Source organism: Paroedura picta, chromosome 16 (genome assembly GCF_049243985.1).
Source record: "Paroedura picta isolate Pp20150507F chromosome 16, Ppicta_v3.0, whole genome shotgun sequence".
NCBI classification, from domain to species: Eukaryota; Metazoa; Chordata; class Lepidosauria; order Squamata; family Gekkonidae; genus Paroedura; species Paroedura picta.
The window spans coordinates 15,254,065-15,323,671 of NC_135384.1; the positions used below are offsets into that span (position 1 = coordinate 15,254,065).

Consider the following 69,607-nt stretch of genomic DNA (forward strand, 5'->3'; position numbering starts at 1 on the left):
TTTGGAAAGTTAGTCATCTAGTCATATAACTCTAATAGAGACAGATTTCCCCACACTCCATTATTGTTCCATGTTTGCTGTGCTTTGTCTTCCACAGCTTATTGTTGATGCAATTTAAAATACCGCTATTGTTTGTTAGTCTCCAACCTCTCAGGAGTTCCCACAGATGCTTCCAGCTTTTAAGACACTCAGTCTTAACATTATAAAATGAGTATTAACATGTTATCTGCATTAAAAAAAACCTTGGTAAAAATGAAGAACTTTGCAATTATCTAATTTGCAATTATCTTTGAAGCCCAATGTCTCTTCTGCCTCTGCCCCCAAATGGGCTTGCTTAGAGTGTTTTTTAGGGTTTATGAAATCTTTTCAAATCTTTTACATTAGGGTTTGTCAAATGTGTTCAGAACCTTGAGCAGTCACTTTCTCTCAGCACATTTAATCTCCCAGAGACTTATTCCTTTTTGGAAGGTTTAAAGAGCGACCAGGGCAGGTCTTGTAGGAGTATTTGTAAAGAAGGACAAATAGAGACAACTGAATATTTATTGTCAGCTTCATCATCATCATCCTTCTCCTCCTCCTCCTCATTTCTCTCTCTAATTTATCATTATATACATGCAGATTCAATGTCCTCAATGCTTACAGATTGTCCCAGAGGTCTAAGGAACAGCATCTTAAATTAATACGATCATCCAAGAAGTGTTATACCATGAGTTCAATGGAAGAAACATGGGATTTTTTTCTTGATAGAGAAAAATATAAATGTTGTCGCTGGTGGATGAATAGTTTGGTTTGCACACGCACAATGTTTGCCAGGTCTGACTGGGAAAATTCTTGGATATTGGGAGCAGTACCTTGGGAGGGCAGATGTTCTGAACGGAGGAGAGAATTTAGCGATTATGTGAAGAAGCCACGGCCACCTTCTAAATCTGTCATTTCCTCAAGAGGAACTGATCTCCGTGATTTAGAGATCTGTTGACTACCTCTGAAAACTCCAAGCCCCACCTGGAGGCCAACCCTGATACACATTCTCCACACTCATTTAAACTGCATAAAATGATTCCTTATACAACCCTACAGTGATTTCTGAGGGGAAGGAAAACGGACTTCCCACAACCAGAAATACAGCGACTCCAGCAACGCATGGAACTTTAATATGATTTATAAAATAATCATGTGAATATGGAACAATGGCATGTACAAAATTCACTTAATTTTATGTGACTTGATTTTGAAGTTGTACATGAAGAAATGTTAACCGACAGCAGAGATACAATGGACTGGATCCAACAAAAAAATGTCTGATTGCATGAGATACAAGCATCTGGGTATAACTAGGCCTTTAGCAATGGCTGATCTATAGCAGCACCTTCCCCAATCCATAACTTTTGAATGTGTGTTGTAAGTTAACAGGTCTGCCTAAGCAACTGAAACCAGCATTTTGGGTAAACTTACACTATTTTCAAGGTAGACCAGTCTTAATCCTGACCTTTGAAATCCTAGCCTGCTTACAAACCAGTTCTGAGAGATTTTATGTCTCATCTTCCTTTTTCAACATGTTAAAGTGAGTAAGGGCTTGATTGATACTTCTCTGTACAAAAGATGTCCCCTATCCCCACCCAACTGGTCACTGAAGTCAGTGATGGCATGGTTTTATTTGTAGATGCCTCAAGTACCTTGCCAATGGTCCACCCTATGTTTCAAACACAGCCCACTGGAAAGACAATTGTGATTTAATGAGTGTAGCATTCAGGCTGAATGAAATTCTCCACCAACCCAGGAACAAATAATAATAAAATCTTGTTCCAGTCTGAATGAGGTCCACAGTATTCTTACTTTATCCCATTAATCAGATTTATCCCAAAAATCAGAGGTAGTTTGCCATTGCCCCTCTCCATGTCATGCCCCTGGTATTCCTTTATCCCATTAATGGTAACAAAACAAAAAAATCCTACATTATTACTTTGTGTAGAAAATCTACTGAAGGGTGGAAAAGACAGTTTAATTGCTATCCCAATCCTTGGACCATCAATGGATCAGCATGAGGAATTCAGCCTTGCCCATGACCTTTTCCAGTATTATTCCATAACAAGCTACAACAAATGAATCCCAGAACCTGGAATCAGACATTACCACATAAATTATTCCATTGCTTGTTAAGTAGCTTCAGTTGTGACCTGTCCCCACTGTGAATGTAGGAGATCAATAAGGTCAAACAATGACAACAGAACAAACTCACTAAAACAGAAAGAATGATCCTTTGAAATGAAATGGAGATTTCTTCTAGCAGTTCCTTTGCTTAGGCACAAAACATCTAGACAGTCCAGAGCACTTGTTCTAACTGCTTCCACAATGTTGCATTGTGCTTCCTTCAGGTATATGGACACTCTCCAGACTTCCCCATTGTATTTTTGGATTTGTCTGCTAAAGACCCTCATATAAGAGAGCCTTTGAGGCTTTACAAGTATGAGGGGATTGGAAAATCAATAATTCTCCCGTACAGATGTTACATTGTACTTGCAATGGTAATATGTCTACAACATGGTCCCATGTGTAAGCAACTGGAGTGTCTTCTAAGAAATGTTGTCTATACCTTTTTAAACAAATATTAACACTAATGTAATTGGGAAATTTAAATTATTAAGTATTACCAACTAAACTATTTCCCTGCTTGAACGTCTTCTTTCCTGAGTACTTAAAACTCCACATCAGGTCTCCTATTTAAGGAATGCCACACCTACCTCAAAAATTCAGAAGGTATGAACTTCAATAGCAGGGAATTGTTGTTGCAGAGAGGAAAATTAATGTCTTATTCTACATGAACTGTGATGTTGAGCTTAAAGGCAGCGTGACTGCTACTTTCAGGAAGATCTGTGTAAAAGTCATAGTGTGATCACTCACCATCTGATTTGTGTTGAGAACTTCATCAACGTTGTTTTGTTGCATCAATCCCAAGGGACCCATATATCATTAAGGAATAGATTTATTCCACAGTACAGGAAACATCTGAGAATTGCCAACTTTCTCCATATGCGTTAACTCTAAGCTACAATGGAGTGCCACAATATTTACTTTCTACAATACAGTTACAATACAGTTAAGAGCTTCTTGTGGCGCAGAGTGGTAAGGCAGCTGTCTGAAAGCTTTGCCCATGAGGCTGGGAGTTCAATCCCAGTTCAATCCCAGCAGCCGGCTCAAGGTCGGTAAAATGAGTACCCAGCTTGCTGGGGGGTAAACGGTAATGGCTGGGGAAGGCACTGGCAAACCACCCCGTATTGAGTCTGCCATGAAAATGCTAGAGGGCGTCACCCCAAGGGTCAGAAATGACTTGGTGCTTGCATAGGGGATACCTTTACCTTTACCTTTTTACAATACAGTTAGAAGGCACCTAGTATAGCAGTCTCATTACACCTAAAAGCGTCTATGTTTGATGAGTTTCCAGCACCAACCCAGGGTGGATGCACTTCTTCCATTTCATAGTTTTATTCTTCATGAAAGTAGGTAAGGGAAATCAGACAAGATGAATATTTCACAGCAGTCAGTACCACCATTGATCATGACATGCACCTTCATGACAATGCAGGGACAGGAGCCCTCTTTGGTCATTCAGGAGCATTTTATTCCTGCTTCATGTTGCTTCAGAATGTGATACAAAAAATACTTTGTATTGATAGTACAAAGTACCATGAAGTCATAGCTTCCCTAAAGTGACCCCATAGAATTTTCTAGGCTAGAGATAGTCAGAGGTGGTTTGCCATTGCCTCCATCCATGTCATGTCCCTGGTGTCAGAACTCCAGACTTGAAAACAAGAAAACTTCTATTTTGGAAAGTAATTTTATTATGAAGCAGACAGCATGTATCACACTTGAAGGCAGAACTAAAAGCAGCAGAGGTTCACAGATATAAAATGGCGAGAACATCCCCTTCCCCCTCCCTCCCATGGGAAGGCGATGACTTGGATTTCAAAGGCGTCAAAACAATCTTCCTAATCAAGGTACCCAGTGCAGAAGGCGGTTTAGCTAAAGGAGTATGGCCATAGTGTGGAAAGCAAGCAGTGTTAACTAGGGAATGAGGTGTGAAGGGACCCAGCACTGTGGTACATCACTTGTCAGTCAAACCATGCTGTTTCAATCATCAATTACATAGACCAATGAATAACATGACAGAATACCTAGGATTCTGACACTTGGTATTCTTGGAGGTTTCCCTGTTTAATTTCCAGGATCTGACAACATGGAACTGAGTAAAATGTGGTTGGAGCCATAACTAATTAGTTAGGCCATAAATAATGATGGTAAGAATAGGGTGGGTTATTCACTGTATGTAGGATGAATAGTTGTGTATCAAGATGCAGCACACTATGTAGGGCTGATACTGCGACAGGCAATTCCTATTAGGATCCCAATAGGGATATTTAGTAGGACAGAGGTGTTGTATGGTCACTGTTGATGAAGTGGTAACTGCTGATGAAGATAGCATTTATTGCATGGATCCCAAAGTCATTAAATTATCATGTGCCAATGGTGCTATTCTATGCATGTGATAATTATTCTTTGCTATAACTTAGCTAATTAACTTCCAAGTGGAGTTATTCAAATTCCAGAGGTCTGCATTATCAGTTTGCCCATGGGAGAAGGGAAGATGCTACAACAAAGATAGCTTGTTACAGGCATCACCAAGGAGTCACAGCCAGTCTCTGAGCCAGTCCCCCCTCCTGAACCCCCCCTGAAAAGCAAAAACAAACAAAAGTCTGAAGCTGTTAGATTTTTTATAATATAAACATTTAGTAATTAGAGATCCCAATGAAAATACCTTTCTCCAATGTGAATTGCCAAAAAATGCAATTTTGTACTGTTCACAAAAAACAGTGCCAACAACTTGTTTATTACAATGCAGTAGCCACGGTTCTCATGGGAACAATTTGGAGAGACCAAATTTGGCCCATATTCCAAGAGCTGCAATGGTTACTAGTTGAATCCCAGATCAAGCTTAAGGCCTTGGCAATTACTGTAAGGTCAAATGTGTTTTCTGCCCAGTGTACCCGAGAGAACTCTCCCTGCTTATGCCCAACCAAAGATCACTAAACTCTGCCAATTTCAACTGCCTTATGATCCCTGGCCCAAGGAAGCACCTTTGGCCTCAACCACGGCCAGGTCATTCTCTGTCCTGGCACCCACCTGGTGGATTGAGCTCTGAGAAGATATTCAGGCCCTGTCAAAAGACTTCTACAAGGCCTGTAAAATAGACCTGTTCTACCAGCCATTTCTGGGGAAGGCACTGGCAAACCACCCCGTATTGAGTCTGCCATGAAAACGCTAGAGGGCGTCACCCCAAGGGTCAGACATGACTCAGTGCTTGCATAGGGGATACCTTTACCTTTACATTTACCAGCCATTGGGTTGAGGTGAGTGACAACATCTTTTGAGCCCCAAGAAACCCCTCCACCAAGAAACCCCTGCACCCCTTCTGCAAGATTAATGTCATAATGTTACCTGTGGACAAATGTCCTTATGTTATAGCCACTGTTGATGACGCCTCATTGTTAATGTTATAGTTAGTGAACTTGTATTATGTTACATGATTCAAGTTCTCTGTAAACCTCCTGGAACCACATGGGAGGGTAGTATATAAATGCAATAAACAAACAAACAAACAAATAAATAAATAGGCATGGTGGAACATGTCTGAATTGTAGGCCATATGGAACTTTAGGCAGCTTTTGCTTCCTAGTTATGTTATGGTCTAGGAGAACAACAGAACAGGGTCAGATGGATGGGAGTGAGGAAAATGGGAAGGGGATCCTGCCTGGTAGTTGGATTCCAGTCCTTCTGGGCCAAGGCAAGTATAGAGGTGGGAGTAGATATAATAAGGGGGCAGCAACATATGTAGGTCCAGGAAGGCCACAGTAATGGAGTTTCCATGGCTGGTGGCCTGGTCAATACTGGCATTGTCCTTCAAATCTTCACCCATCCCCAGGTTTGTAGGAGTGAGGGCTAGGTTGGAAATGGTGTTGTCAGGTCAATCAACAAGTCCACTACCTTGCAGGATTACTTCAGTCATGAGTTACATGACTGAAACCTGGGTGTGTGAAGGCGAGACAATCATCTTGAAAGATCTGGTGCCCCCAGGTTTTTGGTCCTGCAACAGCCCTCCTCCAAGGTAGGGAAGAGGGGGTGGCAATCCTGGTTAGAGAGCATATTCCCTTCAGGGGTCTCCCTGTGCCATCGATTCCAGGGATAAAATGTGTTTGTCTAGGGTAGGAGTTGGTTGAGAATGTGGCTACTGGTTGGTGTATTAATCACCCACTGCCCCTCCCCAGATTCCCTGCTGGGCCTGTTGGAGACAGTGGCTAGTTCAGCCATGGAGACAATAGGGTTCTTGGAATTTGTTGTTGTCCCCCCCCCCCCCATGAGGTCGGCCATGCCCCTGATTTGATCTTTGGCACAGGTGTTGTGGTAGATCTGGTGGCAAATAACATTGTCCCATGGTGAGACCACCATGCCCTGAAGACTCAACTAAGGATTCCACCCCATCACTGTTTGGGTGACAGACATATTTTGGTTTGCCCACAGAGACTTACGGATTCTGAGAGATTCCGGAATGCTCTGAGGGACTCAATGCCCTCTGGCATCTTGCTGACAGCCTTGGTGGAGGAATGGCAGTCCTGCCTAACTGCTGTCATTCACAATATTGCTCCTAGGCACCCTCTCTACCTTTGCCTCAAACAGGTTCCATGGTATACCAAGGAGCTTTGGGAGAGGTAGAGAGTATTGAGACGGCTAGAGCAGGTGTGGAGGAAGACTCGTGACAAGACGGCAAGGAGATCTCATTGCACACTTATGAAGGTGTATGAGAATGCAGTTAAAGCAGCAAAATGAGATTTCTATGCCACAGAAATCGTGTCCACAAACTCTCACCTAGTAAAAGACCTATTACTGCCCTCAAAGAAGGGCATAAAATAATAAGTGGAATGGATTTGAGCTGGGCGGCTTTATTGAGCTATTTTGCTGACAAAGTTCTGTTGGTCTGCCATAACCTATTTGCCACAATTGATACAATCTGTGAACTGGAAGCTCCATGGCTATTGTGGGGGTTAGTTTTTAATGGATTCAGATGGCTCTCATTAACTAAAGTGGACACGTTGCTGAGGTCAGTGAGAGCAACCACTTGCCCCTTAGATCCCTGTCTATCTTGGTTGCTCAAGTTGGGCAACCAGCGCATCTTTGAGGGATACTGTCAACCTGTCCTTATCATCTGGAGAGTTGTGCGAAGGGCTTAAAGAGGAAATAGTGTGCCCTTTACTGAAAAATTCCATCGCTGCACCTGTGGGACCCCGCCAGCTACAGCCCAGTCTCACATCTTGAGTTTCTGGGTAAGGAGGTGGAGTGGGCTGCGACAGACTAAATACTAGCATTCTTGTAGGAAACTTCAGCCCTTGACCCATGACAGTCTGGCTTCCATCCTGGCCATGGGGTGGAGACTGTGCTGGTCGTTTTGATGGTTGATATCCGGTGCCAGCTGGACTGTGATGGTTTGGCCATTCTCGTGCTTTTAGACCTTTCATCTGCATTGGATGTGATTCACCACTAGCTATTGATTTTTTAAAATATTCCTTTATTCATTTTGGCTAACATACAATGTCTCTTCTCCTGGCAGCCAGGAATACTATCAAAGTTGACTCTAAATGTGTCTGATGCCACTAGATGGGATTCCACCAGCTTTTGCCCTAGTGAAAGAGAATGGTATTCAATGTAACCACCTCCAGAAAATAACACTATGTTATAACACTATGTTGGGAACCAGAGAACTAACAACAAAGAAAAGCCACATGAGACAGAGAAAAAGACTTGGAACAAAGAGCAGAACTGGGTGAGACAGATTAAAAAAGCCCCCTCCCCCCAGAAATCTTCACACTTAAACACAGATGTAAAAAAATTATGTAGTTTCAGAGAAGAGTTTCCATATTATTCGTTTCAGGGATTCCCTCACTTCATAATTCCTCAAAGCGTAGACAATGGGATTTAGCATTGGAGTGACAACTGTGTAGAACAAAGACAGTATTTTTTTGACTTCAGGTGAATAGTTGGATTTGGGTCTCAGGTAGACAAGGCTCCCGCTTCCATAGAATAAAGTCACCACGATGAGATGAGATGAGCAAGTGGAAAAGGCCTTTCTTCTTCCCCCTACTGTAGGCATCTTGAGAATGGTAGTTATGATATGGATATAGGAGATCAGGATGAGCACAAAGGGGAACATGAGGAACACAATAGTGGAAGCTATGGCTTGCATTTCATATTGGTAGGTATCTGTACAGACTAGCTTCAAGACTGCTGGTGCATCACAAAAGAAATGATTGACTTTATTGTGCCCACAGAAAGGAAGATTGAAAATCCAAACTGCTTGCAGCAGTGAGACTGGGATTCCAATCACCCAGACTCCACCCAGCAACTTGTAGCAGAAGGTCCTATTTATGACAGTAGCATAGTGCAGCGGGTTGCAGATGGCAACGTAGCGATCATAGGACATTGCAGCTAAGATAAAACACTCGGCACATCCAAAGTAGAAGAAGCAGCACATTTGAATGGCACAGCCAACGAAGGAGATAGTTTTGTCCTTCACCAGTAGATTAATGAGCATTTGAGGGACGGTGTCCAAAGTGAAGCAGATCTCAATGAAAGCCAGATTTCTCAGGAAGAAGTACATGGGTGACTGGAGGGCAGCATCCACCAAGATGATACAAATAATGAGGATGTTGCCTGCTACCGTAGCAAGGTAAATGACCAAAAGCAGAGGGAACAGAAACAACTCTCCTTTGGGCATGCTGGAAAATCCAATCAGGATGAATTCCTTCACCAAAGTTTGATTTCTCCACTTCATTTCTGTGAATGTCTCTGAGAAGATCTAGTGAGAAGGAGGCAGAAGAGGAAAGTTAGTCATCTATTCATATAACTCTGATAGTGAGACAGATTTTCCCACACCCTATTCTATTACTTTATTGTTCCATGTTTGTTGCTTCGTGTCCCACTCCTTATTTTTGATGGTACTTAAACTTCTGCTACCATTTGTTAGTAGACTCAGAATTCTTAGAGGCACTGAGGGACCCAGGGACACTCATCCATAACATTTTTTTTTTAAAGTAGTAACATGTGATCTGAATTTTTAAAAAACGTTGAAATTCAAGAAATTTGAAATTATCTAACTTGAGGCAACTTTGAGGCCGAATGGCTTTTCTGCCACCGCCCCCAAATGGGGTTGTTTAGAATGTTAGATTAAGGTTTGTGAAATCTGTTCAAATCCCCGCTCTATCAAGAACAGTCGGCAATCTCTGTCTCTCAGCACATATAACCTCACAGAGCCTTCTTCATTGTTGGAAGGAAAGTTTCAAGATCTACCAGTGCAGGCATGTAGGTGTATTTGTAAAGAAGGGCAAGAAAAGACCACTGAACATTTATCGTCATCTTCATCATCATCTATATATATTATTTATCATCATATACCTACAAGTTCCATGGCCTCATTGCTTACAGAATGTCTCAGAGGTTTGAGGAACAGCATCTTCAATTAATACTATCAGATGCAAACAATGAGCTAACAAAAACAATTGCTCAGTATGCTTGGATAGCTACAAAAATAAAGTAGAGCTGGTCCAACCCTACATATTAACTGTTGATATATATTGCATTCCCCATAGTATATTTATAACTAAGTGATTTTAATCTGTTCATTTAGGTTCTTTATTGGATGATCCATGACTGTAAGTAAAACTGATGATGATAACTTCACAGAAGAGTTATACCATAAGTTCAGTGGAAGAAAGTTGTGATTAATTTTTTTTGGTAGGGAAAAATAAAAATGTTGTAGAGGATGAACATTTTGGTATGCCTGTGCACAATGGCTGCCAGGTCTGACTGGGAAAATTCCTGAGTATTGGGAGCAGTATCTTGGGAGGGCAGAAGTTCCAAAAGGGAGGAGAGAGTTTAGTGATGGTGTGAAGAAGCCATGGTTACCTTCCAAATCTGTAATTTCCTCCAAAAGTGGCATATAAGAACCAACTCTTCTTCTTCTTCTTCTTCTTCTTCTTCTTCTTCTTCTTCTTCTTCTTCTTCTTCTTCTTCTTCTTCTTCTTCTTCTTCTTCTTCTTCTAAACCTACAGACAGTCCAGAACTCTTTCTTTTATTGCTCCTGCAGCCTTGCATTGGGCTTCATTCAGATATATGGACACTTTATCCACTCCCCATTGCATTTTTGGATGGGTTTGCAAAAGAGCTACATATAAGGAAGCCTTTGAGACTTTATAAGTATGAGAGGATGGGAAAATCAAGAATTGCCCAGTGCAAATGCTAGATTGTACTTGACATGGTAATATATCTACAACATGGTCCCAGGTGGAAGCAACTTGAGTGTCTTCTAAGAAAAGTAGTCTATACCTTTTGAAACAAGTATTAACACTAATGTAATTGGTAAATTAAAATGAAGTATTACCAGCCAAACTATTTCCCTGCTTGAACACCTGCCTCCCTGAGTACTTAAAACTCCATGTCAGTCCTCCTATTTGAGGAATGCCAAACTTACCTCAAAAATTCAGAAGCTATGCACTCCAATAGCAGTGAACTGTTGTTGCAATGAAGAAAATTAATGTCTTGCTTCTTCATAAACTGTCACGTTGAGCTGAATGGCAGTGTGATTGCTTCTTTAAGAAAGAGCTGTGGAAAAGTCATGTTGTGATAACACACTCTCTGATATGTATTGAGAACTTCATCGATGTTGTTTTAAAGAACAGAGTTTCTTGCATTAATCCCAAGGGACCCATATATCATTAAGCAATACATTTATCCCACAGTACAGGAAACATCTGAGAGTTGCCAACTTTCTCCATCTGCATTACCTCTTAGCTATAATGGAGTGCCAAAATATTTACATACCAAAATATAGTTAGAAGACACCAAGTACAGCAGTCTCATTACACTTCAACAGGTCTATGCTTGATGAGATTCAAACACCATCCCAGGGTGCCAAAGGTGAACACATGACATAGATAACCATCTTGTAGGATGCCACCTAAATTATTCATTATAGGTAGTTCTTCAGTGAAAGAGCGGCCGCTCTATCAGTGCTGTGGTGAGTCCAAGGTCACTGAGCTCGTTGTATGTGGGGGAGCACAGAATAAACCTGGCATGCCATATTAGAAGTCCACACTCCTAACCACTACAAGCTGGCTCTCCTAACCATTAACCACCAAGCTGTGGTTGGAGCAGAGGAACTGACAGCTTCCTGTTCATCTTCCTGTCTCCTCCTTCCTTCAGGTTGGACAGGGAATAAGCAAGCTGTGGTAGTAACAGAGGAAATGAGAGCCTCCTCCTGTCTATCTTTCCCTTTCTCCCTTCTTCATGGGAGTAGGTAAGGGAAATCAGTCTGGATGAATATTTCCCAGCAGTCAGTACCACCATTGACCATGACTTGCACCTAGGTGGCAATGCGGGGACCGGAGTCCTCTTTGGGCTTTCTGCTTGCCACCAGGAAGCTTCTTTTGACTCCCCTGACACATCTTTCCCTCTGACACTCTAGGCCAGGTGTGGCCAAATGGAGGCACTTCAGATTTCTATGGACTGCTATTACCATGAGCCCCTGGGAGGAGCTTATGGTAATTTTAGTCCATGGACAACTGGAGAGCCACAGTTTGGCCACCCCTAGCCAAGCCAGTCACTAGTTTCACTGAGTTGGATGGATGTTCCTGCTCAGAGGAAAACACCACTGGTCAGATACATTCAGGAGCATTTTCCCTGCTTCAAGTTGCTTCAGAATGTCATACAAATAGACATTCAAATAGAATGTCAGACAAATAGTCATAGCTTCCTTATGGTGACCCTTTAGGGTATTTAAGGCTAGAGATGTTCAGAGGTGGTTTGCCATTGCCTCCTTCCATGTCATGCCCTTGTTATTTATTGGAGGTTTCCCTGCTTAATTTCCAGGATCTGACCACATGGATCTGAGTGAACTGTGGTTGGAACCATAACTGAGTCATTAGGCCATAATTAATGATGGCAGGAATAGGGTGGTTTGCTCAGTACAAGTAGGAAGAATAGTTGTGCATAAAGATTCAACAGACTATGTAGGGCTGATACTGCAACAGGCAATTCCTATTTGGACCCAAACAGGGAATAATTTGAAGGACAGAGGTGTGGCATGGTCATTGTTGATGACGTGGTTACTGTTAAAGATAGCATTTATTCCATGGATCCAAAAATCATTAATCACGTGCTAATGGTGCTATAAGAGCCTCTTGTGGCGCAGAGTGGTAAGGCAGCGATATGCTGTCTGAATCTGTCTGCCCATGAGGTTGGGAGTTCAATCCCAGCAGCCGGCTCAAGGTTGACTCAGCCTTCCATCCTTCCAAGGTCGGTAAAATGAGTACCCAGCTTGCTGGGGGGTAAACGGTGATGACTGGGGAAGGCACTGGCAAACCACCCCGTATTGAGTCTGCCATGAAAACGCTGGAGGGCGTCACCCCAAGGGTCAGACATGACCTGGTGCTTGCACAGGGGATACCTTTACCTTTACCTTAATGGTGCTATTCTATGCATGTGATATTTATTATTTGCTATAAGCTTGCTAATTAACTTCCAAGTGGAGTTATTAAAATTCCGGAAGTCTGCATTATCAGTTTTCCCCTGGGAGAAGGGAAGACACTACAAGAAATATAGCTTGGTACAGGGATCACCATGGCGTCACAGCCAGTCTCTGAGCCAAACCACCCTCCCCCCCCCAAAAAAAAACACTGAAAAGAAAAAAACCTCTGAAGCTCATATGTTTTTATAATTGAAACATTTAGTAATTAGAGATTAGAGATTCCAAAGCAAGTATCTTTCTCCAATATGAATTGCCAAAAAGGGCAGTTTTGTATAGTACACAAAGAACAGTATCATAGGGTGCCGACAAGTGTTTATTACAATGAGTTTATTAAGTTTGGTGTAGTGGCTAGGAGTGCGGATTGCTAATCTGGCATGCCGGATTCGAATCTGCACAACCCGCATGCAGTGAACTGGGTGAACTTGGGCTTGCCACGGCACTGATAAAACTGTTCTGACTGAGCAGGAATATCAGGGCTCTCTCAGCCTCACCCACCTCACAGGGTGTCTGTTGTGGGGAGAGGAAGGGAAGGTGACTGTAAGCCACTTTGAGCCTCCTTCGGGAAGACAAAAGCAACCAACTCTTCTTCTTCTTCTTCTTCTTCTTCTTCTTCTTCTTCTTCTTCTTCTTCTTCTTCTTCTTCTTCTTCTAGTTACACATTTCTCAATGCATTAAAATAAAGGGTCTGAAAGTGCTGATAGATGCCTGAATAACCTTTCACAGTGTATACAGAACTGCTCTAAAATGAAAACTGGAATTCCGCAAGTTTGTCTCATTGCCGGGATTCAACTGGAGGACAGAATGCTAGCTTCGTTGATGCTGACCACATTGTTACCCGAATTGTGCGTACACGTGTCCTTGAACATGTTTATTTGAACTCGTGGGGAAGATTAGCCAAATGATGCGAGAGGGTGGGTAACATAGCGTTAATGGATCGTCGCCTATGTATTTGAGGGTAATTATACCTGTAGGAACTCAAGGCTGGCACAAACCAGAGAGGAGCCTCAATATTTGATTTTACAATTACTACCTTCCACTAATGAACCAGATGACAAGTCTATCCCCATTTTATCATCTGTTAAGAGCTCAGAAAATTCTGAGGCATTCACAAAGTTTTATCTAGGCTTATGTTGCTCAGGTCTAAAATATGAAAGTTCCTAGATTGTCTGGTTGTTCTTAGACCTAAATTTATATCATTCTATTTGCACCAGTGTTAAATTTGTATGTCCTGAACTTTACTTGCTGGAAGTCACATTGTTCTTTTAAAGACATTAAACGTCTACTGACTACTGGCTGAGAGGAGCCCAGTGCATAACCAACTCTTGATTGGCTAAGTATGGGCCTCTGTCACAGGACACCAGAGAAGGGACTTTTGACAATTGCACTTGCTTAAACCCAGAAAGAGCCTCTTGTGGCGCAGAGTGGTAAGGCAGTAGACATGCAGTCTGAAAGCTCTGCCCATGAGGCTGTGAGTTCGATCCCAGCAGCCGGCTCAAGGTTGACTCAGCCTACCATCTTTCCGAGGTCGGTCAAATGAGTACCCAGCTTGCTGGGGGATAAATGGTAATGACTGGGGAAGGCACTGGCAAACCACTCCATATTGAGTCTGCCAAGAAAACACTAGAGGGCATCACCCCAAGGGTCAGACGTGACCCAGTGCTTGCACAGGGGATACCTTTATCTTTAAACCCAGGAACTTTGTTTCCCTTGGAACAAGAATCTGAGACTCTTCACAAATGTATTCAGGTAGCAGACAATATCACACTGCTCAGTGAGAGATCTTTGACTAATGATTTTATTGATAACTTAATGTGAATTTTAGTCTGAAGACAGTGCTGGAGTATTTATATAGATTGTGCATTTTTAAAATGTTTTACAATGGCCTAAGGCAATAATATTAATGACTGACTGACACTGGTCAGGGAAGACATTAAGAATATTCTAGATACTGAGCTTCTTTATCAAAAGTGTCAAATTCCTCTCTAGTTTTCCAAACACCCAAATTGATGATTTCCCATTTTACTTAACAAATAATGGCTCCATTGCAATATTTCATGAACATTATCAGTGCCGAGCCTCTTGTGGCGCAGAGTGGTAAGTGGAAAAATTGCTGTCTGAAGCTGTCTGTCCATGAGGCTGGGAGTTCGATCCCAGCAGCCGGCTCAAGGTTGACTCAGCCTTCCATCCTTCCGAGGTCGGTAAAATGAGTAGCCAGCTTGCTGGGGGGTAAACGGTAATGACTGGGGAAGGCACTGGCAAACCACCCCGTATTGAGTCTGCCATGAAAACACTGGAGGACGTCACCCCAATGGTCAGACATGACTCGATGCTTACACAGGGGATACCTTTACCTTTACCTTTATCAGTGCCAGGAATACTGTCAACGTTGGCTCTACATATGTCTCCGACACTAGATGGGATTCCACCAGGTGTTGCTCTGGTGAAAGAGAAAGGTATTCAATGTAACCACCTTCAGAATATAACACTATGTTATAACACTATGTTGGGAACCAGAGAACCCACATTGAAAAAAAAGCCACATGAGACAGAGAAAAGACTTGGAGCAAGGAGTAGAACTGGGTGAGACAGATTGAAAAAGCCCTCCGTGGAGGTGTAAAAAAAGTCTATTTAGTTTGCGAGAAGAATTTCCATCTTAGAGATCTTTTCAGGGATTCCCTCACTTCATTATTCCTCAAAGCGTAGATAATGGGATTTAGCATGGGAGTGACAACTGTATAGAACAAAGACAGTATTTTTTTGACTTCAGGTGAAGAGTTGGATTTGGGCCTTAGATAGACAAGGCTCGCACTTCCATAGAACAAAGTCACCACAATGAGATGAGATGAGCAAGTGGAGAAGGCCTTTCTTCTTCCCCCTACTGTAGGCATCTTGAGGATGGTAGTTATGATATGGATATAGGAGATCAGGATGAGCAAAAAAGGGAACATGAGAAACACAAATGTGGAAGCTAAGGCTTGCATTTCAAATTGGTAGGTATCTGTACAGACTAGCTCCAACACTGGTGGTGAATCACAAAAGAAATGATTGACTTTATTGTGCCCACAGAAAGGAAGATTGAAAATCCAAACTGCTTGTAACAGTGAGAATGGGATTCCAACCCCCCAGACTCCACCCAGCAACTTGTAGCAGAAGGTCCTATTCATGACAGCGGCATAGTGCAGCGGGTTGCAGATGGCAACGTAGCGATCATAGGACATTGCAGCTAAGAGGATGCACTCTGCACATCCAAAGTAGAAGAAGCAGCACATTTGAATGGCACAGCCAACAAAGGAGATAGTTTTGTCCTTCACCAATAGGTTAATGAGCATTTGAGGGATGGTATCCAAAGTGAAGCAGATCTCAATGAAAGCCAGATTTCTCAGGAAGAAATACATGGGTGACTGGAGGGCAGCATCCACTGTGATGACAAAAATAATGAGGATGTTGCCTGCTACTGTAGCAAGGTAAATGACCAAAAGCAGAGGGAACAGAAACAACTCTCCTTTGGGCATGCTGGAAAATCCAACAAGGATGAATTCCTTCACCAACGTTTGGTTTCTCCACTTCATTTCTGTGAATGTCTCTGAGAAGATCTAGTGAGAAGAAGGCAGAAGAGGAAATGCATTTGGAAAGTTAGTCATCTATTTATATAACTCTAAGGGTTTGATAGATTTCCCACATCCCATTCCATTACTTTATTGTTCCATGTTTGCTAGGCTTTGTATCCCACTCTTTAATGTTGATGTAACTAAATCTGCTGCAGTCATTTGTTAGTTAGACTCAGAACTCTCAAAGGTTCAGAGGGAACCCCATGTCCTTCCAACTTTTAAGACACTCAGCCATTTGAAAAAGTGTATTAACATGTGATCTACATTAAATACTTTGTTGAAATTTAAGAAATTGGCAAGTATCTATATTGAGGCCACCTCTGAGGCCCAATGGCTCTCCTTCCTTCGCCTGCAAATAGGCTTGTTTAGAATGTTAGATTAGGACATGTGAAATTTGTTCAAATCCCCACTCTTTCAAGAACCTTGGGCAGTCACTGTCTCTCAGCTCATTTAACCTTGCAGAGTCTTCTTCCTTTTTGGAAGTAAATTTTAGGTCTATTTAGAAAGATGGACAAATAGAGATAACTGAACATTTATTGTCATCACCATCATCTATATATAATTTGTCAATGGAGGATGAACATTACGGTATGCACGCTCACAATGGCTGCCAGGTCTGACTGGAAAAATTCCTGAGTATTGGGTGAAATACCTTGTGAGGGCAGAACTTCTGAAGTGAGGAGAGAGTTTTGCTATGGTGTGATGACATGGTCACCTTCTAAATCTGTTATTTCCTCTAGAGTCTAGACAAACTTATCTCTGTCATTTAGAGATCTGTTGAATAACTCAGGTAACTCCAAGCTCCACCTGGAGGCTAACCCTAATACACATTCTCCATGCTCCGCTCATTTAACATGCATAAAATTCATTCATTCATTCATTCATTCATTCATTCATTCATTCATTCATTCATTCATTTGGATGTTTATACTGCCCTTCCCTACAGCTCTGGGTGGTTTACAAAATTACATAGAACTTTATGACAATCTATAAAGGTAAAGGTAAAGGTATCCCCTGTGCAAGCACCGAGTCATGTCTGACCCTTGGGGTGACGCCCTCCAGCGTATTCATGGCAGACTCAATACGGGGTGGTTTGCCAGTGCCTTCCCCAGTCATGACCGTTTACCCCCCAGCAAGCTGGGTACTCATTTTACCGACCTCGGAAGGATGGAAGGCTGAGTCAACGTTGAGCCGGCTGCTGGGATTGAACTCCCAGCCTTATGGGCAAAGCTTTCAGACGGCTGCCTTACCACTCTGCGCCACAAGAGGCTCTTGGCAATCTATAACATTGTACAATTTTCATAGAACATAACATTATATTGGGTAATAATCACAACACAATATGAATAACAACATTGATATACCCCTGGGGAGAGCAAATTGTTCAGTCATGGAAGAGGCATCTGAGGGGGGGAGCAAGCATATGTTCTGAGTTGGTTGGCCTCAAGCGAATGTCTGGTGGAAGAGCTCCCTTTTGGATGCCCTGTGGAACTGTGGAAGTTAGAGCAGGGCTCTGATCTCCTCAGGGAGCTCATTCCCTGAGGAGGTCATTTCACCAGGTGGGGGCCAGGACCGAAAAGGCTCTGGCCCTTGTTGAGGTACAATGTGCTTCTCTGGGGCCTGGGATCCATAGCCAGTTGGAGGTGGCAGAGCATAAGGCTCCTTTGGGGGTATAGGCAGGGAGGTGGTCTCTCAAATACACTGGGCCCAACCTGCATATGGCCTTAAAAGTGATTACCAAAACCCTAATGTTTAATCTGGAATTCAACTGGGAGCCAACCAAGTTGTTGGAGTACCAGCCAGATGTGGGATCTCCATGATGTTTTAATGAGAATCCTGGCCACAGCATTCTGCACCAGTTGTAGTTTCTGGATCAAGGATATGGGTATAGAGCGAGTTGCATAGAGCGAGTTGCAGAAGTCCAGTCTATAGGTTACCGTCACATAGATCACTGTGGCTAGGTGTTAGTAGCTTGTCAGGTAGGGTGCTAGTAGCTTGTCTTGGTGGAGGTGGTAAAAAGCCAGCCATGCTACCTTTGTGACCTGGGTTTCCATTGTAAGGAAACATCCAGGATCACACCCAGCTTCCTAGTGGAGTGCATTGTAGAAGCTGGACACCATCCAGGGTGAGCAAACGTGCTTCCTCCGATGGTCCCTTCCTACCCAACCACAGGACCTTCACTTTTGCAGGGTTGAGCTTCAGACGACTCTGCTTGATCCATTTCATCACTGCTTCCAGACATCTGGCTAAGGATTCTGGGGGAGATCAGGCTTCCATTAGGAGGAAGAGCTGGGTGTAATTCACATATTGGTGGCAACCCAGCCCAAACCCCCACACCAGCTGAGCCAGAGAAACCATCAAGATGTTAAATAAGATAGGAGAGAGGACTGTTCCTTTTGGGATTCCACATATGAGCTGGTGACGGTTAGATGCTCTCTCTCCTATCGCTACCCTCTGTCCACAACTCTGGAGGAAGGAAATCAAGCCATTTAAGGGCTGTTCTCTGTATCCCCGCGTCGGCTAAGTGGTGAGCTAGGAGCTCATGATCGACTGTGTCAAATGCTGCTGACAGGTCTAATAACATGAGCAGCACTATTCTGCCTCAGTCTAGCTGGTGTCGGAGGTTGTCCATCAGGGCGACTAGTGTTACCCCATGTCCAAGAGAGAAGCCCAAATGTAATGTGTCAAGGGCTGAAGTTTCCTCCAGGAATGCTGATATTTGGTTCACAGCAGCCCTTTCAACCAACTTCCCCAGAAGCGCTAGATGCGAGACGAGAATTGTATAATACCTTATACAACCGTACAGTGATCTGTGACTGGGAAGGAAAATGGACTTCCCCAAACCAAAAATACAGCGACTCCAGCAGCACAATGGAATGTAAAAAGTTCACATAAGCTTATGTATTTGATTTTTAAGTTGTACATGAAGAAATGCTGTGTGCAATGCTTAATAGACAGCGGAGATACAATGGACTGGATCCATCACAAAATGTCTGATTGCATGAGACACACGCATTTGAGTTAAACTTGGCTTTTAGCAATGGCTGATTAACATCAATGCCCCCCCCATCCATACCTTTTGAATGTGTGTTGTAAGTTAACAGGTTTGCCTACCCCAGCCACCAGCATCTTTGGGTAAACGTATACTATTTTCAAGGTAAACCAGTGCTATTCCTGACCTTCGAAATCCTAGCCTCCCCACAAAACTGTTCTGAGAGTTTTTCTGTCTCCTCTTCCTTCCCCTACATGCTAAAGCTAATAAGGGCTTGGCTGATACTTCTCGATACCGAAGGTGTGCCCTCTCCCCACCCAACTGGTCACTGAAATCACTCATGGGATGGTATTATCTGTAGATGCCTGTGCTCGCTGTGAATGTTGTAGATTAATAAGGTCAAATAATGATAACAGAACAAACTCACTAAAACAGAAAGGATGATCCTTCCTCATGGAGATTTCGTCTAGCAGTTCCTTTGCTTTGGCAGATGCACAAAACCTCCAAACAGTCCAGAACACTTGCTTTATTAGCTCCTACAACGTTGCATTGGGCTTCGTTCCAATATATGGACACTCTCTCCCCTCCCCAGTGTATTTTGGATGGGTCTGCTAAATAACTTCAAATAAGGGATCCTTTGAGGTTTTCCAAGTTAGAGGGGATGGGGAAATCAAGAATTCCCCCGTGCTGGTGATATATTGTACTTGCAGTGCTAATATGCCTACAACATGGTTCCATGTGGAAGCAACTTGAGTGTCTTCTAAGAAAAGTGGTCTATACCTTCTTTAAATCAGTAATTAACACTAATGTAGTTGGTGGTGTGTTGGCTGACGCACAGGACGCACAAGTGATGGAGCCGCAGGACCACCTATTAAAGGCTCCAAGCAGCCAAGCCCTGACCTCCTCACCTTAGTAGCATTTGGACCGTTCCCTCCCTTCATCTCTGTTTTATGGTTGTGTTGTCTCATGTTCATGTTTATTGAGTGACTTTCAAATTTCAGTTTAATCACAGCTGCAGTTTAGGGGGCACATGAAGGAGTCTTGTCAGGGGGCCGGTATGCATACTAGCTCCTTGTGGATGGGGGTCCCATTAAGGGACTTGCTTTATATGAGAGTGGCTAATCTGTTTGGGTAGCCGGGGCTCAGAGTCAGATGTCATTGTTAGCTTGTTACTCAATAATTCATGTTGCAGCTATGTTTTGGCAGTATGAGGCATGAGAGGGAGCCATTGGCAAGGAGGCCAGTTTGCATACTCCCTGCAAACTGAGGTGGGGGGTCTCATTAAGAGACAGGTATTTGAGCATGGCTAACCCAGCTGGGAAGCCAGGGACTCAATACCAAGTGACCCTGGGGGTAGCCAAACAAGGTGGGTGCCTGGTGGCCCTCCAATAGGGTCACTTCCCCTTGAAGAAGGTCCAGGAACAGGGGGTCTGCTCTCCTGGCTGTGAAAGTAGCAGGCCCTAGAGTGCCCCTTGGACTCCAAGTATGAACAGCTGGACGACTGCGGGTGTGGGGGCTCCCATCCCATGCTAGACCAACCCTCTCTGGGAGGGCATTCTATACAGCTGCGGCCTATTTACTGCCATCATGAGTCACGTCTCACTGGCATTAATGCCACCCTGCCAGACAATTGAATTTGAATTACAGGGGCAAAAATGACACATCAATTCTTATTGATTCCATGTCCAGATGCTCTGTTTACATGGGACTTGTTATAAAATTTCAAGTAACTATTCCTTCAATGAGGATCAAATTACTCTAGGAATCTCAAAGAAGCTGATAGGTCTATACCAAATGCTTTTAACCAAGGGAAAATAAGAGGAGACTGGTAGATTCCTTTTTAAACTCTGTAAGCTGTACACTGCAAGTTAAATTTGAACTATAATACTCAAGAGGCATCATTTCTCAAGGCTCTAGACAGATCCTGCTAGAAGGAAAAGGGGCTACTTGTCCAATTGCAAAACCTCACACAAAGAATCAGATGAGGGCATGTCCAGGATGAACTAGAAGTCATCTGGTGGACCAAGGAACATGAGAAGACTTTTGAGAAATTTAAGGAGCAATTGATGAAAGGACCTGCTTTGGGTCTTCTTGACCCCACAAAGACTTTTGAGTTATATGTTCATGAGCAGAATGGGGTTGCCTCAGGCATCTTGACTAAGGAGCTGAGAACCTTTCCCAAGCCAGCTGCTAGCATGTCAAAACAGTTTCACTTGGTTGCTAAAGGATGGCCAGCTTGTAAGCAAGCTGTGGCAGCAACTGTGACAGCTGTAGAAGAAGCCAGAAAGTTTTCTCTGGGACATCCCCTTTGTGTGCTATGTCCTTAATGTGTAGATACCTAGTTAAACCAGAGAGGAGCCTCATTGTTTGGTTTTATGTTTGCTACCTTCCATTATGGACCAGATGATGAGGCTATCACTGTTTTTTGGCTGTTAAGCCCCCAGAAATTTCTGAGGAGGCTGCAATGCTTACGTTGCTCAGGTCTAAAAGATAAAAGTTTCTAGATTGTCTGGTTGTATATCATTGTACTTGCACCAGTGGTAAAATTTGTATGTCCCAAAGGTTACTTCCTGGAAGGTGCATCATTCTTTTAATGTCATTAAAGGTCTACTGACTACTGACTGAGAGGAGCCCAGTGGCTAACCAACTCTCGACTGGCTAAGTATGAGGATATGTTACAGGGCAACGGAGAAGTGACATTTGAAAATTGCATTTGCTTAAACCCAAGAACTTTGTTTCTCTTTGAACAAGAATCTGAGACTATTTGCAAATGTATACGGATAGCAGACAATATCAGACTGGTCAGTGTAATGAAATCAGAGTCCAGTAACACCTTTAAGGCCAACAAAGATTTATTTAAGGTGTGAGCTTTTGAGCGCAAGCACTCTTCCCAGACTTATACTTGGTCAGTGTAAGATTTGTGTCATGAACTGTGGCTGACCCCACTCGATCAGGGGAGAACCTCTCAAACAAAACTGCTCCAGACACATGTGGTGCTAAGAAGCTAGTCTTTATTGAAAAGTCCCTTTAGATGATGTAAAAACACAGCATAGTAGGTGCAGGGAAACAGTGACTGAGACAGGGGTGGGTAGCCCCCATAGGGGGTTTCTAGGAGAGTAGTTCAGGCAGGAAGAGGGGTTCACATTGGAAGAGACTATTGATCTAAAGAGGCGCAAATAGCATGGAGACATTTGGTCTCCCCCTTCAGTTGTTTTTGGCAGTAAATTTCCAGCATCTCCCAAACAAACCAAGGACACATGGGGGGATAAGGAAGGTTCTCAGTGTTCTCACGACTGAGGAGGGAGAGTTATAAATTTGGCCAAGAGGCCAGGGGAGGTTAAAAGTGTAAAAGAAGGGAAGGGGTGGAGCTCAGTAAGCTTCTAACTCAACACTCCTGGCTTTGGCCGGAGAGTGGATATTACATTTGTAACTAATGATTTTATAAACTTAATGTGAATGTTAAAGTCTCATGACAGTGCTGGAGTTTTTGTATATACTGTGCATTTGATTTGTAATTTTTACAATGGTCTAAGGCAATATCTCCACTATTGTTTATTTTTGTTTTGGAAACCTTATGTGAAACTATTAGGTTAGGTGATAGAATAAAAGGTCCTATGATAAGAAAACATTCTTATAAACGTAGTGGATTTGCAGATGACCTAGGTGTAGTCTGTGCGGGGCTTTTTACCCACTGCCAGCTCAAATAAATCCCTTCAAATTTTCCCTCTACAACAAGCATGATTAATTCATGGTGACCCTATGATATCCTGGAATGGATATAAGACTCAATATTTCAAAAACTGAATTAACTGTGCAACATGCCTCCAAAGCTGTAACAAAGAAGTCTTCCCTGTTTGGCCAGGGCATCAGTTCAAAGTCTTCCTGGTTCCCCATTGCAAGGCTTGTCTTAAAGTGACTGAGCTCCAGAAGCCCTACCTTCTCTCAGCAGAGATTTGCCTCTTGGTTTTCTCCCCAACCTCTGCTGTCTCCATTCCTCTCCATCTTCCCTGGTTCACAGAATCACAGAATCATAGAGTTGGAAGGGGCCACATAGGCCATCTAGTCCAACCCCCTGCTCAACACAGGATCAGCCCAAAGCATCCTAAAACATCCAAGAAAAGTGTGTATCCAACCTTTGTTTGAAGACTGCCAGAAAGAAGCTTGCACTGCACTTGCCTCACCCCCCCCGCCATTCTCAGCTTCCACAATCAAGTGCAGAACACTTTCTGTTTCATTGGGGGGGGGGATAGAGGAAGACCCGAGTTCAAATTGATCTGAATTCAGCAGGATCCACAATGGAATAAACAAAGTGCAGAATCAGCCCTAGTCTTCCTAGTAGATCCATCTGAGAATTTCTTTACCATTGATGGAACAAATTCAGAAGTTTGAGCAAGTGGCAAGCTTTACAATAAACGATAAACAAATCAAAGAATAAAATATTGACAAAAATATGACTGGTCAAGCAAAAATATTTTATCAAAATAACTTTCACAAGATAATGTTCTCTGTATAAAAATCGACTTACAGAAATGGTCAAGATTAGATATGCCTTACTGGGGTGAATCACTACTATTAAAATGAATTTACTTCCAAAGTTAATATTCTTGTTCCAGACATTACCCATATTTATCCCTAGAAAATATTTTAAAATATGGCAGAAGGATATTCAAGATTTTATTTTGAAAAAAAAACAAACAAACCAGGATTAAATTTAAATTGCTAACAGATGATAAGGTTAGAGGTGGTTTTTCCCTTCCAAATCTTCAACCATGAAGCAGGAACGTTGACATGGATCAAGGAATGGTCTCTTCTGAAAGATCCCAGGCTGTTGGTCTTAGAAGGTTTTTAATAAACGTTTCAGTTGGCGCCAATATATCTGGCATGACAAAGATGTTATACGCAAAGAGTTTAAGGACTTCTGTATAAGAAGAAATTTAACAGCAGTCTGGAAGATATATAAAAACAGGATGGAACTTTACATTATGGCTCTCTCTTGAAGAAATGTCTAGATTTTGGGGATTAAAGAAAACTTCTAACTCATATACCTATAGGGAATTGATGAAAAAATTGATGAAAAAACTGAGAGCAAGAGAAGACCTATTGAATCACAGGATAGTTTGGTTTTTATATTGCCAGATGGCAGAATTGTTTAAAATATCAAAATAAAAGGGTTTCAATGTACACAAATCTAGATTTCAGAAAGAAATATTAGAACTGGAGGGCAAAGAAATTTCAAAACTCTATAAGCAGGTGTTTATATGATTTATCGTTGGCATCTTACTCCTGGTAGGCTTGCAAAATGGAATAAAAATGTATAACTGTTGGAAATTTAAACAGGAGAGGGATGACTTTTTCCACATGTGGTGGGAATGTAAGAAACTAAGACAATATTGGGATAATATACTCGAAGGATTTAAAAAATGTTAAAATTTAATTTTGAAAAAAGAAAAAAACAAAGCTATTTGAAGAGCAGCTGGGCATTCTCGACCAAGCAGGACACAACTCTGGTGTTGGTGTTAACACGGGCACAGCTTTTATTTGAATACAATTCCTCCCATGGGAAGGTTGGCTTGGCACAAGAAGAGCCATCCCTCCAGCTGTCCAGTTGTCTGAATATGCAAAGGTCCTGCCTCTATTCCAGCCAGGAGGGCAGGCCCTTGCCACCTGACTCCTCGACCGGGAGATGTCTTTTTTGAGAGCAGAAGAGCACCCATGTCATTCTGCAACCCTCAGTACCAAAGGTGTCCCCTCTCCCCACCCAACTGGTCAATGATGGGAGGGTTTTATCTGTAGATGCCTCAAGTTGCTTGCCAATGATCCACCCTATGTTTTAAAAGCATCCCGCTGCAAAGATCATTATGATTCAACCAGTGTAGCAACCAAGCTGAATGAAATTCTCCACCAACCCAGGAACAAATAATAATAAAATCTTGTTCTAGTCTGAATGAGGCCCCCAGTATTTTTACTTTATCCCATTAATGGTAACCCAAAAATCAGAGGTAGTTTGCCATTGCCCCCTCCATGTCATGCCCCTGGTATTCCTGGAGGTTTTCCTGCATAATTTCCAGGATCTGACCACATGGAACTGAGTGAACTGTGGTTGGAGACATAACTAATTAGTTAGGCCATAGTTTGAATAGTTTGGGTTGTTCAGTATAAGTAGGATGAATAGTTGTGCATCAAGATGCAATAGACTATGAAGGGCTAATAAGTGCAGACAGATCCCAATAGAAATAATTAATAGGACAGAGGTACTGTATGGTCACTGTTGATAAAGTGGTCAAGATAGCAATGATTGCATGGATCCAAAAGTTATTAAATAATCATGTTCTATTGGTGCCATTCTATGTATATATTTATTATTTTCTATAACCTTCCTCATTAACTTCCATTGCTTGTGGAGTAATTAGAGATTCCAATGCAAATACCTTTCTCCAAAGTGAATTGCCAAGAAGGGCAATTTTGTAAAGTCCACAAAATAACAGTGGACTGCCAAGAACTTGTTTAAAAGATTCTAGATTGTCTGGTTGTAATTAGTCCTCTCCTTATATCATTGTACCTGCACCAGTGGTAAATGTGTATGTCCTGAAGCTTTCTTGCTGCAGGTTGCATTGTTCTTTTAATGCCATTAAAGGTCTACTGACTGAGAGGAGCCCAGTGGCTAACCAACTCTTGACAGTCTAAGTATAAGGTTCTGTTACAGGGCAATGGAGAAGGGACATTTCAAAATTACACTTGCTGAATCCCAGTAACTTTGTTTCCCTTTGAACAAGAGCTTGAATCTATTTAAAAAATGGATACAGGTAGCAGACAATGCCACACTGGTCAGTGTGAAACCTGTGACTTATGATTTTATTGACAACTTAATGTGAATTTTAAAGTCTGATGACAGTCTGATGACAGTGCTGGATTATTAACCACCAGCCGATTGGGGCCTCCGCTTGTCATCCCACCTCCCAGCGCGCCCACCCTCCAGCCTGGCCTGCCTTCAGTTGACAGCTGCCATTTTGCGGCTGCCCACCCTACATTCTCTCCTGTGCGTTCTTCCCAGGCCCCCTCATCGCTCACCTCCGCCACCGCTTTCTCGCCCACCCTTCTACCCCACGCAAGCTTCACAGGCCGCCCATCCTCGCCGCTCACCAGGTGTTGCTCTGGTGAAAGAGAAAAGTATTCAATGTAACCACCTTCAGAAAATAACACTAGGTTATAACACTATGTTGGGAATCAGAGAACCCACATTGAAAAAAAGCCACATGAGACTGAGAAAAGACTTGGAGCCAGGAGTAGAACTGGGTGAGGCAGATTCAAAAAAGCCCTCCCCCCAGAAATATTTATGCTTAAATGGAGATGTAAAAAAAGGCTATTTAGTTTCTGAGAGGCGTTTCCATCTTAGAGATCTTTTCAGGGATTCCCTCACTTCATAATTCCTCAAAGCGTAGACAATGGGATTTAGCATGGGAGTGACAACTGTGTAGGACAAAGACAGCATTTTTTTGACTTCAGGTGAATAGTTGGATTTGGGTCTTACATAGACAAGGCTCGCACTTCCATAGAACAAAATCACCACAATGAGATGAGATGAGCAAGTGTAGAAGGCCTTTCTTCTTCCCACTAATGTAGGCATCTTGAGGATGGTAGTTATGATATGGATATAGGAGATCAGGATGAGCACAAAGAAGAAGAAGAGGATCACAAACGTGGAAGCTATGGCTTGCATTTCATATAAGTAGGTATCTGTACAGACTAGCTTCAACACTGCTGGTGAATCACAAAAGAAATGATTAACTTTATTGTGCCCACAGAAAGGAAGATTGAAAATCCAAACTACTTGTAGCAGAGATAATGGGATTCCAATCACCCAGACTCCACCTAACAACTTGTAGCAGAGGGTCCTATTCATGACAGTGGCATAGTACAGCGGGTTGCAGATGGCAACATAGCGATCATAGGACATTGCAGCTAAGAGGAAACTCTCTGCACATCCAAAGTAGAAGAAGCAAAACATTTGAATGGCACAGCCAGCAAAGGAGATACTTTTGTCCTTCGCCAGTAGGTTAATGAGCATTTGAGGGACGGTGTCCAAAGTGAAGCAGATCTCAAGGAAAGCCAGATTTCTCAGGAAGAAATACATGGGTGACTGGAGGGCAGCATCCACCGTGATGACAAGAATAATGAGGACGTTCCCTGATACTGTAGCAAGGTAAATGACCAAAAGCAGAGGGAACAGAAACAACTCTCCTTTGGGCATGCTGGAAAATCCAACAAGGATGAATTCCTTCACCAACGTTTGGTTTCTCCACTTCATTTCTGTGAATGACTCTGAGAAGATCTAGTGAGAAGGAGGCAGAAGAAGAAATGCATTTGGAAAGTTAGTCATCTATTCATATAAGTGTAAGAGAAAGACAGATTTCCCACACCCCATTCCATTACTTTATTGTTCCATGTCTGCTGTGCTTTGTGTACCACTCCTTATTGTTGGTATAAGTAGAACTACTGTTGACTGGCAGGCGGGCATATATCAGCCAAAATAAGATGCAACACCATGCTCTAGCATTAACATGGCCACAATCTTTTATTAATATACATCCAACCACTCAGAGGGCTGGCCCACAACATGAGACCAGTAGCCTGACCCTACCAGCCATCCGGCTGCAACCAATTGGATCTGTAGCCACCCTTGGACCTGCCCTTCTCTCAGCTGGAAGAGCAGGACCTTTTGCCTTCAGAATCCCCTCTGCGGAAGGTGACTTCATGGAGGCCAAAGGACACTCAACTCTTTTTGGCAGTCCTGGTTGCTTGGTTCCAATCCCTTGGCATCCCAATCACCTGGGCTTGTTATAGGCCAATTTTGTTTGGAGACTCCCATATTACAGGGATCACCAGTATGCAAACAGGCACTCCCTGACCAATAGGGTCTCCTGCCCCCTTATACCGGTGGAACATCATATAACATGAAAACATACCCATGCAACTGTAACTTAGGGGATAGGGTGTGTGGGAAGATAATCCATCAGCTACAGCTTGCATAGAAGGCAAGCAGGGGTATATGGCATGCTAAATAGGTTCCCGTGTGCCTGCCTAACATCCCATGTGTGCCAGTGGCCATGCACACTCTTCAGTGCCCACCCTCTGCAGCACAGCGCCTCTTCCGCCCGGCCAGGTACGGTGTTTATGGGCAGCGTCATATCACCCGGTGCCACAAACTATCATTTTTTAGTTAGACTCAGAACTCTCAGAGGTTCAGAGGAACCCATAAGTGCTTAAATCTTTTAAGACACTCACCCAACATTTTAAGAGTATTAACATATGATCTGCATTATAAACATGTTTGAAATTTAAGAAAATTGCAATTATCTAATTTGAGGCCTCCTTTGAAGGCAAATGGCTCTTCTGCTTCCTCACCCACATAGGCTTTCTTAGAATGTTAGATTAGACTGTGAAATCTGTTCAAATCCCCACTCTATCAAAGAACTTTGGGCAGTCTCTGTCTCTCAGCACATTTAACCTCACTTCAAGATCTACCAGTGCAGGCATGTAGGCGAATTTGTAAAGAAGGAGAAATAGAGGCCACTGAACATTTATTGTCATCTTCATCACCATCTATATATTATTTATCATCATATACCTACAGATTCAGTGGCCTCAATGCTTACAGAACGTCCCAGAGAACTGAGGAACAGCATCTTCAATTCAGACACAAATAAGGAGCTAACAAAAAAAACAATTGCTCAATATGCTTGGATAGCTACAAAAATAAGGAAGAGTTGGTCCAACCCTAGATATTAACTGTTGATATATATTGCATTCTCTATACTATATTTCTAACTAAGTGATCTGTACTTTTAGGTTTTTCTATTGGATGGTCCATGACTGTAAGTAAAACTGATGATGGTAACATCACAGAAGTGTTATACCATGAGTTCAATGGAAGAAACTTGAGATTAATTTTTATTCTTGATAGAGAAAAATACATATGTCATCACTGGAGAATAATCAGTTTGGTATGCCTACGCACAATGGCTGCCAGGTCTGACTGGGAAAATTCCTGGTATTTTGGGAGGGCAGAAGTTCCAAAGGGAGGAGAGAGTTTAGCCTTCCAAATCTGTCTCCTGGAGGCTAACCCTAATATACGTCCTCCACACTCATTTACCTGCATGAAATAATTTCTTATACAACCCTACAGTGATTTGTGAGTGGGAAGGAAAATCAACTTCCCACAACCAGACATATAGTGACTCTAGCAACACATGGAACTTTAATATGATGTATACAATAACCACGTGAATATGGAACAATGGAAAGTACAAAGTTCACATAATTTTATGTACGTTGATTTTGAAGTTGTACATGAAGAAATGCTCTGTGCTGTTAACAGACAGCAGAGATACAATGGACTGGATCTAACAAAAAATGTCTGATTACATGAGGACTAGCATTTGGGTACAACTAGGCTTTTAGCAATGGCTGATCAAAATCAGCCCTCCACTCCAATCCATAACTTTTGAAGGTGTGTTGTAAGTTAACAGGTCTGTCTACATCTGCCTACCAGCATTTTGGGTAAACTTACACTATTTTCAAGGTAGACAACTGTTATTCCTGACCTTTGAAATCCTAGCCTGCCTACAAAACAGTTCTGAGAGATTTTATGTCTCATCTTCTCCAACGTGCTGAGGCTAGTAACGGCTTGTTTGATACTTCTCAGTATGAAAGATGTCCCCTCTCCCCACCCGACTGGTCACTGAAGTGAGTGATGGCATGGTTTTATGTGTAGATGCCTCAAGTTGCTTGCCAATGGTAACACCCTACATTTTAAAAACAACCTGCTGCAAAGATTATTATGATATTATAGTGTAGCAACTAGACTGAATGAAATTCTCCACCAACATAGGAACAAATAATAATATAATCTTTGTTCCAGTCTGAATTAGGCCCTCAGTATTCTTGCTTTATCCCATTAATGGTAACCAACAAGTCACCTACTTTGTGTTGGTGAGCCAAGAATAAGAAAGCCTACTAAAGGGTGAAAATTCCTATCCCAATCCTTGGACTATCAATTGATCAGCCAGAGGAATTTAGCCTTGACCTTTTCCAATGTCATTCCACAATAGGCTACAACAAATGGATCCCAGAATATGAAATTAGAAACTTCCACAGAAATTATTCCATTGCTTGTTTAGTAGCTTCAGTTGTGACCTGTCCTCAATGTGAATGTTGGTGAATAAGGTCAAATAATGACAACAGAACAAACTCACTGAAACTGTAAGAACGATCCTTCCTCATGGAGATTTCTTCTAGCTGTTCTTTTGCTTAGGCAGGTGCACAAAAACTCCAGACAGTCTCGAACACTTGCTTGAATTGCTTCTACAACTTGCATTGGGCTTCATTTAGATGTATAAACACTCTCCTTTCTACCCATTGTATTTTTGGATGGGTCTGCAAAAGAGCTCCGTATAGGGGAGCCTCTGAGACTTTCCAAGTATGGGGGAATGGGAAGATCAAGAATTCCCTTGTGCAAATGCTAAATTGTACTTGCAGTGCTAATACGTCTACAACATGGTCCCATGTGGAAGCAGCTTGAGTGTCTTCTAAGAAAAGTGGTCTATACCTTTTAAAACAAATGTTAACACTAACGCAATTGGTAAATTAAAATAGTTAAGTATTGCCAGCTGAACTATTTCCTTGAGTACTTAAAACTCCACATCAGGTCTCCAATTTAAGGAATGTCACACCTACCTCAAAAATTCAGAAGTTATGAACTCCCATTGCAATGAACCATTACTGCACAGAAGAAAATTAATGCCTTGCTTCTAAATGAACTGTGAGGTTGAGCTTAATGGCAGTGTGACTGCAGCTTTCAGACAGAGCTGTTTAAAAGCCATGGTGTGATCACACACTCTGTGATTTGTATTGAGGACTTCATCAATGTGGTTTTAAAGAACAGAGTTTGTTGCATCAATCCCAAGGGACCCATATATCATATTATTCCATAGTATAGGAAATATCTGCGAATTGACAACTTTCTCCATCTGCATTACTTCTTAGATACAATTAGGGTTGGGTACTTCGGCGCCAGAAGTGGCCGGTCTCTCCCAGCACAGTAAGTGCCGCAGGAAGGAGGGGAGGTGTGGGTGTCAGCCGAAGCGCCCAACCTTAACTACAATGGAGTTCCACAATATTTACATTCCACAATATAGTTAGAAGGCACTTACTACAGCAGTCACCCTACACTTGAACAGGTTTATGTTTTATCAATTTAAGCACCAACCCAACGTGACAGAGGTTGACATACTCCTACAATTTCATAGTTTTGTTTCAGTTTTTGTTGTTTTGGTGTCATGCCATAGGAAACCATCTTGTAGGATGCCACCTATATTATTCTTTATAGGTCAGTTCTTCACTGAAGCAGTGCTCTCAGGACTAGGTATAAGGTTTAGGAAATGCAAAGAGCATTAAGGAACTGCAATATAAGCTTGTGTCTATTGGGCCAGTTGATCCAGCTAGGCACCTCCCCAAGTCTCTCAACCTAAGTAGGTTTGGAGGTAATCAGGTTCATCAGCACTGCATGGCTCTGGGATGGGGTTTCATGTAGCCACTCTGGCACTTCACTTATTTTGTTCTGTCTCAGCCTCAGCCTTCTGTTGCCCCTTTTCCTGTAAAGGTGTGTGGGATAGGGCTCAGGGGTGCTGTATGTCCAGGTATGACATCTGCACTGTGGGGGCAAGGTAGGTATTGTAGTATCAGCAGAAAGGTCTTCCTGCAGGCCCTGACACGGTGTCTACTGGAGCATCTGCCATGTCATGTCTTTCCTGTTCCTGCTGGTCATCTTTAGTAGTGGCCTTGTATCATTGAACTTTCACTCTGAGGACTCAGAGTGTCCAATTTTCTGGGATGATTGAAGGAAATTATGACACCAGTCCCTAGGGCCATGAACCTCTAGGTAGAGCTTTAAGAGTTACCAGATTTACAAATGTTCTACAGACTACAGAGATCAATCCTACTGAGTGAGGTGGCTTTTTGGAGGGTAGGGTCTGTTCTGTTGTACCCCATTGTCTTTCCCAGTCCCAATCAGGAAGGAGGCAAGGTCTTAGAAAAACAGCATAGTTTATTGGCCAAGAACTATGTCAGATGGATTCCCTCTTTGCCAAGACCTCGGAGAGAATGCCATGCAGACGGTTCACAGTTGCCTGTATTTATACAAATAGTCTTCACATTTTGAGTTAACCATAAACTATAACATAAGTCAAGCAGGGTTAAACATACGCCAGGCCTCTTATTATTTTCCTAATAATATGTTTTCATCATCTATCCTCTACTGACATATGCATTTGCCTTATCATATATACCCTTTTAGTATAAAATATGGCTTTATCCATCTTCTTCTAACAAAACCTTTTGCTCTATCATCATATAGTATAATCAAGCTACCTGCATTTCATTCTGATATTGAGGGGGACTTCTGCTTTTTGTGAGGCTGACATCTTTTTAAAGTGAAGACCTACTTATCTATAGTGTGCCATTCGCTTATCTTTGAAAACATTCACCCCCAAGGCTTATGTTTACATATGCCCCTCACTTAGATAGAGACCCTATGTTCACATGTAGCCTTCTCACTTAGAAGGAAAGAGGTCCCCTGCTCAAAGGCTGAATATTATTCTAACTAAGCAAAATCTGCTAACACAGCATCTACAAGCCCCCAGCTCTAAGAGGCTATCTTATAACAAGCATATAACAGTATCACAAAATGTTTCCTATTATCATTACAAATATCTGTTATTCTCACAAATATTGGTTTGATTCAATTCCTTCATTCTGAGACACAACTGCTAAAAGTCATTATGATGTCCTCTCAGGCTGCACTCCTAAATATCCAGAATTGACAATATAATACTGGCCCAATGTCAGAAGGTAAGGGCACTTGAAGCAGGGATGATACAAAGGCACTCCAGACCAGCCATAAATTGAGTGTGCCAATCAGGCATATGTGAACTGTAACCCAGCTTGCTGGGGGGTAAACGGTCATGACTGGGGAAGGCACTGGCAAACCACCCCGTATTGAGTCTGCCATGAAAACGCTAGAGGGCGTCACCCCAAGGGTCAGACATGACTCGGTGCTTGCACAGGGATACCTTTACCTGACACTCTAGGCCAGGGGTGTCCATACTGTGGCTCTCCAGATGTCTGATTACTATTATCATGAGCCCCCTCTATGTCATGCCCGTGGTATTCCATGGAGGTTTCCTTGCTTAATTTCCGGGATCTGACAACATCGAACTGAGTGAACTGTGGTTGGAGCCATTACTAATTAGTCAGGCCATAATTCATGATGGCAAGAATAGGTGGGTTGCTCAGTAGAAGTAGGATGAATAGTTGTGCTTCAAGATGCTAGGGCTGATACTGCTGCAGGCAATTCCTATTAGGATCTTAATATGAATAATTAATAGGACCGGAGTGTTGCATGGTCACTGTAGATGGAGATAGCATTTAGAGCATGAATCCAAAAATTATTTAATAATCATGTGCTAATGCTCCTATTCTATGCATCTGATATTTATTCTTTGCTATAACCTTGCTAATTAACTTCCAAGTGGAGTTATTGACATTCCAGACGTCTGCGTAATCAGTTTTCCAATGGGAGAAGGGAAGACTCTGTATGAAAGACAGCTTGTAATAGGCCATGGAGTCACAGCCATTCTCTGACTCACCATGGAGTCACAGCCATTATCTGAACCAACCTCCCACAAGTGAATAAAAAATGCTCTAATGATATAAGTTAAAAACTTAACATTCCCTGATGAGTCTTGTATATTTTATCCCCAGGGGAGAAAACTCAGGTAAATGCATTAATACACATTCTGTCCAATTAGTCATCTTCTCATTTCTGCATCAGGTAAGGGCTTAGATGAGATGTGCTTGCTACAGATTTCTAAATACAAGATTTCTATTCACAGCAATATTTCACTTAGGGTATGATGTTCCTCTTAACTCAGCAGAAAGTAATGCTCCAGAAACAGCAGGCTTCGGGACACATTAATAGTCCTCACCATGCCTGTCCAAGAACATTACAGAAGAGCTTTATGGACTTTTAGAACTGGACATCTAGAAATACTGGAATTAGACTGCTTTTCGCACATTAACACTGAAAGCTGATACAGTCTTTTTCAAATGTTCTAAATTCAGCCCACACTTTTAAACTGATTCTGCCTATGAAATCCCTGTCCTCCCTCCTTGTAAGAGACCTCTCATCTAATACCCAATCTCTTCTTAGTTGTTTTGAAGGGCATCTACTTGAAAGCCTGTGTGGTGGGGAGCCCTAGGATGTCTTTGACAACACACTTGGTCTGTCATGATCAAGGCACATATTGTAACCAAGTCAGTATATCACAGACATGCATAAAGCATTTACTTGCCCCCAGCACCCAGGAGTGCATAATACAAGCATCTCCCTTGCTTCAAAGCAGTGGTCCCCAACCTTTTTAGGGCTGTGGACTGGGGGGGGGGGAGAGGGAGGCCCGGGGACTGGTGGGGGAGAGGGAGGTATGAGCGCTGGTGGTTGGGGAACACTGCTTCAAAGGATGCTTCATCAAAGCAATATGAAACATTTCCACTTAATAGTCACCCCTTAAGTATCACCTCAAGCCATCGATCAAAGCAACCTAACATTTGATCTTCTCAGAAAGAGCCAGCGACAGTTTTACCAACTTTTCATACCTGGTTCTTTGATAATATACTAAAGTCATCCAGCGATTACTGCACCTTGGAATGTCAAGTGCCACCTCCTTACCTTCCTGCCAGATTTGGACAGCGGTTACTTTCAAACTACCCAGTCAAATTCAAACTTCATCCTGGGTAAGTGGTGTCTCATGTATAGATATGGGGCTCTTCTTCATGTAAGAACCAGCCCAGGTTGGTGGTATGTCTGCTACATTGTTCTGTTACCTGGATACTCCTGCAACTGCCTCGCAAGGCTATTCTTTCACCCCTTCTCAAAACCTGCAAAGACTCCTCATAGTTCTTAGCCTCTCATACACCTGGGATCAGGTAGTATCACACATATGAATGTCCTTCCGTTCACCCCCTTGTTTCATCCCTCATCCTTAACCCACCCTAAGGAACAATGTGAATATGCCTCCTATAATATTTGTGTGGTGCTAGCAGTCCAGTTTTCTTTTTATCCATTTTTATTTTGTTTCCTTTTCTGCAAAGTAAAACATATAGCTATAATAATGAATTAGATAATAAGGAGAACAAATAATTGTGATTTATTGTGCAAGATGCCATTGTTCTTCAATACTGACCCTGTGCATCATGAATCTTCTCAAAATGTCCAGTTGAAAATGAAGTTGCAGTACTTCTTCCATAGCCACAGTTCAAAAATACATTTGGTTGGTTGGTTGGTTGGTTGGTTGGTTGGTTGGTTGGTTGGTTGGTTGGTTGGTTGGTTGGTTGGTTGGTTGGTCGGTCGGTCGGTCAGTCAGTCAGTCAGTTAGTCAGTTAGTTAGTTAAGAATTTTTATTGTATTAGCCATTGGCCATTAGAATCGTATCAAAACAAGGTCATACAAAATTGAATATAACCAAACAAATGGTATATATAGGTATGCAGAAAATGATCAGATATAAAAAAAATAGTGTAATCAATAAAATACATGTAATGATCCCTGATTCATGCCTCAACTTTGATCCTAGTCTCCCGGTCTCTCCCAGCTAGTCATAAAGCCATAAATCGCCTGCCAGTTCCTGGCCTCCTCTGCATACCAAAGTAGCTCACAGCAGGGACTCCTTATCTCTTCCTGCTCCCTCTTGACCTTGCCTGGTTTTGTGGAGACTCAACATTTCCAACAATTCAGATCAAAGCCTGAGCCAGATGGCTCCTCTGAAAAACCATTGTATTTTTCTTATTTTCCTGCCTTGCCTCATTCCTGCCTCATTCCCCCCTCCTTTAGTCGATCCCCTGTATAAGTACCCCTGGGAACTATTAATCCTTTGTCTCTTTCAAAACATTTGGTCTATGAACTTTGCAAGTAGAAACTTTTATATTGTTCTGTGTAATAAAGACTTTTCCTTTGGATTTACATTCTGCCTGTGATCTCAGGAGTTCCTTTAACATGGGCATTACTTTGTGACTTCTGCCTGGTTCCTGACAATACAGTGATAAAATTGGTATTTTAAGAAAGGACAATTGTGCATTAGAAGTGCTGTTTGCATAAGGTGGACCTAGTTTTTCTGGCAGCCAGTGCAAAAAGTGCCACTCTACTGGAGACATATCTGACATCAGAAAAGCCAAATTCTCAGTTTTTGTGGTGTGCCAGGGTAATAGTTTCCTAATAAATTTGTTTCACAGATCATTGTAAAGAGTACAATCCAGGACATAGCGTATGATGTCCTCAATTGCGGTATTGCCACAGATACAAAGCTACTCTGAAACAGTTTAAGAATACTGGAAGTTGTGCATAAAGATGGTATTTTTCTTATTCCCTAACCCCTTCAGGATGATTGTGCTTGTAACTGACTTTTTCCATTCTGACTAACATTGGACAAGGAAAAAAAAATAACTATGTCTTTTCTTGACTTTCCAGCAATTAAACAAGAATGGCCTGGGCAAACAACAGTATTATCACGGAGTTTATTTTGTTAGGATTTTCTGAACTTCTTGATCTGCAGCTTCTGCTCTTTGTGATATTTTTTATTATGTATGTCATCACGCTGCTGGGAAACGTCTTCATCGTCTTAGTCACAACAACAGATCTAGCTCTTCAAAGCCCCATGCATTTCTTTCTCAGGAATTTGGCCCTTTTAGAGATCTGTTTCACTTTAGTTATTGTCCCGAAAATGTTGGTGAACCTCCTTGCAGAGAACAAAGCCATCTCCTTCCTTGGTTGTGCGACGCAGATGTATTTCTTCTTTTTCTTTGGAAGCACCGAATGTTTTCTCCTGGCCACCATGGCTTATGACCACTATGCAGCCATATGCAACCCCCTGCACTATACAGTCATTATGAACAGAAAGCTTTGTCTGCAGTTGGCTCTGTACTCTTGGTTCTCTGGCATTCCAGTGGGGACAGTCCAGACAACATGGCTGTTTAGTTTCCCATTCTGTGGCCCTAATAAGGTAAATCATTTTTTCTGTGATGGCCCACCAGTACTAAAACTGGTATGTGGAGATACATATCTGTTTGAGATCTATGCGAACGCAGGAACGGTTTTAATAGTCCTCTCTCCATTTGTGCTAATTCTGGTCTCCTATGGCTGTATCATCACCACCATTTTGAGGATGCCTTCAGCTGAAGGCAGACACAAGGCCTTCTCTACTTGTTCCTCACATCTGATTGTAGTGACTTTGTTCTACGGCACAGCTGGACTCACATACTGTCAACCCAAATCGAGTTATTCTGGAAACCTCAAGAAGTTGCTGTCTTTATTTTACACCGTCTTCACCCCCATGCTGAATCCCATCATCTATGGCTTGAGGAACAAGGAAATGAAAGGAGCCATGAGGAGACTGTTGAGCAAAAAAAGCACGATAATTGCAGTTGTAGGCCATGAAAGAGTAGGAGGGCCCTGTGGGCGTGGAATGGCGGCACAGAAATGTTTCAAATACAATAAGTAAATAAAGATTGAGAGGATTATAGAATAACTAAAATGCATCAGTTTCTGAAGGACTTATGCGGCAATATTAATTACTTCAATTGCCATAACGTGGGTATCCCAGGCTAGTCTGAACTCATCAAACCTTGGAAGTTAAGCAGGGCTTAGCATTAGGATGGGAGACCTCCAAGGAATACCAGGGTCAGGTCAAACCACCTTTGAACACCTCTTGCCTCGAAAATCCCACAAGGTCACCATGTCAGCTATTACTCTCTCTGATTTGAAAATAACAGTTAAAAATCAGGTGTGAGGTTTGCCCTTAATAGACAAGCAATCATGATGGAACCTGCATGGACAAAGGGAAATGGGAGTATTCATTCATTCATTCATTCATTCATTCATTCATTCATTCATTCATTCATTCCTTCATTCATTTCACCCTCCCCGAAGTCTCAGGGTGGTTTACAGGAAACAGAAAAAAAGATACAGATAACATATCGTAACAACATGTGATAACAGCAATAACCTTAACATGATAACAATAACATTACAAAGCGATGGAACTGCAAAAGATGTAATGGTGAGGAGACAGGGCAAGAGGCATATGAAATGAAGTATTAGCACAGATTAATGAGAAAAATACACTTCCCGGAATCATTAGACTTAAAGAGAAGTGGTGAGGGGAGAATGAGTCTAATCAAACCCATGAGAGCTTTTAGGGGGCTACTTCTTATTCACTTATGAATTTCTAAGATATGTGGACTAGGGCATCTTCATAGTTAGTCCACTACACAAAGAAGGCAATAATGAAGTAACATTCCATTCCGGAAGTCTCTGACTACAAAGAGTGCCATAAAGTTGTGCCTGCTTTTGGAAGTGTACAGACACCTACTCCTAGGAAAATAAGGCTGTATGTGAGTGAGGACCTGGGACTATGCCCACATGTATTTGCTGGTCAAAATGAGGGCAGGGTCCTTCTCAGTGCCATTTAAAATTTAGACAACTGGGAATGAAAGATGTAGAAATGTTGGAAAGGAACACTTTTAATAAATATGAAATAGCTCTGGAAATAAAGGTTCTATAAGATTCTTTATTCCTTTGTCCATCTTTCTTTGCAGGGACTCAAAGCAGATTATGGGTTTAAAAAATATTGACTGATTGATTGATTTTATTTATTCAGAAAAGAGAAAGCAGCAAACAGCAATTACCTGCAGCCACCACTGATGCCACAGAGGCATGGGCAGAAGGCAGATGCACTGGGGGAGGAGCCTTGGCAGCATGCAGGTTGGGCGCTGCATTGATGCAGCATACCCCTGACATGGGCAAGGAGGTGTGGGCCTGGGGCTCCTTAAAAGGCACCGCATGCTAGGGACCCAGCCTCCTGTACCAGCCCCACTGCTGGACCAGCTTCCTTCCCACCCACCCTGTTTCACTGGCTAATGTTTATGTCCAAATGGCCACTGTAAAATGTCTTTGAATTGCATTTTGTCACAGCTGGTCTTTTTTGTTATGAGATAGTGCCTGTCTGGGGGGAGTTTGGTCTGCGCATTGGACTCCCCAAGATCAGGGCCTCCTTATGATGTGGCAGGTCTGTGAGCAGGGCTGATCTGGCTGGGGAGGCATGGGACTTGTAGTGCCATGTAGCCCGGGGTGGGACCAAGAAGGAAGTGGGCACCTCTCCTTGGCAACCCAGGTTTTACAGTGGTGGGTGGAATGGGTGAGGCCAAGGGAAGTTTGTGCTTCCTCTTGGCACCCTAGTTGGACACTTCTCTATGGTGGGAATCCAGAAAGTCAGGAAGCCCAGCCATGAGGACTGCGCTGCCGCCGGGCACCCTGCCTGGCTCCCACAGACAGGCATGAGAGTGCCATGGCAACCAGCCCCAGGGGAGAAGGGCTGGCTGTAGCCTGTGACATTCACACTGCCTCTGCCACTGGCGGTGACACCAGCACTAGCTTTCAGGAGCAAGGTCGCCCGGCTCTCCTGTCCATATGCAGACTCTTCACATCTTCTCTTTACATCCAGTGGTCTGCACATGTGCTCTGGGGAAACTTGAGGGCTCGCCATGGCCTGTGCTTCGGTTTGCACAGGGTGCTGCGTGCACTGACCGATCCCCAGCCATGCACGTAGGAACACTGTTTTCTTCCCTGCAGCCCAAGGGGGTTCCCTTCTTTTGCCCCCTTCTTTTGCCTTCTGATATACAGGGGTAGTCAGTTTGATTCCCCCCCTCGCCCATGCCTGTGCTCCCTTTCATTCTCTCTCTTTCTCTGCCATTCTCCCTGCCTTTCTCTCCCTCTCTTCCTATCTACTTTTGTCTGTTTTCCTTTCTATCTCTCTCTTTCTTCCTTTCAATCGACCCACATTTCTTTCTATCACTCTTTTCTCTCTTTCTTTATCTGTTTCTCACATCTTTCTCTCTCTCTCTCTTTTTTTTGTCACTCTGTTTCTTTCTACCTCTCTCTCTTTCCTGTGCTTCATTCCCACCCCCATTCTAGCACCCGTTGTATTTCAACCTACAACGAGCTTTAATTCTAGTAACACATTTGAATAAATTAATTCTTTCCATTCTGCTTTATCAATTATTCTAATATTGGACTCCGTTTTCCATTTAAGTCTTATAATATTGATCTGTTTTGCATCATTTATGTAAGTTTGCCACTGACTCATATTCCATCTGCATATAAAATCCTAGCAGCTGTTGCCATATATTTAACTTTACTATACATTTTAATGTAGGTTTAAAAAAAATGCAGTCAGACAGTAGAAGACATGACGAATGCAACCACTCTTTAATATAGAAGTTAGAACCTTCACAGGGAAGCCAAGCTAATATATATAAAAAATAGTACAATAATCACAGCCCTGTTCTCATTAAAGAACCATCGTCCTGAGCAATCTGTTTTACTTTACAAGAGAGATAATCAATCTTCTCTTATGGATAGTGCTTCACCAAAGGAGAAATAGCCTCATTGCTCCCATATGCAAAAGAAAGGAGGAATTATAATTACACAGAAGTACACCCAATGTTAGTCAGTGGTGCATATTCCCAAGAGGCTGTTTTTAGTTTTACACTGAATCTCAGAAAGTTAAAATTGTGCATTTAATTATTGATACAGTTGTTTCTGAAAGGTAAATAATAGCTTAACAAGCTATTTCTCAGTTATTGGCTCCAGGGAGGTGGTGAGCGAGGACGTTCAATTCCCCTAAGTAACTAACGGCAAATTATATAACGAATCCAGGTCACCAATGCAAGATCTTTCCCAATCAAAGTGGCTCTTCCGTGTCTTCAGTGGTATGTGATTCATTTATTTATCTCAAAACCCTAAAGTGTGTAATGGAACAAATGCTGATTGCAACAAATGTTCATATCCACAGTGTTAGTGCTTCCATATGTGTTCCGTGTTAGATGATGAGAAACATGCTCATGGAAGCAAACTTGTACTGTGGATATTAGCTACTGATAACCAGTAGGGTTGTTTGGATTAATATAGTGCAATGTTCATTTACATTTACCAAAACAATGAGTTTGATCCAAACAACTTTCTACTGAAAAAGGGAGGAAGGTTCCCCTTTGGCTGTTCAGACAACTTATGCTGTGAATCATTGGACCTGCATGAACAAGTCATGTTGGACAGGTGCTCTAGTTATTAATGAAAGCAGGTAAGACTGAGAAGCATGGCTTATGGATCTAATATTGGCTCCCTCTGGAGGGCTTGAAGTCTATATCAGTGTGAACAAAGAGGATTGGAGGAAAAGATCAAAGATGGGCCAAAGGATAAGCTCTAGTCTATGCATGCAGCAGAATTAGATAGGAACCTGGTGCAGTTCTAGGGGAGTAAGGAATGGGCATTCCTCCCTCAGTTGGCAGCTTGGGAAGTCTCCTCTGTTTAGCAAGCAAAACAAACCATAACCCTAAAGCTGCATGTAGAAAACAAGGACCACACTGACCCAGGTGTGGCCAAATGTTCTTCTGTGTGGGTGCAGGAAGAGGTGGAGCAACATGCCATGACTAAAACTGTAGCCTGCAGCCCGGCATGAAACCTCCAGTGCGTAAACGGTCGTAGAGAGGATTATCTTTACAAATCAGCTATTTGTTGGGCTGTGTGAATTTGGGGTGATGGTGGTTCAAACAAGCTCTCCTCACACAGCCCAACAAGCAGCTGAACCCATGGTGAGGCTTCTCTCCCCAGGGTCAGCTTCAGCTGTGCAAAGAGGGCCAGTACAAATCTTAAGTTAATATAACTGTAAGTAGTATTGTTCACTACTAAATATTCTGTTCATCATTCTTTATCCGCATAAACACTGACTGATGAGAGCAGCCATGTGCTGACAAAACATAAGTGGGAGATTCCACTGGGTAGCCATGTTAGTCTGAAGTAGCACAATAAAATCAGAGTCCAGTAGCTCCTTTAAGACCCACAAAGATTTATTCAAGGCGTGAGCTTTCAAGTGGAAGCATTCTTCCACTCGAATGACTATAGATTCACATTTGTTATATGTCATATAGACTATCGATCCACATTTCTTGTACCAATCTGCTATAAGTGAAGCAACATAGCCTAGAAGAATTAGGTTTTTGACAGATTTCCCTGCACTTACTATAAGAAGATAATACCTTTCACTAAAGAAGGTCTTTGCGAGAGAGTGAACAGATCTCCATCCTACCCTTTAATATACTTATTTTAAATTTATTTTTAATGTGAAGTATGAGTGCAAGGGATTGCTGTCACATTCTAGTACAAGATGAGATAAATTATGAGAAAATAAGCTAAAATCACGAATAATGAAGAGAAAAGCAATTAATGAATATAAGATAACTGTTTAGTATTCTAACCTTACAATTAATGTATATAACCAGATCCCACTTCTTCACATTGTCAATATATGAAATTATTCTTGGTTGTTAATAGTTACATGTATTAAGATGAAGAGACAAAGAAAGGTACAGCCATGTTGCTATATCTTCAGAAAATTTCAAGTACAATAAACTATGTATCACCCCTGTAGAAAGCATGAAACAAAAAGAAAACATTGAAGAGAATCAGACCAGGGTCACAGAATTCATTCTTGTTGGATTTTCTAATCATCCTGAACTTCAAGCTCCCCTGTTCATCATCTTCCTTCTGGTGTACACCATCACTCTGACTGGAAATGTCCTCATAATTCTCATCACAACTTTGGACTCAGCCCTTCAGAGCCCCATGTACTTCTTCCTCCGGAACTTGTCTTCCTTGGAAATCTGCTTCAATTTGGTCATTGTCCCAAATATGTTGATGAACTTCTTGACAGAGAACAAGACCATCTCCTATTCTGGTTGTGCTACGCAAATGTACTTCTTCTTCTTCTTTGGGGCTGCCGAGTGCTGCCTTCTTGCTGCGATGGCATACGACCGTTATGTTGCCATCTGCAACCCGTTACGCTATCCTGAAATCATGAACCGAAGAGCTTGTTTCCAACTGGCTGGTGCTTCGTGGTTCTCAGGTTTCCCCGTGTCTACTGTCCAGACCTCATGGATATTCAGTTTGCCATTTTGTGGACCCAATATAGTCAATCACTTCTTTTGTGACAGTCCTCCAGTTCTGGAACTGGCCTGTGCTGATACCCACATGTTTGAAATTGAAGCTCTCACAGCCACAGTACTCTTCATCATGCTGCCTTTCCTTTTGATTCTGCTCACTTACATTCGCATCATCACTGCCATTCTGAGAATGCCCTCAGCAGAGGGCAGGCACAAAGCCTTCTCGACATGTTCATCTCACCTTGTGGTGGTGACTCTGTTTTATGGCACAGCCACATCGACCTACTTCAGACCCAAATCTACCTATTCTCCAGACACCAAAAAGATCCTCTCTCTCTCCTACACTGTCATCACCCCCATGTTAAATCCCATTATCTACAGCTTGAGAAATAAGGAGGTAAAAGGTGCACTGAAGCGAACAATGAGCAGGAGGATATTTGTGCACCAAAAATAATTTTGCTTTGTGGTATTGCTGGCTGGATTAACTCTGTTGCCTTAATGTTATGCTGTGTTGTGCCTGTTTCTTTGCTGTTACCCATCTTGGGTCGAGTATTAAGTCAATAAAGGCTTATCACTTAATGGTTGCAAGGGAAAGTGAAGCTGAAGAGCCTACAATGAATGCTGGATGTCACACATTAACCATTACAGATATATTGGCTTGATTTGCTCGTCAAAGACATAGCTTGCTGCACTCCCAATAATGAATGGCTTGAATACTGCAAGGTCTCCCAGCACATTGTACTCCTCATCTTGTTTCCTTTCCCCTTCATTCTGCTCACTTATGTTTACTACGTTTTTTGAAACTGTAGGTCAAATTAAGAGCCTCTTGTGGCGCAGAGTGGTAAGGCAGCGATATGCTGTCTGAAGCTGTCTGCCCATGAGGTTGGGAGTTCGATCCCAGCAGCCGGCTCAAGGTTGACTCAGCCTTCCATCCTTCCGAGGTCGGTAAAATGAGTACCCAGCTTGCTGGGGGGTAAACGGTCATGACTGGGGAAGGCACTGGCAAACCACCCCATATTGAGTCTGCCATGAAAACGCTGGAGGGCGTCACCCCAAGGGTCAGACATGACTCGGTGCTTGCACAGGGGATACCTTTACCTTTACCTTTTAGGTCAAATTAGATTTATACTAAATGTCTTACTCCATTCTTCTCTCCAATGGGAACCCAAAACAGCTCACGCGTTCACCTGTCCTCCATTTTATCCTGAGAACTACACTCTGAGGTAGGTGTGGCTGAGAGTGTGTGAATGGCACTAGGTTTACCACCAATCTTCATATTCCAACCTAGATTCTAGTCAGGTATTCTAATCATACAGTGGCCTGAATAGCTTCAGAGATATTCTTGAATACTCTCACTTTGGAAAAGGAAGGACCTTTCTCCCTAATATGAAACCAAAGCAACTCATATCATTCTCCTGCCCTGAGTCATGTCATCACTATGACAGTCCTTTGAGTTGTACTAGGCAGAGGGTTTGTGATAGGCTGTAAGTCTCTCATCAAGCGTCCAAGGCAGAATGATGATTCCAACTCCCAGATCCTATTCCAAAGCCCTGACCACTATACCATTATGGCCCAGATAGGTAAAAGAAATTGTTAAGATCCATGTTTTGTAACAGAATAGTATTCACCTTCCTTGCCTGTGCTGCTTTCCCTTACTGGCTTCTTATGAGTAAACTTTTGCTTCCATTGCAAACAGCAGAGGGGTGCTTAAGATCTCATCTTAAGGAAAATGAAGGCTACAGTTCCTTTCAGTTTTTGGCTCTGCAAATCCCATCATCATTGTGAAGCTGGTGGCCAATTCTGGACTCTCACCTTAAATTGATGATGAGTTATAGATGACACCAATGAAGACCCCAAACCTCCATACCAAAAAACCTGGAGATGGGGGTCTTGAGGTTCCTTGGGACAGGACATTCCCATTTCTTTCCTTTTATGACTGCAAATCCCATTGTCATCCTGCAGCTGATAGCCACAGCTGAGATTAGAAGATTCGGTCTGCTCGCCAACATACAATGAGGATTTGGAGAGAAAGGACATTAAAACTGGATTTAACTGGATTGCCTATACTGTATGTGTGGTGTGCATGTGAAAAGTTCAGTCATCAAGTCACAAGAACCTCATAGGAACCCCAGCATGAGGCTTTCAAGGCAAGTCAGAAGCAGAGGTGGTTTTCCATTGCCTTCCACTATGGAGTCGTCCTTGCTCATCTCCCTTCCAAGTGCTGGCCTGGCTCAACCTGAGATCTGACAACATCAGGCTATACCATGCTGCTTCCCTTCCCAGTCTTCCACACTGCAGTAATACCTAATAAAATGTACATAAAATATTGAGTTATTAATACATTGTACTGATCTATGCAATGCATTTGATTTAAAAATGTTTGTCACTACACTCTTCTGATTTCAATTGTTGATGATAATAGCAATACTAAAAACAAAGCTAATTGAATAACATCCAAGTATAAACTTTCTCATGATTATAGAAATTGAGGTTGTTGTTGCTGTTTTTCCGTCCAACATTCTAACCTGACTTAAGATTCTGACAGCTCTAAAACTGAGTGTTATATTGGAAATACTGGCTTGCTTTCAAAATGTTCACTTGGGCATAACAGCAAGTTGTTTATCCATTCTTTATTTTACTTTAAAAATTACAAAGAAAACAAGAAAACAAAAAGTGGCAAAGAATTACTTGCACCCATGATTGACACCATGGAGGCGTGAGCAGCAGGAAGATGCAGTGGAGGAGGAGTCCTGGTGGCAAGCAGGGAAGGTGCGACATTGATGCAGTGTGCCTGTGAAATCTGCAAGGAGGTGTGGGCCCTGGCTCCCATAAAAGGTATCATGTGCCACAGGCCCAGCCTCCTGCACTAGCCCTGCCACCAGAACAGCTTCTCTACCACCACCCTGTTTCATTGACTAATATGTTTGTCTGAATGGCAACTGGAAAATGTTTTTGAATTGCATTTCATCACAGCTGGTGGTTTTGGCATGGGATTGAGCCATGGAAGTGAAGGCAGGATCCTTTCCTCTCCTCACTTGGGAATTCCAGGGAATTGAGTTCCTATTGATTTAAAAATGTCTTTTCCCACAGTAGCAGTACAACTGCAGAGAAATCATGTCATGTCCAAGGGAACCCTAACCAAACTCACAGAAAATTAAGCCTATAGTTTAGCACTTAGTAAAATTTCTCTTATTTGGGATTGAAATAATCTGAAGATCTGTGCCTTGGATTGATTTAGTATTAATGTGTTAACCAACATTTTGAAGTTTCCCTTTGGGTAAATTATTTTAAAATTTGAAGGTCGAAGAAATAACCCTGTCATTTTCCAGGAAAGTTCCTTTATCTAGACAGATAGTTAGGTGATAGACCTGTTCCATGACTCCTACATTTGAGTTCTAATGACACATTAATACATGTACACATATTAGGCTGTATGATATGTGCTAGATGATGGAGTCTTATCTGAACAGTCCAGGCTAGCTTGATCTGGAAGGTAAGCAGGGGGTTGGAATCCTCCAAGGGAGTCCAGGGTTGCTATACAATGGCAGACCTCCTTGGAATGCCTTGAATATTGTACAATGTCACCATGAGTCAGTGACAACTGTATGACACTTTACACACTCACTCACTCATTCACTCAATCAAATTCAAATTCAAATACTCTTTGAATCAGTAATCAAGGTACATAAAATAATAATTGATAATTAAAATAGTATAAAATTTGAAACATTCCAGCTATAAGAATCATTATAATTTTAAAACTCACAAGCATTATCTCAAGCAATTGAGACTATCTCTACCTAAGTTGCTCTGAATCCACCCAGCTCTTCTTTGTTTTGATCACCCTCCAAGAAAATCTGTCCACAAGTTATTTATGTGCGTTTGTGTGACATGTCTTTGATCACCTCCAAGTTGGACGTTCTGTGGAGATGGTTCTCTCCTGAATTGTATAGCCAACATTGGAGTAATACATGTTCTGATGTCTCAATGCTCCCATCCTGGCAGATGCATAAACAATCACAGAGGGATATTTTTTTGAATAAGCCTTCATTTAAAGCAGATGGAAGCATACTATATCGTAGGAGCATAAATGATCTCCTATGATCTGGGAAAACAAGATTAATGGCCTCAAATTATTAAGTGGAGGCATTGGAAAAATAATAAATTTTTTCTTATTGGGGATTGAAATAATCTGAAGATCTCTGCCTTGATATTTGGATTAATTTAGTGTCAATATGTTAACCAAAATTTTGAAGTTCCCCTTTTGGTGAATTATTTTAAAATTTGAAGGCCAAAGAAATGACCATGGCAATTTCCAAGAAGATTACTAAATCTAGACATATAACTGAGGAGTAAAACTTGATAAATTCCCACCTGTTTCCCATTAATTCTGAGGTCCCTTCCTCCAAAATAAGCAAGACTTTTGTGATAAACCTGTTCCATGACTCCAACATTTGAGATCTAAAGGTAAAGGTAAAGGTATCCCCTGTGCAAGCACCAGGTCATGTCTGACCCTTGGGGTGACGCCCTCCAGCGTTTTCATGGCAGACTCAATATGGGGTGGTTTGCCAGTGCCTTCCCCAGTCATTACCGTTTATCCCCCAGCAAGCTGGGTACTCATTTTACCGACCTCGGAAGGATGGAAGGCTGAGTCAACCTTGAGCCGGCTGCTGGGATTGAACTCCCAGCCTCATGGGCAGAGCTTTCAGACTGCATGCCTGCTGCCTTACCACTCTGCGCCACAAGAGGCTCTGAGATGTATTGACATATAAATATATGTACACATATTAGGTTGTATAATATGTGCTAAATGATGGAGTCTTATCTTAATAATCCAGGCTAGCTTGATCTTGGAAGTGAAGCAGTGGGTTGGAGACCTCCAGGGAGACCAGTCTTGCAATACAATGGCAGACCTCCTTGGAATGCCTTGAATATTGTACAGTGTCACCATGAGTCAGTGACAACTGTACAACACTTTACACACTCACTCACTCACTCACTCAATCACTCACACATTCTATGTAATGGTGCCAGATATTTATAAAAATAGGAACTTGGGTTGTAAAGAATCATTCACAGTTCTATAGGGTGAGAGAGAGAATACCTTTATTGGCATAATAAAAATAAAAAGCCTTCAAAACTCATTTAAAGGGGGCCATTGCTGCTGCGGGGGAGGAATGCCAATAGGGACCTGGCTGGTGGGAGAGAACTCCCAGCCCTGGCATTCTGGGGCTATGTATGTGTTGCCATGGCAAAAGGGGGTGTGGGTGAGCTAGGCGGCAGTTAAATGGATAGCCTGACATTTCTCGGCCTCTTTTTCCCCATCAGGGCGCCCAAAGATGCGAAACCCACCCTCCCTCCCTATTTATGAATTGTTGGACTATTTGTTAGATGTTGGATTGTATTGTTGTTGAGTTGTCACAGCCAGCGGAAGTGTAGCATGGGAAGGATCAATTTTGGGGTGGCCAAGCTTGCACGCTGGCCTCCCCTAGATTTGGGGGGGCCCTTAAGGGGCTGTGTGGATGCAGAGCCTGGTTGAAGGCTTGCATTTCTGGGAGGCAGGAGAACCCAACAGAGGCTGACGCCTGGAGGGGTCACTCCATGTTGCCTCCCCCCCCCTTTTTTCAGCCTGCCATTATTTCCAGGATTCTGGGCTGGATAGCCAATGCAACCTGTTGAGGGGCAGACTGCGATGGGCTACCTTGTGGTTAGCTGACCACAAGAGGGCAAATTTCTCTTCCCATGCTTGCCACGCTCAATGTTGAATAAAGGCTGTGGCCAAATATTTTACGCCAAATTATGGTTGTCTGTGTCCTCATTAGGCGGTCAATATCCCCCTGCAAGGCAAAAGATAAAATAATAGAGCTAGAAGAAAATTAAATGATATATACAATCCTTCAGTAATGTATAAATATTGTGATGGTCATATTGTGATGTCCAGTCTACAGTGGGGTTCACAGAGGTTTGTTATCTAGCCAGCATAAAGTTCAGATATGAATAATTTATCCTTTGTATTGTTAATAATACATTGGCTACTCCTTGGATGATCTCCGGCTTCAGGCCTATGGTACAACTAAATTGAATACTGAGGATTATCATTGTCCTTACTTCCCATATAGCTTCTCAACTATATGGAAATGTAGGAGCACTAATTGGAAAGCCAGTTCACAATGACCTCCCATATTAAACTCTGAAAGCTGGCTCAATATTGAACAGGAATGGGGGGGGGGCTAGAGTAAACAAAGGATTTTGCTCCAGGATGAGATTCAGAAAGAAGTCTTTTGGTCAGGAAGAGAAGGATGTCAGGAAAGGCAGATACTCAATGAAGATGTTTGCATATCACCTGTTTTCTGTGTGCTGGCATCTTTCAGGAGCTGAGTCAGTTGGTCCAAACATTATTTATTATTATTATTTATTGGATTTATCCACTGCCACTCCCAAAGATAGTCTGGTTTGTAGCAGTTTACAATAAAAGAATAAAACCCCATACAACAGAAACAACAAAAGTGCTCAATGGTAGGTAATATAAACTGTAACCCTCCCCTTACCCCAACATGGATGCTGGCACTCCCAGAGTACTGTGTGATAGTGGCCTAACTTCCCCTGCCTACAGCATTGTGGATATAACTGGAGGTTTGATGCGGGGACAGCAATGTGGGCTGTTAAGGGCTCTCAGGAACAGGGAAGCAAAATTATATAGTACTGCTAATAAATGTCTTGAGGAGAGCAGAATTATAGTGTTTATTTACCGTATTTGCCGGCGTATAAGACGACTGGGCGCATAAGACGACCCCCCAACATTTCCACTCAAAATATAGAGTTTGTTACATTACAATACTATGGGCAGCTATGTCTATCCCAACTGAAGTGCACCCGGTGTATATATTTATTATACTTTCATCCTGCTCTTCTTCTGAATAACTCATAATCAGTTCCCTTTGGAGTCTCAATGGTCTCAAACTACCACTATACAAAGAAATAAAGAAGTAGTTTCAAGGAAAAAACTATGTTGTGTTTCAAGTTCATTCCTTATCCCATTGTTGCCTGACCTTTTAATCATAAAAAAACCCATTATTGAAAATTAAACAGAAAAAGTGAGCCTCAGAACACACTCTGGCATAATACAACCACTATTTTTACAGTTGATTTGGATGTGTGTAATTGAAAGCATTGTGATTAGTGTAACATTTATTATCATGGGCATTGACCAAATTAAAACACACACATTGCAATTAAAAATTCTGTCATACAGTATAAGACATAAAATAAACTATGCAATACAATCTGAAATACAACATTGGGAATTAATACAAAATATTGCCCATTTTGATAAAACATACAATATATTATGGTGGAACCTGCAGTCAAACTAAACATGTTCTAAAGGTTTTGAAGTACCCATTACAAATACACAATTTTTCTGGAAGGATACAATAAATTTAGCCTCAAGAACTGCAGATCATTGTGCATTTTACCTTAAAAGAGTAAAAAATATCCTATTGTTAAAATTCTGTAAACAAATATTATATAATCTTATTGTTATCCCACTGAGTATACTTAAATCAAATTTAAAGTTCCAAATTCTGCTTATGTCTATCTGCCTTTCTATGTCTAACATCTTTGTTTTAGGACCAATCTAAAAAAAAAAATGTTTGGAGGACATCTTCCTCTACCACAATGAGAAAAATTTGTCCTGTATCATACTATGGATAAGGCCAGTTGAACAGTAAGGATTTCACAGAAATCCATGTCTATTAAATATTTATCATTTTGAAGGCCTTAACTTTAACACTGTTCTCTTGAGAGCCCCTTTAACGTCCTGGTTTCTCAGACTGTAGATAATGGGGTTTAGTATCGGAGTAATAACTGAATAGAAAAGAGACAGGAGTTTGTCCACATTCAGAGAGTAAGTTGATTTGGGGCGTATGTATATAAAAATGGCTGTGCCATATAATAATGTGACGACAATGAGGTGTGAGGAGCAGGTGGAGAAAGCCTTCTGTCGGCTTTCGGCTGATTTCATCCTTAGGATGGTGGTGATGATATGAGAATAGGACAAGAGGATCAGCATGAAGGGCAGCAGGATCACAAATGCAGCTGCTCCAATGATTTGGACTTCATTCCAATAAGTGTCCCCACACACCAACTTTAACACTGGCTGGATTTCACAGAAGAAGTGGTTGATGACATTGGATTCACAAAAAGGAAGGGTGAAAATGAAGGTGGTGTGACCCACAGCCACTAAGCTGCCACAGGTCCAGGACAGGGCCGCAAGCTGAACACACACCCTCTTTCTCATGATGACGGGGTAACGCAGAGGATTGCATATAGCAACGTAGCGATCATAGGCCATGAAGGCTAGGAGGCAGCACTCCGTGGCTCCAAAGAAGAGGAAGAAATACATTTGAGCGGCACAGGCACGTAAGGAGATGGTTTTATCCAGAGCAAGGATGTTATCCAGCATCTTGGGAATGGTGACAGAAGTGTAGCAGATCTCTAAGAAAGACAAGTTTCTGAGGAAAAAGTACATAGGAGTGGAGAGGGCCGAGTCAACAATAACAATGATAATAATGAGGAGATTGCCAAGTACTGTGGCAATGTAAATGCACAAGAAGATGACAAAGAAGAGAATTCGCCATTTGGGGGCATTCGAGAAGCCAAGTAAAATAAAAGTCTTCACTGAGGTGACATTTTCCATGATTTCTTCTTTCACATGCTTTGACTGGATGGTTGGAAAGCGACGGAAACGTATGACCATATATCTGAAAATAAATGTTAAAAGAAAAATCATTCAGTGTAGTAGAAGCAGAAGAAGATCTGTTTTTTTTATAACCTGGTTTTCACTACCTGAAGAAATCTCCAAGTGGTTGACAATCGCCTTCCCTTCATCTCACCACAACAAATACCCTGTGAGATCAATGAGACTGAGAGGACTCTGAAAGAAACTGCTCTGTGAGAACAGCTCGAACTGGATTCTAGTTCAAGATCTCCCAGCTGGCTGTGTTTGGAGGAACAGAAAATTAAATCTGGCTCTCTGGATCAGAAGTCACCACTCTTAACCACTACATAAAAGCATGGGTACATATTATGCATGTTGAAATCTTTCCTACCTCTGAAATAAACGTTGATGACGTCTTTGGCTCTTTCACAGTGGACTGAGTCAGGGCAGGAATTAGGATATTTTAATAACTCTTGCAGCCACCCATGAGACCAAATCCTCAGTAAGCAATAACAATTTGCTCTGCTAATCATACTGAGGCAAATCCCAAGTAGTTTTGTGTGAGAACAAGAGATGAAGGTAGTATAGGTGTCTTCATTTGAAGTACATCTGGAGACCCAGGTTTAAATCCTTACTCTGCCAAGGGAACTTGCAGGGTGACCTGAGGCAAGTCACTGTCTCAGCTAGAATTGCCATCTCCAGCATGGGAAATTCTTGAAGAAGAAGCGACAATGCTTTGTGATGGTAGAATTTGAAAAATGCTCATCATCTTTAGTTATTTCATTGATTTATTTTTGTATTTGTATACTGCCACTCTCCATTCGAACTCACATCGGTCCACAATAAAACAATAAAAAGCAGTACAACCCCATATAAAGCCTTTACAAATATTACACATTAAACGTAGAATATTAAAAGATGGCAATACAGAGTTTTAACCCCCATCCTCTCCCTCTGACCAACTGAGGGCCAAGAGTTCTCTCTCACTGGGAAGGAGGGTCCTGATTTAACCAATCCTAAGGGATCCGCCGATGGTAACTCAACCATATGCCTGGCAGAAGATCTCCATATTACAGGCCAGTGGAAAGCTGAAAAATCTGTCCATAGCTTTTCAGGGAGCTCATTAACCAGGTTGGGGACATGATCAAAAAAGCCCTGGCCCTGGTCAAGGCAAGCAAATGTCCCAGGGGCTCGGAACAGCCAACAAATTCATACCTGAAGAGCAAATTGCCCTACAGGAGGCATAAGGAGATAAGCAGTCCCAAGCCACATATAGCCTTAAAGGTCAGAACCAATACCTTGAATTTGATCTGGAAACAAACTGGTAACCTATGAAGATGAAGAAGTACTGGCTGAATATGGGCCCTCTAAGGTTTCCTGATGTGGACCCTTGCAGCCACATTTTTCACCAGCTATAATTTCTGGGTCAAACCCAAGGGTACTCCCATGTAGAGCAAGTTACAGAAGTCTAACTTGGAAGTGACTGTTGCATGGATCAGAGTGGCAAATTGTTCAGAGGACGGGTAGAGTGCTAATAGCCATTCTTGGTGCAGATGAAAAAATATCACCCAGGCTACCTTTGTGACCTGAGCTTTCATTGAATGGGAGGCATCAAAGGTTTCTCCCAAATTCTTGGTGGTTGGTACAGGTGTCAGTTGCACCCCATCCAGGCATGGGAGGCATGCTTCCTGATCCTGCCCTCTGTCTTGAGTATCAGGAAGCTCTGCCTGAGCTATCTAGCCACTGCTTCCAAAAAGATCAGCTGGGATAGAGGGATTATATAGATGTTAAACAATGTGGGGGAGAGAATCGCCCCCTGTGGTACTTCACAAGGGAGCCCAACAAGGTCTGATAACTCATCCCCCACAGCAACTCTCTGCGTCTGGTTCCAGAGGAAGGAGACCAGACATTTCAGCGCAGTCTCCCTAATCCCGGCTCCGGTGAGGTGGTAGGCCAACAATTCATGGTCAACTACATCAAACATGGCCAACAGGTCTAAAAGCATGATGATGGCCAACCCGCACCAATCCAACTGGAGCTGGATATCATCCATCAAAGAGAGGAGTGCATGCTCCACCCCGTGGCCAGGACATAAGCCTGACTGATATGGGTCTAAGTCTAAAGTCTACTCCAAGAAAGCTAATAACTGGACTGTTATGGCCTGCTCTAGCACCTTACCCAGAAACACAAGATGTGAGACCAGGCAGTAGCTGGTGGGGTCCTGTGGATCCTGTGATGGTTTCTTCAGATAGATGGTTTCTATCTGTCACACAACTGGAGAGGGAGTGGCATATACAGTCGGGCCTTCAGGGCATGGTAGTCTGTCAATGTAATTATGTTATTCACTACCAGATCTACCTCTACACCTGCGCCAAAGACCAGCCTGATGGTTGGGACCATCAACAGATTGTGCGAACCCTAGTGTCTCCATGGCAGATACCAGATCCAGGCCAAGTCCTGGTAACGGAGAATCTGCATGGATGCTGAAGTCACCCAAAATCAAAAGCTTGGGATACTGCAATGTCCAGGGAGCCACCACTGCCTCCAGCAGGCCTGACAGGGAATCCGAGGGTGCAGAGGGTGCACGGTACACCACTCAGATAACCAAGTTTTCAACCAACTTCCACCCTCAGCTGACACATTCAACCCTCAGAATCAATAGGACAGGGAGAGCCCTGAAGGGAACAGTATCCTAAACCAGGAGTGCCACTGGTTCCACCCCTCCCTGAGGCTGATGCAGGAAGGAAGTTGGAAAGGGAGGAGCACCAGGAGGGAATGTACACAGCTCTGCTTCCCAACCATATTGTGTATGATCACATCTCTTCTGGAGTTTCTCAAAGCCTGAAGAATGTTTCAGGGGTTACTCAACAGTAAAAAAGTTAATAAAGGCTGGCCTAAGTATTAAGAATGTTTGGTGGCATCCTTCTTTATGTTAGAAGAACTTCCAGTATCTTGTGGACTCTTTTGTCAAGTTAAGCAGATCTCACAATGGAAGAAGAGTAAGCTGGAATGAGTCTTCTTGGGCTGGAGGAAGGTCTTAAACATTGCTTAGCCATGTGATAAACTGCAGGCCATTCTCTTTAGGACATACCTTACATGTTCCTGCACAGCTGCATTAGAAAGAAAATCAGTTGTAGTTGTAGTAGGTTTGCTGACGGTGAATATAAAGAAGGACTGAAGCTAAATGTTATCACAGATGGAATTCTTTTGTCAACTCAAGTTCTTTTCTATTAAAATTAATTTTCAGAAAGATTTTTTTCAAGGCTTGTTTCATTTCTTGGTTCCTTAAACTGTAGATTATTGGATTGAGCATTGGTGTGACAACACTGTAGACCACAGCAATTATTTTGTTGATGTTAAAGGAAGAACGGGTGGTTGGACTTACATACATGAAGATCACTGTCCAATAGTACAGAAACACAACAGTCAGATGAGAGCCACAGGTAGAGAAAGCTTTGTGACGTCCCTGTGAGGATGGTATTTTCAATATGGTTATAGTGATGTAGATGTAGGAGATCACCGTGGACAGGAATGTGCTGAGAATCACCATAGCACAAAGTAGGAACACAGTTTTTTGGATAAGTGATGTGTCTATACAGGCCAGGCTTAAGAGTGGGGGTATGTCACAAAAGAAATGGTTTATTTCATTGAGTCCACAAAAGGGTAAGTTAATCAACATAATGGCAGGAACTAAAGGAGATAGGCAGCCCCCTACCCAGCAACCAATCACCAGAAGCACACACACTCTTTTCTTCATGATTGTGGAGTATCTGAGAGGATAGCAAATGACAACATATCGGTCATAAACCATAATTGCAAGGAGGAAACATTCAGCTGTCCCAAGGAAGAAGAAGCAGTAGGACTGCAAAATACATCCAGGAAAGCTAATGGTGTGCATATCTGTTAGCAATAAGGACAGCAGTTTGGGAACAGTGGAAGAGGTATAACCCATATCCAGCAGAGATAAGTTCCCTAAAAAGAAGTACATGGGAGTTTGAAGGTGGCTGTCAGTCTTTACTGTAATGATTATGATTAGATTGCCCAACAATGTAAAAAGGTACATAATAAGGAAGACAAAAAAGAGTGACATTTCTACTTTCCTGGTATTAGGGAAGCCCAGAATAATGAACATTGCTATTGTGGTATGGTCCCAGTGTTCTTCAGACCATTCTTCCAACATCTATACGGGTTAGAAAATAGAATTTTAGTATTTATGGGATTATTTGGGGGGTGGGGAGAAAATACATACATTAAAAATGCAATTAAATGTATACTTCTCTTGCATTCCCCTCACAATTCAAGAACAAATTCCACATATTAGGAAGGGGGGAAATTAATTTGTGTTTTGAAAGATTTGTAGTAAAGAATCTTCCATTAGTAAAATGTTTCTGTCATTGGAGAGAAAGTTCCTTCCTCCAATGGAGTGATGGTAACCGAAATTTTCTCAGTGGAAAGAACTTCTGGATCCAGTCCTTGAGGTATGAAGTATAAAATATAAAACAAAAAGGGAAGTTAGTATCAAGGAACTATTTATCTAGGAGCAATTCAAATCGCCCTCTAATTTAGAATGAATTTAATTTGACATCACATTTTAATCTTCCTCTACACTGGAAAGAACTATAAGATTTTGAAAAATAGCTAGAGTGTTAGATCATATGACCCCCTTCTGTTAACACATTGGCTTATTTGGTGGATATTAGAATTGGGTCAAACCAGCTTTTCTAATCAGTTTCACCATATTAACTGCCTCATCACAGTCTGTAGAACGAATGGTATTTGCCCAGACAGGTCCTACAATTCCTAGCATTAAAAAAAGTTATAATATTATGAGGACAGAAAAAAATTCCTCCCACCAATGTAATAAACAGCTGAATTGTAATTTGGATAGTTTTACTTAATCAATGGGTTGCAAAGTATGAAGAATCTAGAAAAAGACGAGCTGGTTTTTATGCCCTGCATTTAAGTAACCGAAGGAGTCTCAAAGCAGCTTATCACCTTCACTTCCTTTCCCCACAACAAATATCCTGTGAGGTAGGTGGTGTTACCAGCATTGCACTTACACATGTGTCCTGTGACATGGGTGTATTAAGCCGTGGGGTGTCAGGAATCAGGCTGAGCCCAGCCGGTGGAGTCCCAAGTAAAAGCGCATCAAGAATCCAACAGTCGGTTGCAAATTCTAAAGCAGAGCTTTATTAGGCAAAGTCCACAGTTAGCCAAGCATGCCAAGATCTTCCTAAGCAAAGATCTTGATAATAACAAAGTACATGGGGAACAGGTAGGGCAGATATAGGGTCCACCAAATAAGGGAGGGGTGCGCAAAGGGTTTGGCGGGAGAGCGGGTAGGAATGACAAAAGGGGTCCTGTTCCCAGGCTGCCAGATGGCCAGGTGCCTTATCGGGAGGATGGCACATTGTTGAGACTTAGCTGTCTCCGCAAGGACACTTACAGTGAGATTGATACAGTTGTTGGGGCTCCTCGCCCGCTGGGAAAGGAAGGGAGGAAACTTCTCAGAGGACAGGTTTATTGCTTTATGGCCTTGGGTTGCCTCGGCCGGAGAAAGCCTGAGAATGTGAGAATATGCAGGAGCAGTGGGGAACAGGATGGCATGAACCAGGGGGGTCATGACATGGGGTAGCAGAGCAAGAGGTCAGTAAACTAACAAAGATTGATAGATTTACACCCTCAAAGCAGACAATAGGTATACTGTAAAATTAGTAGGTTTTTATAGAAAGAAAATAATAAAAGCAAAAATATATCTAACATACCTAGCAAGCAGTCATATAGAGAAGAACAGGATGGGGAAAAGAGGGCTCAGTATAATTATCATTCCTGTAGAGTAGAGAGTCAGAGATCAGTGACACGAGGCAGCATGAAGGGAGGTTTCAGTGGGTCCTGAGTTGGAAGGCACTCGGAGTGGCTGTGTATAGCAATGGTTTATACAGGTTTCTGGGAAGGGAGCTACGTGAGGTGGCCCCGGTGAGCACATGATGGAATTTCCAGGGAGCAGGATGTTGAGTAATGCCCTGGCCAAGTCTGGAGATGCCCGTTGATGGGCTTTAAAAAAGTGGTTAATGGGTCTAAGAAAAGGGAGCCATCATGTCTCAATAGGTCTAGCTGCTGGTACTTGGGGAAGAGATTTCTCATGGCTGAGGGGCCAAGCATGAGTCATATGGAAGGCAAAGTGGTTTGCCCTGTAACCCCTGGGCAAACAGTTTTGAGCCAGGCCACTGTATCAGCAATACAGTGGAGTGGGAAGGGAGTTAGGAGGAAAGCAATATTTGAGTCAAGGGATAATTGTTTATGTAGAGGCTGCCATTCTGAGGGGTGTCTGAGGGGAAGCTCTTAAAGATGGAGTCTGACCTGGCTTGGCAGACTTTAACAGTGTCCTGGCTTTGGCTTAAGCCTAGATTATTGAGGGTGCCACCAGTTGTAGAAGACAGTATGCTGGTCTGTGAGGCAGGGGTCCTGCGATACCTAACAACGGAGTTGAGAAAACTCTGACAGGACTGTGCTGTGGGAACAGATCTGACAAGACTGTGATTAGCCCAGTGTTACCCAGCTGGCTTCATGTGGTGGAGCGGGCAATCAAACCCAGCTCACAACCACTGCATCAAGCTGATACTCTTAAGATGATGAGGGCTCTAAGGAGGAGAAATAGGCAAAAAATGATACAAAACTGACCATGTTAGAAAGAAAGAAGCCCCATGTCTCACCCACTACATACTACAAGGAAGTAAGCTTACCTTACTGGCTCCAAATAAGAGGCATGTGGACGGTGTCTGATCGTATTTATCCTTTGTGTAAGTAGTATAAAATATAATACCAGTAAGAGGAAGGCAATAATATACTGTCATACAAAGTTATGCTATCAATAAAACAATCTCTCTTTTTATTTAATAAGTTATACTTTGCTAACAATGAGGATAAACTCGGTTTGTTCATTTGTTTTTAAGTCTTCATCTTGGACTACCACCTTACATTTCCCCAAGAAATGCAGTGCCATTTTGCATTGGGAAATAATATCTCAGAGACTGTTTTGTGCCTCTTGGGTTTTGACAGAATTAGTCTCAGGTGAGCATATGAAGAGACATGTAAAAAGGAAAGGAATAAAATGGGCTCATTTAAGGAAATAGTTGAATATTCCCAAATGACAGTGCACCGCTCTGAGTCCAGAGTCAAAGTCCAACATTGTGATGAAGTTGAACATTTCCCAGAGCTACAAAGATAGCAAAAAAAAATGCCCCCTTTAAGTGCTGTCACTCATAGTTTACACACAGCACCTGAAGTGTACAAGAAAAACAAGGGATAATTCTCAATTAGAATCATAGTATCATAGAGTTGGAAGGGTCCTCCTGGATTATCTAGTCCAACCCCCTGCATTATGCAGGACACTCACAACCCCATTGCTCATCCACTGTAACCTGCCACCCCCTTGAATCTTCACATAATCAGCCTCTCCATCAGATGACTTGACAATTCCTGTATCTTTCAGACTCTCATCAGAAATTCTGGATGATGGGCACAGTGATACACCCGGAGAGCATAGTGGCTAAAAGAATGTTCAGATCTCATTCACAAGGTTACAAGATGGTCAGAGCCTTAGTCCCCCACATCAAGAGCCTTTCAGTCGTCGTCTCCCACATCTAATACAACAAAAAATAATCCTGACAGCTGTAATACTTTCCATGACGAGTCATGTATGTTGGTCGCTTTAAATGTAAAAAGCGCTTTGCAGTTCTATGTTATTATTAAGTGGCATCCATATTAATTTGGTGAGTCAAAAGTCCTTGCTTCTATTTGTGTTATTATATGTCATTGTGAATACCCCTTATCTGATAGCATCCCATCGCAATGGCTTTAACCCAACAGCACAACAATACATATTTCATATTTGATATTGTTGTAAAGATTGTACCAGAACATTTCAAACATATTCGTTTCAATGAGAGAACTTTTGTCCATGAAAACTCCTTGACAAACTATTTTGCAGTTTAACATAACAGTTTCACAGTCAGAGTAGTTCAGCAGTGGAATAGGCTGCCTAAGGAGGTGGTCAGCTCCCCCTCACTGGCAGTCTTCAAGCAAAGGTTGGATACACACTTTTCTTGGATGCTTTAGGATGCTTAGGGCTGATCCTGCATTGAGCAGGGGGTTGGACTAGATGGCCTGTTAGGCCCCTTCCAACTCTATGATTCTGTGATTCTATGATAATAATGAAAGTTTGAATAATGAAAAATTAATTTAAGACAAATATATGAGAGGAATAATGAACTGGACTAACAGATATGTAATTCCGGTAATACTCTTACACAAGGAGGAACATAGAGAAGGAAATGACTACATATAGGATATAAGGGTGATCAAGATTCATAATTACCAATATGGATGTCGGGCAAACTGGAAAGGAGCAGAGCGATTTGAATGCTAATAAATGTTTTGAGAAGAGCAGAATTACAGTGTTTATTTACATAGTGATTATAATTTCATGCTGCTCTTCTTCTGAATACCTTATAATAAGTTCCTTTTGGTTCAACAATGGTCTCAAAGTAGCATTGTACAAAGAAAGAAGGAAGTCGTTTCACAGGAAAAAAGTATGTCGTGTGTTATGTTCATTCCTTGTCCCATTGTTACCTGATCGGTTTAATCATCAAAAAATCCACTATCGAAAATTAAACAAAGTGAGCCTTAGAACATACTCTGGCATGATGCAACCATTATTTTTACAGTCGCCTTGGGTGTATTTTATTACAGTGATTGACATAAAATACTTATTAATACAGTAATTGACCAAATTAAAAATCCCATCAATATAAGACATAGACTATGCAATACAATCCAAGTTACAAGATTAGGAGTTAACACAAAATATTACCCATTTTGATAAAACATATCATATATTATGGTGGAACCTGCATCAAAGAAAAGATTTTCTAAATATTCAGGCATTCACATTCTACATACACAATTTTTCTGGAAGGATCCAGTAAATTTAGCCTAAAGAACAGCAGAGGGTACAAGAACATTAAAAGGTACAAGAGCTTTGTACATTTAAAGGTACAAGAACATTTATAGGTACAAGAACATTGTACCTTTAAAGGGTAAACAATCTCCTATAGTTAAAATTCTGTAAGCAAATATATGATTTCATTGTTATCCCACTGAGGGTGTTGAAATCAAATTGAGGGTTCCTAATTCTGCCTTTCAATGTCTATTTTAGAAAAAAATTAGGACCATTTTAATAGGGTCCAGTGACTAAAAAAATTCCTTGGAGGCCATCTTCTTTCAAAATCTCCTACTGTTAAAATTCGGTAAAAAAATTAGCGGCCATGGACTTAACGTGGCTGCCATTGATGATGTGGGGGCAGCCTGAAGACTGACGAACCACGTAGGAACCTGCCGCTGGCTGCATGCTCGGGAGGTGGGAGCACGCACATGTCTTTAAAAGGACCACGTGTGCCGGCCCTAGCCCACTTCCGCTCCTGGCAGCCAAGTAGCTTCCCTCCCTCCCCTTTGTTAAAGCTTTGGTTACATGTTCCTGTTGTGTGTATCCCTGTCACATTCAGTTTAGGCATGGTAAGAGCCTGTTGCATCCTGGACTCCTTGAAGGCTGGGGGTCTCCTTAAGAAGATCAGCTAAGATCGAGCACGGCCTACCCAGCTAGGTGGCCAGGAGCTTGTAGCTAAGTGACCCACGGGGCCCAAACTGAGGTTGACACATGGTAGGGTTCGATAGGGTTGCTTCCTGGTAAGGGATTCCAGATGAGGAGGACCTGTTCTACTGGCTGGGATGGAGTGGCTCCCAAGGCATCCCTGGATCCTCAGATTGAACAGCTGGACAGCTGAGGGGTCAGGCTACTTACCACGCAAGGCCAGCCCTGTGCAGAGTGGTATAATAAAATCAGGTGCGGCCATATTTAAGCCAAAAAAGTGAGTTTGAATTGCCACCCTGCTAATCAAATTGCCACCCTGCTAATCAAATATGATTTCACTCTTATCCCATCAAAGGTACTTAAATCAAATTGACGGTTCCTAATTCTGCTTATGTCAAATATTTTTGTTTGCTTTAGGACCTATTTAACTTGTGTGTAGTACAGTGACTAAAAAAGTCTTTAGAGGACACCTTCCTCTGCCACAATAACAAAAACTTGTCCTGCATCATACTGCAGGTAAGGCCAGTTGAATAGCAAGGATTTCACAGAACTCCCTCTCTCTCTTAAATATTTATCATTTTGAAGGCCTTAACTTTAACACTGTTCTCTTGAGAGCCCCTTTAACGTCCTGGTTTCTCAGACTGTAGATAATGGGATTCAATATTGGAGTAATCACTGAATAGAAAAGAGAGAGGAGTTTGTCCACATTCAGAGAGTAAGTTGATTTTGGGCGTATGTATATGAAAATGGCTGTGCCATAGAATAACGAGACGACAATGAGGTGTGAGGAGCAGGTGGAGAAAGCCTTCTGCCTGCTTTTGGCTGATTTCATCCTTAGGATGGTGGCGATGATTTGGGAATAGGACAAGAGGATCAGCATGAAGGGCAACAGGATCACAAACGCAGCTGCTCCAATGATTTGGACTTCATTCCAATAAGTGTCTCCACACACCAGCTCTAACACTGGCTGGATTTCACAGAAGAAGTGGTTGATGACATTGGAATCGCAGAAAGGAAGGGTGAAAATGAAGGTGGTGTGACCCACAGCCACTAAGCTGCCACAGGTCCAGGACAGGGCAGCAAGCTGAACACACACCCTCTTTCTCATGATGACGGGGTAACGCAGAGGATTGCATATAGCAACGTAGCGATCATAGGCCATGAAGGCTAGGAGGCAGCACTCCGTAGCTCCAAAGAAGAGGAAGAAATACATTTGAGCGGCACAGGCACGTAAGGAGATGGTTTTATCCAGAGCAAGGATGTTATCCAGCATCTTGGGAATGGTGACAGAAGTGTAGCAGATCTCTAAGAAAGATAAGTTTCTGAGGAAAAAGTACATAGGAGTGGAGAGGGCCGAGTCAACAATAACAATGACAATAATGAGGAGATTGCCAAGTACTGTGGCGATGTAAATGCACAAGAAGATGACAAAGAAGAGAATTCGCCATTTGGGAGCATTTGAGAAGCCAAGTAAAATAAAAGTCTTCACTGAGGTGACATTTTCCATGATTTCTTCTTTTGCATGCTTTGACTGATTGGTTGGGAAGAGATGGAAATATATGACTATATATCTGAAAATAAAATGTTAAAAGAAACATTGTTCATATTCTTTTCAATCTAGAAGAAGAAATTTGATTTTTATACCTTGGTTTTCACTACCTGAAGAAATCTCCATGTGGCTGACAATTGCCTTCCCTTCATCTCCCAGCTCTAACTGGACTGTGACTCACTCAAGATCATCCAGCTGGCTGTAATTGGAGGACCAGGGAATTAAATATGGCCCTCCAAATTGGAAGTCACCACTCTTAACCGCTACACCAAAAGTGTGGGATCATATTATGTACATTTAAATCTTTCCTACCTCTGAAATAAAGGTTGATGACGTCTTTGGCTCTTTCACAGTAGACTGAGTCAGGGCAGGAATTAGGGTATTTTGATAACTCCTGCAGCCACCCATGAGACCAAATCCTCAGTGAGCAATAGCAATTTGTTCTGCTAATCATACTGAGGCAAATCCCAAGTAGTTTTGTGTGTGAACAAGAGATGAATGGAGTATAGGCGTCTTCATTTGAACTACATCTGGAGACCTAGGTTTAAATCCTAACTCTGCAAAGGGAACTTGCAGGGTGACCTGGGCAAGCCACTTTCTCACCTGGAGTGGCCAGCATGGGAAATTCTTGGAGAATAAGGGACAATGCCTTGTGAAGGTGGAATTTGAGAAAGGCTCATCATTTTTATTCATTTTATTTATTTGTTTGTTATTTGTATACCTCCACTCTCCAATCATACTTGTGGCAGTTCACAATAAAACAATGAAAACCAGTACGACCCCATAAAAGGCTTGTTTCATTTCCTTGTTCCTTAATCTGTAGATCATTGGATTGAGCACTGTGGACCACAGTGATGATTTTGTTCATTTTAAAGGAAGAACGGGAGGTTGGACATACATACAAGAAGATGACTGTCCCATGCTTAGAATGTGCTTAGAATCACCATAGCACAAAGCAGGAAAACAGTCTTTTGGATAATTGATGTGTCTATATAGGTCAGGCTTAAGAGTGGGGGTATGTCACAAAAGAAATGGTTTATTTCATTTCCACAAAAGGGAAAGTTTATCGACATAACGGAGGCAACTAAAGGAGACAGGTAGCCCTCTGTCCAGCAACCGATCACTAGGCGCACACACACTCTTTTTTTCTTGATTGTGGAGTATCTGAGAGGATACTCAAGATGGCGTCCAGATAGAAACTCCGGTTATCTCGCTCCGCAAGTTTTATTTTATTTTGTTTTCCTATAAGCCTAATTCGAACTGCAAATTGCCTTTGCAACAAGGAGTCAGGGCTTTGTGAACTGCCTTGGAAGTTTTTAAGAACTCTTCAGCCCAGGCTGCCAACATTACAGTTCCTGGTAGGATTTTATCTTTGTCTTAATTTATCAAGAGGAGTCTCAACCCCCACAGCCTTGAATTGAGCTGAAGAACACTAAGGACCTTGCTCAAAGCCAGGAACAGCTATCTTGGAGGGCAGTAGGATTTTAGATGCATCTGGTGGCTCAACTTTGATTAGAATTTTATTTTTTTACTGGAGAACTATATTGAAAGAAAGTAGCAAATCCTTTAATTAGCAGCTAATGGCAGTCAGCTGTCTGAGTTCTGAGGGGGCGCTGTGACAGAGAGCTGGCACCCAAAGCCACCTAGGAATTTGAAGCTAGTTCCACATAATTAGGAAGGGGGAAATGAATTTGTGTTTTGAAAGATTCATAGTAAAGAATCTTCCATTAGTAATTTTTTTCTAACATTGGAGAGAAAGCTCCTTCTTCCAATGGAGTGATTGTAACAGAAATTTTCTCAGTGGAAAGAACTTCTGGATCCAGTCCTTGATGTATGTATAAAATATAAAACAAAAAGAGAAATTAGTATCAAGGAACTATTTATCTAGGAGCCCTCAAATTGCCCTCAAATTTTGAATGAATTAAATTTGACATCAGATTTTAATCTTCCTCCACACTGGAAACAACTATAAGATTTTGAACAATTGCTAGAGTGTTAGATCATATTAGAAAGCTTCACTGGATCCTATCATTAATGTTATCTTTTTGTATTAAACAGGACCCAAGCAAGAGAAGAGGCTTATTCTAAATGACAATTGTACTTTCTCCAAGAAGGCTTCCTTACTCCTTCTAACTTAGTGGAAGACAATGATAAGATCATTTCCGATAACATTAAGAAGAAACATATTGCACTTTAGCAAGCTGGGCTGGAGGTCCTCTGGAAACCACATGCTGTCTTTATATGAATTTGAAAATGTACATCAGGTATGCAAATGAATAGGCTGCTTGGGATGTTTTGGCTTTGGAAAATGCCATGGATGTGAAGGTGTAACTCGCATATAAGCTGACCCGCATATAAGCCGAGGCACCTAATTACACCACAAAATGCTGGAATATAGGTGTCTTCATTAGAACTAGATCTGAAGACCCAGGTTTAGATCTTTACTCTGCCAAGGTAACTTGCAGGGTGACCTGGGCAAGTCACTGTCTCAGCTAGAGTTGCCAGCTCCAGAATGGCTTATTCTTGGAGAATAAGTACAATGCCTTGTGAAGGTAGAATTTGAGAAAGGCTCATCATATATATAAAGCCATAGTGTCCTCTTCCAATTCTTCTATGGAGGCTCATGATTCTTCTGGGTTCCACAGTGATATGGGGAATTTTAGGATCCCAGACACATCCTACTTTGAGGCCACAGTTGAAGCCTGGAATGTGAAGCTTCTCAAAGCTATGAATAAGATTGTTTCTCATTGGTCTCTCCTGCTCTTAGTGCAGAATCCAGCTCTGTGGTCTTCTGCAGATCTTGGTGAAACAAAGAGGATTGAAAAATATTTAGAAAGACACTGCTGTAAAACTCACACTACATCCATCAGAGCATTGAAAGACCCATAAAGTGATGGAAATCAATGCAAAAAAATGCTATTTCCCTGCCATCTTTGCATAAACTAGTCCATGATCACCAGAATTGTTTTAAGCAGTGGTTCTCAACCTTCCTAATGCTGTGACACTTTAATACAATTCCTCGTGGTAACCCCGAACCATAAAATTACGTGTGAAGATCCATTGTTCATGATTGTATATGAATCCCCCTCCCCCGGGTTTCTCAGTTCAGTTCTGCCTCTTGTCCCATCATGCCGATCTCGCTATTTTCCACTGCTCCAGACAGATGAAGACTCTATCTCGATCTACACCGAAAGGCTGTTGTGTGGATGGTGCCCCCACCCGACCAAGCTGCTTGCCTTGTCACGACCCCCAGGTTGTATCCAGGTGCTAGAGCTTGGTGGTGGGAAGAGAAAGGGGAGGGGGTGCCTAGTCTGTAAGTACATGGGGTTGAAAGTGTGTGTCGTGTGGGAGGTGGTGATGGCATGGTGGCAAATGTGGACATGGGTGTGGAGATATGGGTGTCAAGAACCTGTGGTGTGGAATGTTCATTGAGTATGGGAGTGGACTGACCTTTGGGAATTTTGGCATAGTGGTTACAGATGAGCTTTCCAGAGCCATGTCTTCAGATATGTGAAGGGGAAATCAGACTGGAGACTCTTCTTAGGGGAAGATTACATGGCAACCAATTCCCCCCAGTTCTGCATCATTGCCCTTCTTTTGTGAATTAGGCCACAGACACCGAAATGTCCCCCTGCCCTAATCCACACGGGGTAGTCACAGGACACAGGTGTCCACCCTGCTCCTTCTGTCTGCATTTTTTTACTGTAGATAAAAACCCATCTGAGGGCTTGCTGGGAGGAAGAGGCGACCACCCACAGGCCCTCTACTTTGCATGCTGATGGAACACAGCATATTTTCTGATGGAATGCAACACATCAAGGACAGGAGCCATGTCGACTTTTGCATGGGTCTTGCCCTCTTCGCCATGGACACTGCGGGAGCTGATTTCCTCCCACCCGCACTATGCTGTTGTATTTGTTTGGGGTTTTGAGTTGTGTGTTTTGTTCAATAAAAGTTCAATAAAAATTTTGTTCAAAAAAAAAATAAAAGTCCCAGATGCAGATTTGCATGGTATGTAGCTTGTTGGCAGAGATCCAGAGTGCGATCGGACTCCCGGGTGTTTGGGGCCTTCCTATGAAGCGGCGTGTACATAAGTGTGCCTTACCCAGCTGGGAGGCCAGGGGCTCTTTTGCCAGGTGGCCTGGGGGTAGTCAAATCAGGTTGGCACTTGGTGGCTCCCGCATAGGTCTCTTGTATACAAAGTTACACAATCAATAAACCAATCTCTTTTTTATTTAATAAGTTATAATGTGCTAACAATGAGGATAAACTTGGTTTGTTCATTTGTTTCTAAGTCTTCATCTTCGACCGCCACCTTACATTTCCCCAAGAAATGCAGTGCCGTTTTGCATTGGGAAATAATATCTCAGAGATTGTTTTGTGCCTCTTGGGTTTTGACAGAATTAGTCTCAGGTGAGCACATGTAGAAAGGGGAGGAAAATAACGGATGAATATTCCCAAATGACAGTGCACCGCTCTGAGTCCAGAGTCAAAGTCCGACATTGTGATGAAATTGAACATTTCCCGGAGCTACAAAGATAGCAAACAAAATATGCCCCCTTTAAATGCTGACGCTCATAGTTTACACATCGCACCTGAAGTGTAGAAGAAAAGCAAGAGATAATTCTCACTTGAAAATTTCTGTTTCTTTCAGACTACGGGGAGCTTTATCTCATCAAGAATTCTGCATGATGGACACAGTGATACACCCAGAGAGCATAATGGCTAATAGAATGAACTGTGATCAGATGATATCTTATGTACAGATCTCAGGAAGGAACTTACAAGAAAAGTATTAAGCCATTGGGAATTAGCAGAGTGAGAGGTCAGTAAAATAGCAAGAATGGGATAATTGCACCCTTAAGAATTCAGGGCCGACAATAGGTATATTGTAAAAATTGTAACAGTCTTTATAGAAAAAAATAATAAAAGCATAAATATATCTCATTTCAGTGGGGCCAATCATGAATTATATTAAAGATAAAGAGGTTTGCCTAGGAACCCCTGGGCAAACAGGTTTGATCAGCAGTACAATGGAGTAGGGGGGAGGTTTAGGAGGAGACCAGTATTTGAGTCAGGTGATACCTGTGTCAGGCAGAAGCTGCCATTCTGAAACTGTGTCTGAGGGGAAGCTCTTAAAGGGCATGCTCTTTAAGATGGAGTTTGACCTTTCTTGGCAGACTATGACAGTGTTCTGGCTTTGGCTTAAGCCTAGACTATTGAGGGGTGACACTGGTTGTAGAAGTCAGTATTCCTGTCTGTGAGGCACAGGTCCTGCCATACTTAACAGTGGGGTTGAGAAAACTCTGACAGGACTGTCCTGTGAGAACAGCTATTACATGACTAGCCCAAGTCTTACCCAGCTGACTGCATGTGGAGGAGTGGGCAATTAAACCCAGCTCACAACCACTGCATCAACCTGATTCTCTTAAGGTGATGAGGGCTCTACTAAGGAGAAGTAGGTAAACAAAGATATAAAACTGATCATGTTAGAAAAAACCAAGCCCTATGTCTTACCCACTACATACTACAAGCACGTAAGCTCATCTTATTTGCTCCAAATAAGAGGCATGTGGACATGAGCATTATCTCATCCAAAATTCCAGATGATAAACACAGTGAGACACCCGGAGAACATAGTGACTAATAGAATGAATTGTGATCCAGTGAAAATTTATGTACAGATTTCATTCAGAAACGTACAAGATGGTCAAAGCCTTAGCCCCCCACATCCAATACAGCAAAAATAATCCTGACAGCTGTAATAACTATCGTGATGTTATGTATGTGGAATACTTTAAATGTAAAAAGCACTATACAATTCTATGTTCTTATTACGTGGCATTTGTCTTGAACCCTGTTCCATACTAATGCAGTGAGTCAATAGTGCTTGTTTCTGTTTGTGTTGTTATTTGTCAGTGGACTAACAGGTATGCAATTATACTAACATACTTACACAAAGAGGAACAAAGAGAAGGAAATGACTACATATCAGGGATAAGGGTCATCAAGATTTATAATTACCAGTCTGGAGGTGGAGTGCACTGGACAGAAGCAGAGCAATGTGAATGAACCTGTATTCAAGTTGGGCATCTGGCATGATCTGTACCAGGGAGGCTGGTCACCAGAGCAGCACTTTGGTGACCTGAGAGAAATCTTTATGACCGAGCAAGAATATCAGGGCTCAGCGTCACCTCCCTCAGAGGGTGTCTGTTGTGGGGAGAGGAAAGGGAAGGTGAATGGAAGCCGCTTTGAGGTTCTTTCTAGTAGAGAAAAGCAGCATATAAGAACCAACTCTTCTTCTTCTTCTTCTTCTTCTTCTTCTTCTTCTTCTTCTTCTTCTTCTTCTTCTTCTTCTTCTTCTTC

At 42.2% G+C, this 69,607-nt stretch overlaps 8 protein-coding genes across 11 annotated transcripts; 2 read left to right on the forward strand and 6 right to left on the reverse strand.

The window, feature by feature from the left end:
* Positions 1-7,933: 7,933 nt before the first annotated feature.
* LOC143825840 (olfactory receptor 10A7-like) lies at positions 7,934-8,878 on the reverse strand. Its single transcript, XM_077314196.1, has one exon. The coding sequence runs from the start codon at positions 8,873-8,875 to the stop codon at positions 7,934-7,936; it is 942 nt and encodes a 313-aa protein (XP_077170311.1). The 5' UTR covers positions 8,876-8,878.
* A 6,371-nt stretch (positions 8,879-15,249) lies between these two features.
* On the reverse strand, positions 15,250-16,197 carry LOC143825464 (olfactory receptor 10A7-like). The gene has a single exon (XM_077313494.1). The coding sequence runs from the start codon at positions 16,192-16,194 to the stop codon at positions 15,250-15,252; it is 945 nt and encodes a 314-aa protein (XP_077169609.1). The 5' UTR covers positions 16,195-16,197.
* A 10,388-nt stretch (positions 16,198-26,585) lies between these two features.
* LOC143825465 (olfactory receptor 10A7-like) lies at positions 26,586-27,530 on the reverse strand. The gene has a single exon (XM_077313495.1). The coding sequence runs from the start codon at positions 27,528-27,530 to the stop codon at positions 26,586-26,588; it is 945 nt and encodes a 314-aa protein (XP_077169610.1).
* A 1,340-nt stretch (positions 27,531-28,870) lies between these two features.
* Positions 28,871-37,830, forward strand: LOC143825466 (olfactory receptor 10A7-like). Its single transcript, XM_077313496.1, has 2 exons — positions 28,871-28,906; positions 36,832-37,830. Exons 1-2 carry the CDS (start codon positions 28,871-28,873, stop codon positions 37,828-37,830), a joined length of 1,035 nt encoding a protein of 344 aa, XP_077169611.1.
* A 3,310-nt stretch (positions 37,831-41,140) lies between these two features.
* Positions 41,141-43,808, forward strand: LOC143825115 (olfactory receptor 10A4-like). 4 transcript variants are annotated; one of them, XM_077313133.1, is made up of 2 exons: positions 41,141-41,167; positions 42,846-43,808. In XM_077313133.1, the coding sequence occupies exons 1-2, from the start codon at positions 41,141-41,143 to the stop codon at positions 43,776-43,778; spliced, it is 960 nt and encodes a 319-aa protein (XP_077169248.1). In that variant the 3' UTR covers positions 43,779-43,808. The 4 variants fall into 4 exon arrangements, with proteins under 4 accessions (XP_077169248.1, XP_077169249.1, XP_077169250.1 ...); XM_077313134.1 differs by lacking the exon at positions 41,141-41,167 and adding an exon at positions 41,457-41,466 and having other exon boundaries at positions 42,844-43,808; XM_077313135.1 differs by lacking the exon at positions 41,141-41,167 and adding an exon at positions 41,841-41,852.
* Positions 43,809-51,089: 7,281 nt separating this feature from the next.
* LOC143825557 (olfactory receptor 10C1-like) lies at positions 51,090-52,031 on the reverse strand. Its single transcript, XM_077313617.1, has one exon. The coding sequence runs from the start codon at positions 52,020-52,022 to the stop codon at positions 51,090-51,092; it is 933 nt and encodes a 310-aa protein (XP_077169732.1). The 5' UTR covers positions 52,023-52,031.
* Positions 52,032-55,233: 3,202 nt separating this feature from the next.
* On the reverse strand, positions 55,234-56,223 carry LOC143825467 (olfactory receptor 6M1-like). Its single transcript, XM_077313497.1, has one exon. It carries the CDS (start codon positions 56,221-56,223, stop codon positions 55,234-55,236), a length of 990 nt encoding a protein of 329 aa, XP_077169612.1.
* Positions 56,224-62,266: 6,043 nt separating this feature from the next.
* LOC143825552 (olfactory receptor 10C1-like) lies at positions 62,267-63,205 on the reverse strand. The gene has a single exon (XM_077313613.1). It carries the CDS (start codon positions 63,197-63,199, stop codon positions 62,267-62,269), a length of 933 nt encoding a protein of 310 aa, XP_077169728.1. The 5' UTR covers positions 63,200-63,205.
* Positions 63,206-69,607: the final 6,402 nt, after the last annotated feature.

Bases quoted from the DNA above. Each gene is read 5' to 3' on its own strand.
- LOC143825840 (XM_077314196.1), bottom strand. From the start codon at position 8,875: ATGAAGTGGAGAAATCAAACTTTGGTGAAGGAATTCATCCTGATTGGA.
- LOC143825464 (XM_077313494.1), bottom strand. From the start codon at position 16,194: ATGAAGTGGAGAAACCAAACGTTGGTGAAGGAATTCATCCTTGTTGGA.
- LOC143825465 (XM_077313495.1), bottom strand. From the start codon at position 27,530: ATGAAGTGGAGAAACCAAACGTTGGTGAAGGAATTCATCCTTGTTGGA.
- LOC143825466 (XM_077313496.1), top strand. From the start codon at position 28,871: ATGCTTACAGAACGTCCCAGAGAACTGAGGAACAGC. The intron at 28,907-36,831 runs ATCTTCAATTCA...TGGGCAAACAAC, and splicing joins CCAGAGAACTGAGGAACAGC to AGTATTATCACGGAGTTTAT.
- LOC143825115 (XM_077313133.1), top strand. From the start codon at position 41,141: ATGGAACAAATGCTGATTGCAACAAAT. The intron at 41,168-42,845 runs GTTCATATCCAC...AACATTGAAGAG, and splicing joins AAATGCTGATTGCAACAAAT to AATCAGACCAGGGTCACAGA.
- LOC143825557 (XM_077313617.1), bottom strand. From the start codon at position 52,022: ATGGAAAATGTCACCTCAGTGAAGACTTTTATTTTACTTGGCTTCTCG.
- LOC143825467 (XM_077313497.1), bottom strand. From the start codon at position 56,223: ATGTTGGAAGAATGGTCTGAAGAACACTGGGACCATACCACAATAGCA.
- LOC143825552 (XM_077313613.1), bottom strand. From the start codon at position 63,199: ATGGAAAATGTCACCTCAGTGAAGACTTTTATTTTACTTGGCTTCTCA.